Raw genomic sequence first — 68,224 nt, forward strand, 5'->3', positions numbered from 1 at the left:
AACAAAGAAGAGTCACCTAGCGCATGCAGAAAGTCATCTGATGTCCTGTGTGAACCCGTCCATATCACCATAGCATGCGAGGTGTTGTTAGGATAGCTTGCGCTTCGACGCCTGCGGGTGGCCGAAAGCTAGGGAGAGCAACTGCACTGCTCCGGACTTGGTTTGTTTGTGGTGTTGATGCCGATTTATCGGTGTACATAGTCAATAGCGATAGCTGCACATTTACATATGTAAAGACATGGACGCTTTGGAACCTAGCAAGATATGATTTGTATTGCTGCTTAAATGCCGATTATCTACCACTTCCCTGACGTTTTTGTATCGAGTTTGTTTAATTTTCGAACACCAGAACAAAGCATTATACTCGTATAGCCTTGTTATCGATCCGAATTGCGTCGGCAAAGCAAACGAGTCACAACTGGGCTATTGCATATCATGCCAGCATGCCTAGTCGAAGATTCGACAGATGCTGCACTCGACAATAGGCCCACGCTGTGCGGAGGTACTGGTGTAACCGCACAGAACTCTGTTTGTTTGACATTGCTAACTCTGGAAGGAAACTTGGCCGACTGTCGCCGTACGCTGTGATGCTCTCCCACCAGCATGGGCCGTTGAGTGGAGGGTCGAGACGGGTGGCTGCGCTGGCTCAAACACAAGCCCGGGACATGTCGATTTGTTTGCTGACACGGTAGAACGCCGAGATGGGAAACTATTATATGTCTCGGCATGCTGACACGCCGAAGGAGACAAAACAAGTGAATGTTTGTTTGTCGTGGTTTTGTAATACCGCAGTTGATCGTCCGAGGCCTGCATGAGGCGAGGAACATGGCTGAGCCAGTTAGATTCGAAGGAAGATTACCTGGCTTAGTACTGAGACATAGTAACGGAATTACTAGCCAGGATCTATAGACCTGTGTGATGTTCGAGAGAAGCATGAGCTTGCGCAGCTGCTTTGATGTCAAGACCGACTGCATCTAGCAGGAAGAAGCCCCGACTTGCAGTGCAATCGGTCGGTGTGACTGCAGCTTTCCGTAACGATTCACGCGTGACCACTCACGCCGACCGATTAAAACCAGCGGCAAATGGAATGTGCCTATGAATGTCATTGTGAGTCCTTCCTCGGAACTGCAAGCTCCAAGAGTTGCTGTTGGGTTGAGTACCTCTGGTGCGATATTCGCCTCGCGCAAGCGGTGAAAGTTGCATACTAGGAAATGTATAGATATTACTCACATACCTAGGTACCTAGGTAATCGTACTATGGGAGTTAGGTGTCCATCATTCAAGAATAGGGTCTCGTCAAAGGGGGCAATATAGTGAATTGAGATACAATCTGGTATCGCACTACTCCGTCTCATCGTGTCTTTGTTTCACAACTCTCCATAACTACTTCCTATCCATCGCTGCTGTAAAGTTAGAACAGAAAAGGCCGTACTAGATTTACTAAGACTTGAAATCCATTCCCAACTTCTTCTTGACCTTGTCCCTCTCGGTGATCAAGCTGACTATACCGAATGACCTCTTCTTCCACCCTTCATCGATCGGCAGCCTTTCTTGTTGAAGGAAAGCCCTGGCATAACTACACTCGACCCTATCTCCAGTACCAATGACATTTAGTATCAACGCGATCTCAGCACAAGCGAGATCGTTTTCAAATGCTCCATACTGAACACCTGGGTTGTCTTCTTTCTGTCTAGCGATGCGTTTCTTGCGAAACTCAACAAGATCATCAACCGTGATAACCTTGCCATCCTTTGAGCTAGCAAGAAGATCCTCGACGAGATCTTTTTGAAGAGTTATATTATCACCTTGTTGATGATCCCGACGGGTCAAGGATATGTCGTGCTCAACTGTGTTGGGCAAGCCGAGCTGGTCCAAGTTCAAGACTCTGTGACCCTCAGAGTCAACCTGCCCTGGCTTGCGCATACCGAATTTTCCCAGGACGGACCACGGGTCAGTTACTGTCTGCCATAACTTCTGCAAAAGCGACCTTTGGGTGACTTGATCGTCGTGGAATTTTGAGGGCGCACGCTCTTGGAAGATCGGATTGGCGAAGGCGGCCCCAAGAGGTTTAGAGAGTCCAACGGCGTTCATGCCTGCCAGGACTTCTTCAACACGCACGTTCCGGCCATCCCGTGGAAGATAACCGTGGTTTGCGAGACTGTTGATGAGTGGACAGGGACCTCGTATATCATTAGGGCCTGAAGGGGCATATACGCCTTTGGTGAGTGGTTGTATTGACGATGCCATCCTGTATAAGAGAGTACCATGAACTTTTGCCAATAGTCTCGGGTCGTAAGGTGAAAGTTGGAGGAGAGATCAAAGACAAGAAAGCTTAGAAGATATAAGAGACAATGAGGGGCAATGCAATGTGATTTGCACAGATCATGTCGTCTTACCGACCGTAAGCAAAATTCATCGATCTGCAGCTCTTGGAGGCCCAGCCAGTGAGACAACTGTCAGTCGGGACTACTGTCAACCTCCCCATTAACTTCAGCCAGCCTCTATTTTGGAGACCGAATCATGGGCACAGCTGTTGGATTTACGTGACCCCTGATTGGGCTCAGACAAGTCTCACTCTTGTTTTGCGGCTTCCTCCGCTTTGACCTCCGGTTTAATATTCCCCTCTTCAGCTTCGCCAGCGCAACCAGGATGCTTTATCGACAGCATATCAATAGAAAGTATTCGTATGGCCTCAATTACAGGCCAAGGCGTGTAACATGTTGATAACCGAGATGAGTTACCAGCATATATTTTGGCTCAGCCTTGCTTCTGAAGACTACACTCTGGCTCGTTTCATGGTACAAGACGGACAGACGTCTGAGTTGAACAGTCCCAATGAGAGTCTGAAGAAACGTCGGTCTGCATTTAGTGCAGAGTATAGCGATCTTTAAGTTCTGCCATGGTACATGATTGGTCCGGCGAATAAAGCCGAGTATACATGATGATTGATTGCCGTGATAAACTATCCCAGTAGCCCAACGATGCCGACATGGGTGAGCATCCACAACCCTTGTTAGTATCTTGACCAGGCACAAGATGGCACGGAACACGAAAAGTAGTGATAGCTACAAAGTACTGTTCAGCCATATGCTCCATGTCTGGTATCGGCATGTGTTTGCTCGGAGAACCAGACCTGTCTGTAGTAGCTCTCCTAAAGAGCGCTGGACAACAGGAAGGAGTTCGAGGTGATAGATCAAGATTTAGCTAGTGAGGAGATAGAAGGTCAGCGTTGCACGCATGGATATAATATCTTTGAGTTACCCAACCTGTAGCCAGCAATGCGGATAATAAGTTTGAGGTAGACCAGGCTACCGTTATATGGTGGTTTGCCGCTGGCATTCCATGAAGAGACTATTAGTTACTAGGGCCCTTGATGTAAGTCGCCCTGTCAATATCAAAAGTTACCTGCTCCTCGGACATGCTTGGGATGTCGAAGAGTTTGACTTCATCGCAAACGACCACTTGACAAGATTCCCAACACCTGTGGCACCTGATCAGCTCAGATGGCTGAAATTTATTTACATCACACCCAAAATGTAGTCGATACGATTAAGCAGCCTGACATGACTGGTTTGTCGACTGGCTCGTCTACCTTTCGGTTCGACACGATGCATGAATACACACTTTGGGAAACAACAATGATATCCACGAAAGTAACGCATGGACTGGAGCAGGGACTACGGTCCTTGAGAGACCCTCTTCTGCCAATAAAACTGCCAATGGGATGGAGCGGCATAATACCTTAAGTATACTATTAGGACTTTGGTACTGCGCGGGGGAATTCTTCTGTAAATTCTGGCATGTTGTTCAGTTTCGCCAGAAGTCATCGAGGAGCAGTGCGAGAAGTGCAGTTTGAAGGTCTCCAGCGACATGTCGTTTACAAAGGCGGTGCTGGCCTCGAACCTTGAGGTGTCCGCGTTATGGATCAAACATAGTGGTTAGACACTTATCAATATACCTACTTGCAGAGAATGCGATGCGTATGTATCTGACACGTGCTAGTATGTGGCTGCGATTTGATCTGTTGTTGTTTCCAAACCTCGAGCTGCAAGATACGTACCAGGGACTGTGTAGGTAGACTCAGCTGCTAAATGAGGTTAACGCAACCAGTGCAATGTCTCATAAGTGTCTTTCATTTGTCTCTGCAGCGCATGCTGTATCCCTCTGCCAACTTGATCTAAATTTCAGCTCTTAGAGGAGCGCGTGAATCTCACAGACAGCCAAAGTGCAATTGTGTCGGGTAATGTTGGCGGACTTTTCCCCCATGCACAGAAAGATTTCTTATCCTTCTCAGCCTTGAAATGACGAGGGTGACGTTTCGAGGGACCAACAATTTGGAGTTTCCGCATCTGCAGTAACCCAACTAACTATTCTAAGCCAAAAGCGGTGAGGGGGAAATTGGCGGGGCACTAAACTTGATGGTGCTGGACCCTGCGATCTGACTGGTTTTTTTTTATGATTGATTTGTTTTGGCTATTTTGACCATTTCATGCTGCTTGCTACCTTAGTCTTTACCATGTCTTCATGTGACCGACTCTTTGATGACCTTTCTCTAGTGGCAGGTCAACGCAATGCAACAGAAGCTACTCGACAACTGGCAGTGCAAAGAGGTAGTATTCAATACATCCCACGTTCATACTACCTATGGATGGATGTCAGGGATCACTCCATGCTCTTGTGGTTGGTTGTCAGGGCATTATCCTCCGGGGAAAGCCCCGACCTAAACAAAATGAGTCTCAGCCCTTTGTACCTAGGCCAGGCCTAGGCAAGTATGTACATAATAAAAAAGAAAAGAAGAAAAAAGTGATCGCCAATCCTGTCATGGATGACCTCGTGCTTTACTCGTGGCATGCTCGTGCTCTGTTTGGTGCTTATGTGCAGTATTTGATCAAGGCGCCAAGATACTGTGCGTCTTGAGGCACCTTGTTCATTGGCTTGAAACATCGACTTGATTCGACTCGAGATTTGGGTCGTTGAACATGGCAACCCTTGCATTACATCTGGCAGCCGCTCATGCCTTTCCACTAAGCCATGAACGTTGGGTTATTATGTGCTCTTTTTCCGCTAGTTGTACTTGCTTCAAGCCGTGAATAACTGTTGAAAGATCATCTGGGTAGTAGCTGTCTGTAGGTACCTGTATATTTCAACGACCAAGGGACCTGCATCTTTCCATCTCCTTCACCAATAGATGTTGTTTAGCACCGCTTTCACACCTTGCTTATATATCCACCAGATTTCATCATCTACCGAAAGAAGGAAACAAAAGAGACCAGCCCGGACCCACTGAAAAGTCAAAACGTGTGCGTTTGTTTTTCTTCGCTCCTCCAGTTCATTTGACTCCGTCCCCGACGCCGTCTCCAGTGTCCGCCGCCGAGTGACCGAATTCAGTCCCACACACAAGTCGGTCGGACTTGAACTGGTCTCGGAGGATTAAAGAGAAAGAAGGAAAAAAAGGAAATTAATTGCTGAGAGCAATAGAAGGCGAAATTTAACAAATCAGTCTATACCATTCTGGACCGATCTTCATGTAAATCATTTTTCTTCCCACCCTAATCTCAGAGGGCAAGTTTCCTGACATCTCCTAGACTCCCCTAGACTGGTATTGACGCTGCCTTGTACTGGACCTAGAACTGGAGCCCTACCTTGGCCAAATCCAATCAGAGTCCTCATATCCCATCTTTTCAATTTTTGAGCCCCCTGGACACTCGCACACACGGACGACGGCTCTGGTGCTACTTTCTCCCGACTACAACTTTTTGGGCCTCTGGCATCGTCCATCGGGACCTAATATTTCCAGCTCTTGCAAAAGGGAAGCAGGGAAGAGAAAAAAAAACTTGTAAACGAAAAAAAAAGTCACTCTGACTTTTCGAGGCGAATACTTTCGATCCCCGAATCAAGCCCGCACCTGCATCGCACCGTGGCTCGTGGCCTTCCATTTCGGACTGTGAACTAGCTGAGGTGGACTTTGTGCTTTTCTTTTTGGGTGTTGTGCTTTTTGGGCTGTCTCTAGATGCCCCGCCATCCGCCGCTCGCCTTTCTTATCCAGACCTGACAGATCCTGATTCCGCTACTTTCGTCCGCCTCTCTTTCCACCACACACTCCTATCCTCTTCGGCTTCGACGTCGACTTCTCTTATATATCCACCATTCACCATGGATACCGCCGCTGTGAGGTCCTTGCTCGCCACTAGCTTGGACCCTGATGCAGACAGCCGAAGGCGTGCTGAGATTCAGTTGAAACAGGTGCGTCTTGCATTTGCGTCGTTGTGCTGAGGGAATGTCTTTGTTCTGCTTGGGTGCCATTGGAGATTGTGAACGGCCATCTGCTTCACCGTGTCGGTATCATGGCTGCCTCACATGCTCCTTGCCGCATTCTATCTCCTCTGCGCACTCATCAGCTGCCCGTCCCATGCGCAAATCCCGAATCCCAAATCACAACAAGAATCAACATGCTGATTTAAATTGCTGTATTATCTAGATTGAAGAACAGCCCGGTTTCCTCGAATGTCTACTCGATATCCTACAAGCTGAACAAGAGGCTAGTGTCCGTCTGTCGAGTACGTTGATCCAATATTCGTGCCCCTCTATTCAAGCTATCCCGCTCGCTTCTTGACCCAGCTCTAACAACACTCTTATTCAGCTGTTATCTACGTAAAGAACCGTGTCAACCGTTCATGGTATAACAACGAGGGTTACTCTACCGAGCCCCCCTCGAACCCAATCCCCGAAGATGAAAAGGCTCGTGTGCGAGACCGCCTTCTGCCGATTCTCGCTGCTTCCGAAGGCCTCGTCCGCCAGCAGCTCATTCCCGTCCTCCAGCGAATCCTCCAATATGACTTTCCCGCTCGTTGGCCAAGATTTATGGACTTCACCCTGGAGCTTCTTAACACGAATAACCCTGGCTCCGTCCTTGCTGGTCTGCAGTGCCTGCTCGCTATTTGCCGCGCCTTCCGTTACAAGTCGACCGATAGCGACGACCGACAACACTTTGACCAGATTGTGGAGGCAAGCTTTCCTCGCCTTCTAGCCATCTGCAACGAGCTGGTGAACCAGGAGAGCGATGAGGCTGGCGAGATGCTGCATCTTGCTTTGAAGGCCTATAAACATGCGACATGGGTACGCACCTACCGGAACATCACTTCTCTCTACCTGGAATCCTATACTGATCTTACTCGTAGTTGGAACTCTCCCCCACGTTGCGACAGCGCGATGTCAACATCGCTTGGTGCACTGTTTTCCTACACACCGTCTCCAAGGCTTGTCCCGCCAGTGCCATGCAGGGCGACCAACACGAGCGCGAGAAGCACCATTGGTGGAAGGCCAAGAAATGGGCCTTCTTCAACCTGAACCGTCTCTTCATCCGGTACGGCCAGTTATACTTTCTCTCCATTGGTAATATCACACTAACACGGTGCTTTCAGACATGGCAACCCTGCCAGCCCAGGCAAGGGCGAGGAAGCGCTTGCTTTCGCTAAAGACTTCACCGCGAACATTGCTCCCGAAATCCTCAAGCACTATCTCCAGGAGATCGAGAAATGGGTCGCCAAAACCTCTTGGCTCAGCCGGCCTTGTCTTTCTTATACTCTTGTCTTCCTCGACGAGTCAGTCCGACCCAAGGAGATGTGGGCACACCTCAAGCCTCACCTCACCAACCTGGTTACTCATTTCGTCTTCCCTGTCCTTTGCCTCACCGAGGAGGATGTCGAGCAATTCGAGGACGAGCCCGACGAGTATCTTCACCGAAAGCTCAACTACTTTGAAGAAGCCTCTGCTCCCGACGTTGCTGCCACGAATTTCCTTGTCAACCTCACCAAGAACCGCCGCAAGGAGACTTTCGAGATTCTCAAGTTTGTCAACGCCGTTGTCAACGAATACGAACAGGTTGAAGATGACAAGAAGAACCACATTGCCAAGGAGGGTGCGCTGCGCATGATCGCCACTTTGGCCCCCGTCATTTTGGGCAAAAAGAGTCCCATTGCGGACCAAGTTGAATACTTCCTTGTCCGTTATGTTTTCCCTGACTTCACCAGCACTCAGGGTTATCTCCGTGCTCGTGCTTGTGACACCATCGAGAAGTTTGAGCAGCTCAACTTCCAAGACCAGAACAACCTTCTTACCATTTATCGACACATTCTGGACTGTATGGCCGACGAAGCCCTCCCTGTCCGTGTCACCGCCGCGCTCGCTCTCCAGCCTCTAATCCGACACGATATCATCCGAACGAGCATGCAGCAGAACATCCCTACGATTATGCAGCAGCTTCTCAAGCTCGCTAACGAGGCCGATATCGACGCGCTTGCGAACGTCATGGAGGACTTCGTTGAGGTTTTTGCCACCGAACTCACTCCCTTCGCTGTGGCTCTTAGCGAGCAGCTCCGAGACACTTATATGAGGATCGTTCGCGAGCTTCTCGAGAAGGAGAGCAAGGTTGGAGACGATGGCGAACTTTATAACGAATATGACGACAAGAGCATCACTGCCCTCGGTGTTTTACAAACTATCGGCACTCTTATTCTCACTCTTGAGAGCACCCCTGATGTCCTGCTCCATATCGAGGCTGTTCTTATGCCCGTTATCAAGGTTACCTTGGAGAACAAGCTCTACGATCTTTATAATGAAGTGTTTGAGATTATTGACAGCTGCACGTTTGCCGCCAAGTCCATCTCTCCTACTATGTGGCAGGCCTTTGAGTTGATTCACACTACTTTCAAGGCGGGCGCTGAGTATTACCTCGAGGACATGCTGCCAGCTCTGGACAACTTTGTCCAGTTCGGTGCTCCTCAGCTAGCTCAGAAGCCTGAGTACACTCAAGCTCTTTTCTCCATGGTCGCTGACATGTTCACCGACAGTATTCAGGGAGGAGTCGAGAGAATATGCGCTTGTAAGTTGGCTGAGGCCATGATGCTTAGCTTGAAGGGGCAAATCGACAGCTGCGTTGAGGGATTCATCAACATTGCCATGACCATTCTGGCCAACCAGGATGTCAAGGTCAAGAGCTATCGTATTCACTTGATGGAGATGGTGATCAACTCCATCCACTACAACCCTCTTCTTACTCTTCAAGTTCTTGAGAACAAGGGCTGGACAAACCGCTTCTTCAGCCTCTGGTTCGGCAGCATGACGGCATTTACTCGTGTTCATGACAAGAAACTGTGTATTGTTGCTATCTCAGCTCTGCTCAGCCTGAACCCCGAGCACGTACCACAGAGTGTTTCTGTTGGCTGGCCTCGATTACTGCAGGGCATCACTGAACTGTTCCGCTCTCTCCCTGCTGCTCAGAAGAGTAAGTTTAATAAAGCTCCGAGTATATTTAGCCTGAAACTAACAAACGACAGACCGCGACGAAGCTCTCCGCGATGATTTCCACCTCGAGTCTACCTACGATTACGGTGAGGAAGATGAGTGGGATGATGACGAGGCCAACTGGAATGTCGAAGAGGAGGAAGAGACTGGCGAGACAGCCGAGTCCAAGGACGAGAGCACTGCTTACCTGAACTTCCTCAACGAAGAGGTATGTTGAACGCGTATTACTAACTTTTTCTATGACAATTACTAATGCAAAGCCAGGCCCAGAAGTTCAGCCGAGCGATCGATGATGTTGAGGAAGACGACCTCGGTGAGGATTCTGTCCTGCTTGAGTCGCCGCTTGACAAGATTGAGCCCTACCAGCTGTTCCGTAATACCTTGATGAGTACGTTGAATGCGCAGGTGAAACTGTACATCGCTGACCTGTTTTTAGAAATGCAAGCAGAGCAGCCCCAATTTTACGGAAGCTTGGCTGGACACCTTACAGCCGATGACCAGAACGTTATTCAGAACGTGATGGTCAAGGCTGATGAGATTGCCACACAGCAGGCTCAACAGGCCCAGCAGGCCCAGCTCCTCGCTCAGCAGCAGGCTGCCGCTATGGCCGCTAGCCTGGGTGCACAGAACGGAGGTGCCAGCTAATCAGGCCAAGTTTGTGGTTGAGAAAAAAATAAGTTATTGGAATTGTTTCCCCTTAGTTATATCCCCTTCCTCTTTCGTGTTAGGGCAGGAGTCAAGATTCCCCGGGGACCAAGAGATGTGTTGAGCCCATATCAAAAGAAAGAGACTTTAGAACGTGCAAACAATGCTGGACGAACCCGCTGCGGAAGGCCTTCCAAAAGAGTGCCGTGGGTATGATTGGTACAGGGCAGCTGGATCGAGAGGCTATTTAACGAGTTGTTTATCATGATGGGAAAGGAGCGTGGGTATGACAGAGACGAAGAGAACGAGAACGAGAACGAACAGCCTTAAAATAGGAGACAAGTGATTCTCAAGGGTGGTTTGAGACGACCGCAACCCAACCCTGGATCAAAATTGTCTGAAGGTAAATTTATTGAAATAAAATCCATTAGTTCCAAATTCTCATTCGCTAGGTATATGCTCCCTGCCTGTGCCGCTTGTAGATTGGTCTTGACTGTGGTAAAATGGGTTGCTTTGCTGTGCCCTTCTTTTTGATGGTGCGTTGCTTGCGATGGTCATTGACTCCGTTGGCTGTAACGTGAGAGTGTTCCGTCTCGTCTTGAGACGTCTTGAAATCCACCTAGGCAACGTCTAATCGGCAGATAAAATAGAATATAATGGATAGAATAAGATGAATATATGACTGTGCAGACTGGTCTTCCACATCGTCCATCATGTATAATGTGGCTCACTTGTAAATGTCGTTGACGATTGATCAATACCGAAAATAGTTGACTGTTAAGAAACTACCACTGTAGAGATATTATAGCTGCCTACTAAAGTAAATTGAGTAGACACATCCTTCCAATATCCCCATAACCGGCAAGAGCGATAACGGATGAGTGCTCAATATTGGAGATGATCAAAAGACTTCTTTACTGCGATTTTTGCTGCAATTTTATTGTCCAGTTAAACCTTATTGATTATGCGGCCTTGTGGCCTTATTGAACTTTATATCCGTTGTTGTCTTTTATTATTGTATTAAAGGGGTTTTTCTGTTAAGGTTGCTGCGCTCTTTGGAGATGAAAAGCACCGCCATATCATCATTGGAGATGATCAAGTGTTGACAATGGGTGGCGGAATTCTTGACGGAAACTGTTGATGATGATGAAGATGAAAGAATAAAGAATCTGCGGGGGGGCCTCTGTTCTTGAATAGGTACCTAGTATGTTTCTCGAACTCGGGGGGAGAGGCATCGCTCTTGCCGGTTATGGGGATGTTGGAAGGATGTGTCTCAGCCTGCCTGATATCTTGTTTTGTATTGGGGGTATCTCGTCAGGGACCCGAGCAGCCTTGTCCTCAGCACATGCTGCAGTGATTTGTTCAACAATGTGGCCGTTAAGACTCGTCATGCCTGTCGCTTTCCATTTCACGAGGTCCCATCACGAAGTCGACCCTACTTCATGCTTCTCGGAATTTATATTTGTCCTTTGCTGCATTGGTGGTAGCGACTAGATGGAAAAGGAAAAAATTGTACCTCCAAGGACAACGCCTTTTCAAGTAAAAGGCTCTCATGTTGAGCAGAGCTGTGCCTTCAAATCCGGAACCAATTAATATGAGACCCAGAAACTTTGGTTGGCTGGTCGAAACCTCGGTACACGGCTCGTCAAGGGAATTGTCCATATTGGTGACTTGTGAGCAATTGATGAAGAAGTTGGTTGAAGTGAAGTTTGACAAGAAGAAGTAAAGAGAGATAAGAATTCGGAAGAGTTTCTCACAAGGTACTGCTAAGCTGAGGTGGGTGTTATATACTAGATAGATAGATAAGTAAAAGCATAATGCACCAAGGTTTCATAAAAGGAGAAAGGAACCTTCTCGCAAAGTCCAACAGTACGCAACTCCCTAACATGATTGTTTCAGCGGCAAGAGGAAGTCATCCTTTCCTTCTCAATCAACCTTCAAATACTTACTGCAGATATAATTCGCGAAAGCTCATCCTCAAGCTACGAGATCAGAATGGCCAGCTGTCTTGCGCGACAGAGAGTCCCATGTAAGGATGCCCTCCAACGGCATCTTGTTCCACTCCAAACTCTCATCATGCCCAGGGATCGAAAGAGTTATCACTTCCAAGATCAACTCTCCCTCATCAGACAATCGATGCCCTGTATACAGCCAAGGTAAACCATCGACTGGCAGAGACGCTTCGGTATGGTCGAGGCGGAATCTCCCAACAGATGCTTGCTTACCACCGTTATATCTTAACAAAAGTCCTGAGATCTCCAACTTTTCTTTACAAACCACAAATTCTTTGACTTTATCAAGCGAAGCGTCTGAGTTGTTGGGCTTTCGTTCTGCGTCTAACCAGGTCGACAACTGATCCGGCAAGGAGTCACTGCCACTGCCACCTACAGTCGGGGCTGCGAATAGGGAAACACTATCCACACCAGGATTAAAGAACACTCGCATCGGGGACCCTGGGAATGCTTGAGCAATACATTTCCACTCGCTATGCATTGCTCGAGGTCTTCCCATAACCAACGTTCGTGAATGGCTAGTCAGCAGCTACTAAGCTTTTAGCATCAAGCTTGCAAGGGAATAAAGAGGATCTGATCTTACGGCTATAGCAATATTGTCTGGAGATGATTCTGTCTTTCGTCGTCTTTCATGTGCGTCGTTGCCTTCCTCTGAATCGTTCTTGGTATGTAGCCAAACCTGTTCAATCTGCTCTCCACGGTTTAATGGGTGATAAACCCACTGGATCGCTGCTAGGGACTCATTATTTAACTCTTTGTTCGGCCATCTGTTCTTGACGTTCTCTTCAAGCTCACGGTAAAAGTCGAGAGACTCTCCAGACTCATGTGCATGGATGTCTACAAGGCGGTCTTCATACCAACACGCGGAGTAGGCGATAATACCAGGTTCGTTGAAGTTCAAAGCTACCATGCGGGCTTCTACAGTCATACTGAAGCTTGAAGAGGACGTTTTCGTCGCATGGTAGGCCATGCTCTTCAGTGATCTTGGGGTCATTGGATACGGCCAAGAGATGGTGGGATTTATCGGGGCAGCTGCGACACTCCGCAATTTGAGGCCCTAGCCATATGTGAGAACAGCAAATTTTAAGAAAAGAAGAACTTACATCGCCAGAGAAAGTCAGAAGCGGGCTCGCTATCGGGAGCGTACGCCACCAGCCAGAGTGTCGCTCCTCGACTGATGCTGCCAGGGGGTCATTGACAATCTGTGTGATTCCCAAATGATCTTCTGAGATATAAATATGTTGATCTTCGCGACTCTCTGGGGCTTTCCAGAGCAGTCGACTCCCCGGCTTTGGTTCATTCGACAGTGAGGCTATATAGTCGATGCTGTTTAGGCTGAAGTGCGTTGCCCAGACATCTTTAAATGGCTCAATTGTCCATCGGCCGGGTTGGCGAAGTCCAGAGAGCGAGGCAATCGCATAATACAGAACGAGATGTTTATTTATAATGAACAAAATCTCGGTCGGAAGCTTTGCAAACTTCTTGCTCATTGCCTGGTGCAAGTGATTCAAGATGCACTCGAGTCGACGTTCATCCTCTTTGGACGATGGCTCATAAGAGTATCGAGCCACATCCAAGAAGTCGTTTTTCTGCAGACCCAAATTCGAGGCAATCGCTGAACATTCAACATGGTAACCTGTTGTGGCACATGCGTCGTGGTCACTTTCGCATCGCTTGAAAGTTGCGAATAACTTGGTGTCATCACAAGATTCCCCAATTACAAAAACCGACGACTCGGTCCCTGCAGGAGACCCTAACATCAAGTAATATTAGCGACAGGGTCAATTTCGAATTTTGGTTGTGTAACTTACTGGCTGTGACAAGTTCGTCAGGCTTGATCACGAAACGGCACCATCCACATCGTCGGCTAACACAATAAGACGGAAAAGGTATCAGAGGAGGGACGGGGCTCGCGTAGTTCAAAGCATGCCACTCCCAATCTTGAATAGATTCCTCCCACTCTAAGTCCATGACTCTGTTAATTTCTTGTGCGCTGAGCCCACCGAGTGCGGCCATTTTCAAGACTGTGAGAGGCACAACGGATTGAGAAAGCCAGCTAGACAACTGACTGGGCTGGAGTGAGTAGGTAGTTATATGTCGAGCCAAGTCGGGATAGATGAATAAGCCGTGAAGTTATGATGGTATCACGTGGCATCGTCCAACGTAAGAAATATCATGTCGGCTATCATGCGCCAAGGTTGGTGGTTTACATGTAACAGGGGAAGCTGATCGTCTTCAAGCACAAATTCTCACGTCCCCAACGTACGTAAGTAAGCTGACAATCTTACTGGTCATATTGACCTCACGGTGCTTCAAGCCTGAATTGCTACCTCTGCTGTTATATTCTCGTCTCATCGATCTGATTCCCAACACTATCTCATAAGTGGATGGTGTTTACAAGACATTGGATGATCATAGGGTTTTTTTGTCACTTATCATTCACGGCAGTGATATACAAAGAAGTAGGATGTGATAGTAATTAGAGGTATAATCATTAAAGCTACTAAAAGATGACAAAATGTTCTTGCATATATGCCGGAAGATATCAACAATACAGAAAGCCCATTGGTGCATTCTATTTCAACATGATGGGACGCGCACCATGTTGGCGCTAAACAATCTCATCGAGGCCATAGGAGTAAGACGACGGCATTGATAGCAGTTCATCGCCAAGTCAAGACCTCTTTTGATGAAGGAGGCCTGTCCTTTATAAGCGTGGCTAATAACCATTACGCTATTTCAGGTTAATTCTTCTTGTTCGTGGCTCTCTGTGTCGCTTTCGTGGCGTCGCATGGCCATCCATCATGGGCTGGCGTCTTATTGCGGCTGAGGGACCTATCCTGGAATAAACCAGCAATTCTGCCTATCATCTTGACGGGATTGAGCATAGTTGCATGCCAAAAGCTTTATCTTTGGCCGCTAGTCACATGAAGTATTCAATCAAGATAGCTTCTTCTGCATCATATCAGCCAGCTCATCGAGGAGCTCGACGGTCTCGGCAGGGCTTGCAATCCATGCCGTGGTGCCGACACTACGTGCCTTAAAGTCGTTGGAGCCTGCACTCAAGAATTGATCGCCTACGTGCAGAGTGTTCTCGCCGCGAATAGCGCCGCCATTTTCCTTGCTTCCAAACCACTGCTGGCAAACAGTTACACCCCAGCTCTTGTCACCAATATCAACAAACACGTCGTTGCCGCCGTTGAAAGCACAGAATGGTACACGGCGTGATTGACTTGCCACTGAGGGTGGGATAGGTGGAGAGCTTGGGCGGTGCTTCGTTGGGCGCTCTTCGCTAGACCCGAGGCTACTAAGCTCAAGGATGCGCTGAACGACTAGGACGGTCTCTTCAAGGCTCTCACGAGCAATACGAGTTCCCGGTGTCTTGGGGATGATTCCTACCGCCCTGTCCTTACGCATGATCATGGCAGGCAAATTAAGATTGTTGACGCAATCACGGAGTGCATTCTCGGCGACATCCAGCAATCTTGTAATATCAGCATCCGACCATGAGGCCATCTCGGGGGTCAGCCACTGGGTGCGTGGGACAGGTGCTAGCTTGCAGGGCGAAGAGGGCGAGTATTCGAACAAATAGTTCGCTTCACCTCCCATGATGATGATACTTTGCTTTTGCACAGGGTCTAGATCAGTCGACTCGGCAATGGCGTCAAGCAATCCGTGAAGGCGCTCATAGTAGCGGTCAGCAGAGGTGTAGCCAGCAGCTGTAACAATACCAATCTTGATATTTTTGCGCAAAAGGTCTGTAATGTGTTAGTGTTTTGTTTGTAACTCGTGTAGCAAACTTACCGAGAAGACGAGGAATCACGGGGCTCGTGGGCTCCAGGTTGAACCCATCGTCGTACAGTGTCACATCACCATCAAACGTGGCCAGTTGGAGAGATCCATTGGTAACAGCCATAGACTGTGCTGAGTTGAGAATTTGACGAACATCGTTGAAGGATGGAGCAACGAATCTCCGAGATGAGATGTACCGTTTTCTGTCTTGGTACTTGAAGGCGGCCTCAAGAGGGAGGCGGGTGAAAAAGGGGCCCGCAGTGGGGATCAGCATCCGTAACTTTGATGGGAACATACTGTCGTCTTGCTGACGGCTAACTAGTGAGAGTCAGATGGGGTTTTTTTTTTCTTTTTCTTTTTTGAGGGTGAGAGTGAAATCATACTGTGATCATCAATCATAAGCTCTACATCACGCATGATCTCAGCATAACGACGGTGAGCCTCCTCAGCCATCTGAGTAACACTAGGTCCATCTCCAAAGACACCCGTGGGCTGCGAATACAGGACAAAAGGGACAGCCAGAAGACCTTTGACCCATTCTGAAAAGCAAGTCAGTCAAGTTCGGCACGGTTCAACCAGTGAGGATTGTGAGATATGATGCGGGGATGAGATGGCTGATGACGGGGCCACGAGGGCAGCCATAAATATGTAGCTGTACAATATGGCCGGGATTTTGAATGAAATAGGGTTCACCATACCGATGAATTGGTCTCTTCGGTGTGTCTTGAGAGCATCTGTTTGCTATTGTGAGCCAGTGTAACCAGGAGGGCTTGGAGGACGAAGACATGGCATCGAGGTGGGGTTATTGGCGGTTTACTTACACTCGACACGGTAACGGGTTGTCATGGCTGTGTATGAGAAGTTCGGTGACTTAGAGTTAGAATTTCTTCGGATGAGGCAATGGCAATGGCAAAAGGATGAGTTGTATGAGAGGAAGGTAGAGGAGAAGGAGGAGGAAGTCTTTGTGTCTGATAAGCTGAGGGGAGACGAGGCCAGACTGGAAGACACGACAGGACAAGACAAGACGGTGTGACTTGCCTTTCCTACCTGGGTGAGGTAGGGAAGGCAGGTACCTAGACCGGTCCCTTCCCTGTAGGTACGGGAGCCGCCGCGCTGCTGGAGGGTTGAGCGGGGAACGCCGAGGATGCCTGAATGCCCCAAGAAGGAAGGGTAAGCAATGTAATGGCTCGGGAGATTCACAGTACCCCTGTCAATCTCCCCTTCCTTGCGGCATTGGCATGCACTTGTCTCCAACACAAATCGACATACCCTAGACTGACTACTAAACTACATCTCAGCCTCACGATTCCATCACACCGTGAAATGAGCATAGGTTTGGTCTAGAATGGGTGTAGAGAAAGAACATCACTGGCAGAAGTCACTAAGATGGTTCTAATGTTAGAGAGCATGTCGACCCCCAATGACAAAAGCCACCAATTGTGGTAGTCTGGTATCGCACAAAGCTAGTTACGTACAGCAAGACGAAGCCAGATCTCATCATATTGCTGGCATCCGTCTCACAAGGAAATTTAAATGCTTGACGTATATAATCACCGCCTAACTTTCGATCGACACAAACGAATCAAGCTTTCAGTGCACAGCTGAACCGCGTGCTAATGCATGTCTTACACTACGGTCAATAGTAGCCAGCCCCCAAAACCTGTTCAAAGCGCAAAGGGCTGGCTGACGCATGGTGGAACATAACAAAGTTTACGGATCTACATAGCAGCCAGATACACATAAAAATGAACAGTCTGCTCCGCGATGAGACAAAGCGTTTCCTAGTTTATTGTGTTGTTTTGCTGTGTAGCACGCACCAAGGACGATATCGTGGCAGCAAAGCAGTTCCAACAAGGTAAAAGATCAATTGGAGCATGACATGCATATTAAATTGATCTTCCATACTCAATATCTGTGAAGAGATGCAGGCAGAACTCGGGAGTTCGCTCCCGCCAGGAGACAAGCATGCAAGTCCAACTTGCCCATATACCCCAGAGCTTCAAGAACTAACAACATCAAAGGCAGTCAGCGTTTATATACCAACGTGGAAAGACACGGTAGCTTGGGCGAGACGAGATCCAGACTTGATATCACAGCTAAAGACCGGTTACCCTCGATTTTTCGTACCGCTTGTCGTCGGCCAGCTTGCAGAAAGGTTACTCAAATGGTCATCTTCCGAACCAACCCTAGATGAGCTTCCATCTGAACTGAGAGCTTTATTGGCTGCTCCTGGACGGTCAGCGATGATTCTACCAGCGGGCCATCATGCGAGGATGTGCCGGGAGTATCTAAACGCCCAGAATAAGGGAGCCGCATTTGTCTTGCGAGCCGACTTCAACAACGGGGTCCACCTGGCAGAGACTTTATTTAGGAGATGCACCCTTGACGAGATTTATGCAGTTGCATATCCTCAAGAACTGGCTGTCGACGCTAAAGCATTCTGGCAGCATACCGGTTATGGAGTCTCGAGCCGACAAGCGACACACTGGCTGGAGAGCGCACCATTCTTGAACCGAGATAACAAATCATCCAGAAGCCAGCTTCAAAACGGAGAGGCCGCAGACGCCAAAGTCGTGGTGCAAAAACGAATAGCCCATCTGTTCAGCACAGAGACTAATCGACTGGATGCGGATGATGTGTTCTTGTACCCAAGTGGCATGTCTTCAATAAGTCACACTGCCGACACCATTGGACATCTAACCACGGATGAAAAGAGGACTGTCGCAATTTTCGGGTATGTGAATTAGTAATAAGTAGTCGTTGCTAAAGCTAACATTGTTCAAGATTTCTCTATGTTGACACCTTCAAAGTCCTTAGCAAGATCTACGGGTTCGACTGCAAACTCTATGGTGCCACACCATCCGACCTGGATGCCCTCGAGGAGGATTTAGCTGGGGGACTACAGTTGAGTGCTCTCTTCACCGAGTTTCCAGGTAACCCTCTTCTCGGCTCAGTAGATCTTGAGCGTCTACAAAAGCTCGCCATCGACTATGAGTTTTTGTTCGTAGTGGATGATACCGTCGCTACATCAGTCAATGTCGAGCTCATATCGTACTGCGACGTCGTATGCACAAGCCTAACAAAGATGTTCAGCGGCGGTTGCAATGTTATGGGTGGCAGCATAGCGCTCAACCCCCAGTCCAGGCTCTTCCCAGCCATGAAGCGGCTTCTGAAGGACAGATTTGTCGATACGTATTTTCCTCCAGACGCAATAGTAATGGAGAAGAACAGCGCGGATTTTAAAGAGCGAGTCGTAACTGCAAGCGAAAACGCGGAGCGAACAGCAGACATGCTTCGAAGTCATGCATCCGTCGAACAAGTCTATTATCCAAAGGGCAACCCGACACAGGATATCTACGAGAGATACAAACGCCCAGAGAGGGGCTACGGATATCTACTTTCCATTCGCTTCAAGACCCCAGAAGCTGCTATAGCGTTTCATGATGGACTTGACGTGGCCAAGGGTCCAAGTCTGGGAACCAACTTCACTCTCTGCTGTGCGTACACACTCTTTGCGCACTTTTCTGAGCTTGATTGGGCGGCAAAGTATGGAGTAGTAGAGCATTTGGTTCGGATAAGCTTGGGCATAGAAAGTCAAGAGACTTTGGACGAACTTGTTAGGACAGCATTGAGGGCAGCGTCACAGGCAAATCGGGAGCATGGTTGTATTAGTGATAAACTGTGATATGTTCAGTGAACAAGATTCGAGTCGATTTCTATCATCGTCTTAATCCTATCATTCAACGTTACGTATTACTTTGGCTACAAGCCTGTATCATTATGATGCTGTTTCGCTCCGCTGTATGGCCGTCACGGCATCATGTCCATTCATTGTCTAGATAGCCATCCATCAACCATCTCGGGCGTGTTCCTCGGAGATATCTAGCCAGTAATAAGGAAATGATATGGATATAATAAAGAGCACTTTGGCTTCAATAGGACCATTTAGTGGTTGGTACACGTTCAAGCAAAATATGCCTTCGGCGCCCTGTATCAAGAGTTATAGAAAGTAGGGCATAAACGCAACCTTATAGAAAAATCTCTTCAATACAACAACAAAAGACAACGATATAAAGTTCAATAAGGGCACAAGACCGCACAATCAATAAGGTTCAACTGGAAAATAAATTGGAAAATGTATAAAAACTGTTAACGATTCCAATTTCGACCAAGTTCCCCTCTTCTATGTCAAACCTCCACCATCTTGTTCAGTGCAACCCAAGACTCAATCATGCGTCTCCCACTGTACCTTACCAATCTATCACTCGTCCTTGCGTGTGCTCGGGTTGCTTACAGAACCACCGGTGAAAACAAAAGTGCTTTTATCATCGGTCGCTCCGTCGACTATGTCGCGGACCCCTACTTGACCTTCTGGGTCTTCCCAGCTGGCATAGATCGCCATGGCGGTACCCATCGCAAGGCACTCCAGTGGAGGTCCCGCTATGCTAGCACCGTGGCTGTCATGTACAACAAGATCACTGTTGAGGGCATGAACGAGAAAGGTCTCTCGGGAAGCATACTGTTCCTCGGAGGAAGCCATTTTGGTGACCCTGACATGCGGCCTACTCTCTCGGCCGGTGCGTGGCTGCAGTATTACCTCGACCAGTATGAGAATGTTGGAGAGGTGGAGAAGGAGAATTGTCCCACGACGGCTTGGGGTAACGTGTCACCTCAAATCATCAGAGACAATCCCTTCGATGGCATGGAAACCAAGATGCATATTGCTATCTCTGACGCCAAGGGTGGCAACCTCATCATTGAACATATCAAGCCCAGCAATCAAATCAGATGCTACTCCAACGAGGACTGGGATGTCGCCGCCGGCGATACATACCACATGCAACGATCAAGGAACAAGAAGAGGATACGAAAGGAAATCGATGGAAGAGCTCTTTCACAATGGCCAATGCCTTATGGTAAGTACATTCAATTCTGATAGCCAAGGTCGAATTCTTACTGTAAGCAACAGAGAGATACGATCGCCTCTTCTTCTACAACTATCACATACGGAAATCCGAAGACTTTGCTTCTGCCCTCGCCACCACCATGGGAATGATACACGGCATCATGGTTCCCAATATCAAGGTCTCGTCGAAGAAGAGAAAGGAAAAAGACATATGGCCAACGCAGTGGATGATGTACACTGCTCCGCATGAGGGATTCATCTATTACGAGAGTGCCAGAACTCCCTTGAACTTCAACTACCAATTCTTCAAATTCGACCTGCACGAGGGTTCTGACATCAAGCTTCTCAGAGTAAAGGATCTAAAGTGGAATTGGCAGAAAGGGACAGGTGACGTGACAAGCCAGTTTCAGACAAAAAGGGGGAGCGATTTTGTTCCCTTTATGTCCAATAGTTTTGATCTGCCTTGAGAATGGTAGTATTTGTTGTACTAGACAATGGGCCGCTGCGCCAGATCAAGCTAACTACCCAGTCTACAATAAAACCTGGTTGGAATACTGCAGCCTTGTTGCCCTAAAGGATCGATTACCAGAACTGTTTAGAGAGAAACACAGTTATTCTTGCTGTCCTCAAGGAAAATACCACCATAGATCAGTCCCTCGTTCAGGTTGGCCTCCTGGAATCCAGCATTGGCAACATCATCAGTTCCAGTGGGCTTCTTGAGCATGCCGATCTGGTACTGTCCTTGTCCACTCAAGTCACGAGCAATGGGCTGAGTAGCGGCCTTGAGAGCCTTGGAACCCTCAGAGTAGTAGGCTTGGATGGTGCTGCAAGCAATCGTTAGTTTTGCTCCTCTTTGTATAATATGTGGCGTGAACTCACTTCTTGTCAAAGTTGAGAGTAATGGCAAAGTTCTGCCACTTGCCCTCAAGCATGGGAGTCTCCCAAAGCAACTTCATCTTCTCGTCAAACAGTTTCCAGGTCGCGGCGGTGTGGTTCTGGCCGATGATGGTACCAGACTGGAACTGGAACTGGTTTCCGGAGAAATCGGCCTTTTCGTGCCAGACATTCTGTTGTTGTTAGAGCCAAAGACAAGAAAGAGAGATCGGATAAAGCTTACAATGTACTCGTGGCTGAGGTTAAGAGGTCGGCTCTTGTCCTGCATAAGACTGAAGTGAAGGGTCTTGATACCCTCAGAGCCAGGACTGCCTTCATTCTTGTCCTTGCTGAACTGGAGACCAGCACGTCTGAAACCAAGCTGCTTCATGAAGATACTCTTATCGCTGATAGTGACCTCGAGAGGGAGGGTCTTGCCCGAGACATCGAAACGAGATGGAGTGGTCTGAGGAAGCTTAATGATCTCGGACCAGGAAATGTTGTTTCCCTTGACGAAGCCAGGGTTGTAAGGGTTCCAGCCGCCACCGTTCTCCTTGTCGAAGTCGGTGAGAGAGGCGTTCGCAGGGACCCGGCCATCAAAGACAACAGGGCATGTGTTCTTGGCTTTAGAGCAAGAACGGCTGTCGGCTGGAGCAGCAAAGGCCACTGAGGCGAAAAGAGCGATGATAGCAGCAGCGCGCATGATGAAGATGTAATAGCGTATAGATAGTAAAGTAATGAGCGACAGAGAAGTGAATAAATACTAGCCAGTAGTGAATTGAAATGAAGAGATAATTACCAAGAACAGACTTTGATGATACAACTGATGCGTCAACTCCCTATTAGATATACTACTCTCTTGTTCCGTCAGTCTGGGTTCGGTAAATTCGGAAGATATCCAGTTTCAATGCCATGTTTGTAATATCCCACTTTTGGACGTTGTATTTCGGTATTTTAGCCTCCGAACTATTTCTTCCATTGGAGGAATAAGTATCTCTTCTCTTAGTAGTAACGCCTGAAACGTTTTCTAGAACTCAAAGAATCTCAATGGGAGCGTAATAAGCTTTCAAGTTTATTAAGGTTTAATTAAGGTACTGGGACCCTAGATAGCAGATGGAGCAGTCTTTCGATATGCTCACGATGGTTTCAGAAAATCGACACGGGCCATTCAGTCGACGCAATAAATAGTTGCTGGAGAAATATCTGAAAGAAATGGTGTTGGATTTAAGTTCTATTAGAGGATTCTAGAGATCTGGCTCTATCTTTCCTCCAATGCAAACACTCAAGCTACATCGTAAAGCAAAACTTAATGTTTAATTGTGTTAGAGTATACGGAGCGGCACGGTACGTCTTCCTTATTTCTCACCTCCTGTCAAATAAACTCTGACCAGCACAAGTATCTTGTTCTTCTACCTCTTATGCTCACGCCCTTCCACAACCTCAAGCCATCTCCTTTCCCCCGCGCTTCTCTCACGTTACATCTGGGGAAGACAAGGCATCTCCAACTTGGCTCAGCGATCACAAGTCTTGTTCCAAGTGTCGCACAAGCAGCACAGTCTATAGACAGTATAGAACCCCCCACGAACTATAAATGCGGGCGCAAATCAGCTCCCCTTGGACTCGGCATCTCATCCGAGTGAGTCTTGACTGTACCTATACAGTCGGTGTGCCAGTTGGTGCAGCGCGGTTCTTGCGGCTGACAGCCTTATTGACTGGGATGTCGTTCGGCACGTTATTTCCGTTGTGGTGCATTAGATTGAAATCTTGTGTGCCTGACAAACATTGACAAGCATCGACTCCTCTTTTGGTGCAACACCAGTCAACGGTCCGTATTGGAGTCGGGGTTTATCACGCGCCGACAGGCAGCTTGAGACACTTCGTTCGTGATACAGAGTTGGGACCCTGAGATGTACAGGTTGTGGTGTCAAAGACCATCTAGACCCTTGAAGACCTGGTAGAAATGCCTCGTTGAAACCTCTGCTGCTCCTTCAGCCAGCCACCTGCACGACTCAAGCACCTCTGACAGCTTTTGGCAGAACCTCGAGACAGTCTCATGTGTCGTCCCAATCCGTGACATATCCCTCACTTTGACACCGCCTTTGGCCATTACCCGGCTCTGAATATAGCATAATAGTGAGACATGCACTTATATCGCGTGGGATGTTTACATCGAGACACCTGTGCACGCCACGTGTGCCTGTATTCATATGTTCCAGCAATGCGGCCGAGAAACCGGACGAATAGACACCAAATACAAACATGTGATAAAAAGCATGTTATTATACCAGCGAATCGAATGCTTCCATAGTCCTTCTACTGCCATAGATCTCACCGCAAAATATGTATATCTAAATAATACTCTTGCTCAAATATCACGCGATTAGTACCCCTTGTCACAAGTTGACCAAAACACATCATACAGACGTCAAGTACCACGATCACGGAGTCAAGCCGTTCCGATAACGGCTCTTCTATTGTGGACACTCGGATACCAGGATAAAAGTGGTTTGGATACAAGAATTCAAGTCTATTGTGCTCTCTCTCTGCAAAAAAGATTGTTGACAACGGCAGCAAACAACCATTGCGGTAAGCCCAGATATATACGTGTATGTAATGTATGTAACATATGCAATCTTTTGACTGGACGCATCTTTGCATCAAAATAATAATAGAAAAGGACAAAGCGAGTGAACTGATAAACCCCCATGGTTAACCTTTCACCATCCTTTTCTGTGGTAGAGCAAAACTAAGCAGGATGTCATGTTCCACCAGATCTCAAAAGAGCAAGAGACTGTCATTGCGGGGGTATTAAGTCTGCTTGCTTGTAAGTAGTCCTCCTTTCCTGCCGGTTGCAGTACAGCATCGTCCGACGGAAGCAAGGGAAAGTCTGTAAACTATATACAGTTCGGTCTTGCAAAGAAGAGAAACGACAAGAAATCCATCAACTCCGGACCATGCGGGCCAACCCCCCTCACCATGGCCTTGACCTGAACGCCGATATAGGTGCATACATGGGTAATGAAGCACACAATCCATCACACCCCCAATATAATCAAGGCAATGGTGTTTGGCGATTGTGAGGCTATTCAAATACCCTTCCGTCATTCATTATTCGTCGTCTAGTAGCCCGCCTGGCCTGGCATCTTGCCCAGGGAGTGGGAGCCAGTTCCCTTCGGGGGCAAGTGGTTGTGGCAAAAGATCTTCTTATTGCCCTGTATGGAGTTGTCTTTCTTGGTGGCGTCAATGAGTAAAGCCGGGTCATCGTAGGATTCGAGTTGACAGCACTCAACGTTCTTCAACCAGCGGTTGTTGATGACCTCATCGATACTGATACGCTTGCTGGGCTCTGGGTTCAGCATCTGCAGCACAAGACGGCGCAGAGCGGGCGGGCTCATGCCAACGTCGAGGGCGTAACATTTAGGGTAATCGCTGTCGCTGATGGAAGCATCATTCTCTGGATGCTTTGCATACCATTTATTCCAGCCTGTGACAAGCTTGTCGTAATGGAGCTCACCAGGCTCAGCTCGGGACCAGATAGCGCCTCCAAATGTTAGATAAATCATGACAATCGCAGAGCTCCATACATCAAGGGCTCGGGGGTCGTAGGATTCCTTCTTGGCGAGAACTTCGGGGGCGATATAAGGCTCACTGCCACAGATACCAGGTGAGCATAGACGGATTTCGCCACCCATATTACGGCCGCATTGTCCGCCAGCTTCACGAAGACCCGGGTGAGTACCACAGAAGACTTCTGACACACCAAAATCGGTAATCTTGAGCTTGCTGTCCTTGGTAATGAGAAGGTTCTCAAGCTTGATGTCACGGTGGGCGATGCCGTTGACATGAAGGTAGTACACGCCTTGAATCAATTGCTTGAAAAGGCACATACGGTCCTTCTTACGGTCGTCGCCCTTCAGGTGGCCTTTTTGCACCAGGCTAAAAAGATCGCCCTCAGAACAGTATTCCATCACGTGGTTCCATCGCCCATGGTCGGTACAGAGGCGGAAGGTTTCAACAATGTTTGGGTGGTGTAAACTCTTTCCAATGCTGAATTCTGACTTGATCTTGTTCTCGTAGTCTTGCTGGCTTTCGCGGTGTGATTTTCCACGGAACTCCTTCACGGCATAAAGCTCTTCTGGGTATCCCTTGCGCATCATGAGTGTAACCTTGGAAGCAGCTCCCTTGCCAAGATGCTTGCCATGTCGACCCAGAAACTTGCGCTGGTATTCGAACTCGTTTTGGAGTTCAGCTACATCCACGGCAAAGTCATCAGGAAGACTCAAGCTCATGCGGCGAGCCTTGGCACCAGTTCCGGACTCTGGGGGAAGAGGCCAAACACTCCGTTCAGGCGGATACATAGTCTCGTCGCCTTCTACAGGTGGTGGAAGAGGTGTACTGGGACGGCTGCCGTCATAGCTGCTAGCTCGGCGGTTGTATTCAGGGCGCTTGTTCCCGTTTCCTCGACCGTTGGGATTCGCACCAACAAAGTTGATTCGGTTGCGCAAGGTAAATCCAGTGGAAGCGCGGTGCTTTTTGAAATCGCCTTGGCTAGGAAGAGACTTGTCGACGCCACGTTCGCGGTGCGGGAGGTTCATCTCGAGGCCGTTATCGCTGGGTGAAGGAGGAGAGTTAGAACGAGTTGTGGCGGAGGAACGGTTCATAGAGAAGCGGCGACGAGCGGCAGCCCGCGGTTGGCCATTAGTCTGTGGTTCAGTTGGCGCAGATACGACTGATGGTGTTGGCGGTTCTGAAGGAGTGTAGTCGTTCCTGGCTTGTGAATTTGATCGTCGAAAGAAACTTGACATGGTGCGTTTGAAACTCGCGGTGGAAATAGACCCACGAGTCGACTGACGGGTGAGGGAAGTACCGGGCTCTGGCTCTGATGCTCTTGGGGTAGTCGGGGTAGTGGGTGGTCGGCTTGCAGACTGTGAGAGATAGCCCCCTTTGTTGTTGTTGCCGGCGTTGGCACCGGGAATCGCAATAGGTCCAACCCCTGAAGATGTGACTGAACCGGCTGGGTAAGACTGCAGACTTTGGAGATCTTGTAGGTCCTGGGATTCAAGTGTGAAGTCTTGTGAATGACGACCGCTGACAGGAGTAACGGGCTCAAGAGTTTCGCTTCCGGATTCACCGCCTTCTTCTAAAACAATTGATTCAGTAAGATCGGTAGAAATATCGCGAGGCGAAAATGAAGTCTGAAACTGGTTTGCGCGCAACGGTGATGGTGAGGTACTTTTATCTGTGGAGGACACAAGCAAAAAGACGTCAGCAGGCAGGGATAACTTAGACTGGGGAAGTTGCAGGGTTCGGGTTGACATGGGACAAGGCTAAAGAACCGGGGGGTGCATGAGGCAGAAATAGATGGGAACTCGAGAGTGAGCAAGTGAATAAGAGGTGAAGGAGGAAACGAGTGATCAAATCAAGCAGGGAATTAAACGGGACCAACCCCAAATCGCCAAGGCTAGGCCCAGTGAAGGATGGATGGATGGATGTCATGAATTTGTCAAGTTATGCTCAACCCAACAGGCACAGGACAGGCACAGGACAAGCCAGGGCCAGGCCGGCCGGTAGGCAAAGCGAGCAACAGACGCGAGTGGGCTGGCAAATATTCGAAATGCAAAGACGCAGCTGGTTGCAGCTATGGAAACGTTTACTTTCTCAGCATCTTCTAGGAACCCACTTACAAAAGCCGTATCTCGCAGCCGGGCAGACCAGCGAAGTCCCGCCGAACTTATCGCGTCACTAAACCAATTTGCGCAGGGTCCACGGAGATACTTCTCGCTTTCGGCAGACACGGGAATGATGATGGACTGAGTAGTAAAAGCGGAGAAGGAGAAAGAAAATGAAGAGAAAAGCGGAATGAATGAATTGATTAGGGAAGATGACGAGGGAAGCAGAATAGGTACATTGGAAATAGAGAATGAATTGGCTTTGGAAACGGTTCCACGAAACAAGCAGTGGATGGGGACCGACTGCCTAAAAAGGGCAAAGGCAAAAGAAAGTGGCAAATCAGGGAAGGGAAGAATGGGTGGTATTTGTGTGGATTGATTACAGAGACACAGAAAGAAAGAAGTTCATACCTGTTGCCATTGCTGTTGCTGAGTCAAGCTGGTGGGAAGCCAGCATTGTCCTCGGGGCCGAGAGTGTCGCCATGATGACTGATTCGTTTATTTTATTTTAGTAGAATAAAATAGCAAAGGGCACTTTTGCTGTTTTGTCTCGACCGAGACAGGATTCAAATGGTGTCTGTTCGGTCCGTGATTTTTTGGATGGGGGTACTGGGCTTCGGCGTACTGGCAGCGTCCAAGATACACCAATCTCAAGGTGTAGGCCGGGGCAGCAGCTGGTCACTTACAAAGGCGGGTAACCAACAAGTGAAGTGAGGGCCACACACCATCCAGGGAGTGATGAGGCGGTTCAGCGACAATGTACAGGGCACTATTGGTGCTGTGCTGTAGCCTGTGATCGCTGTCCGGGCTGGTTGGAGAATGTGCGAATGTGGTTGGTCCGTCGGCAAAATGCAAATCGAAGGCTTCAGCGGCAATACCGACAAGGTAGACGGTAATCGATGGTACAAATGTCGTGATTAAATTAATAAAAATAAAAAGGTAGGGTGCTTTGTGTGTCGTCTCGGCCGGATTTGAAAAAAGATAGACTGACTGTGCACTGTTTGTGCTGACGAGTTGGTCTGAGATGATCAAGATCTCGTGCCCGTGTAAGCCTGAGAATGGTTGTTGATGCGGCAAATGTCCTGAACAGGGTTTGATGCCCGTTTCTCGGTGGTCAACTGAACGTTGAGTATCCTGGCTTTTATCCAACTGTGTCGTCCGTCGTATTATTATCTCCCCAGTCTGTGGAATGGAAAGCTAAGGCTGCATGGGAGGTCGAGGTGGTCGGAGAAGAGGATGAAGCTCAAGCGGACGAGGCGGCGGCATAAGTAGCCCGTAGGGTATTAATGTATTATATTAACCGTGAGTGAAGCCAGAAAGCAGCACAGTCGATCAAATTGGTTTCCCTCGGATCAAAGGGAAGGGAAAGGTTGTGAAAGGGGAGAGAGATAAACTGAGGAAAGGAGAAGAGCAAAAAAGCGCGCAGCTTGCTCTCTTTTGTGTCTGGCTCCATCTACAGAGTACTCCAGTACATACGTACATACAAATTATGAATGAAGCACCAGCTGCTGTGTTATTACTCGGTGCAGACGATCAATTCGGCCCCTTCACCATCCAGAGCCAAACCAAACTAAGAACCCTCTTTGCTCTTTGGCTTGATGGTGGACCAGACTCGACGTGGGGAACTCAACCGGGGCCAGGGTTGAAGTGGGTGGAGGGGCGTGCAGATTGAAAGACTGGTGATTAGGAGATGGGTACAGTATGCAAGTACAAATACATCCACAAATTTTACTGATAGTGATAATGGGCTCTCTTGTTCCTTTGACACAAGAAAAAGCCCCAACTCAATATCCATCCATCCGCTGGTGAACAAGACAGCAAACAATTGTTCCTTGGGCTTGTCAATGTGTCAAAACTGCTGCTTCTTTCTGTGCAGTTCACATTAGGTTCCAAAGGCAAAGAAAGTGCAAAGTAGCACACTCTTAATGTCCCCTGCTTGGGTTGGGGTTGAGTGAAAATGGTTCATGTGTGAGTGGGGGGGGCTGATGATCGAATAACAGCAAACTATAGATCAGATTTTGAGATCAAGAACGACTTCCATCATTGAGTGGTACAAAAGCAATTTCACAATTGCGCTTCTTCGGCTTCATCGATGAGTGGTGGGTGAGTGGTACAGACAATTACCTGGTGCTCGTCTGTTGCTCGCTCAATCTCCCCAATTCTCGGACAGATAATCGCGGTTTAATCCCTGGCAGATAATGCACAGTGTGTAAAATTCCATGGAACTAAGAGAAGAAAAAACCGAATCCACCTCTTATGCGACCCAGTGAGTGGGTGAATCGCTTTCTTCCCAGATACAGATGCAGGACGGAAATTGTGCGTGAGGCGACAGTGGGCGAGCATGGGATTGAGCCGTTCTTCCCTTTCCCTTCACGATGACCGACGTACGTGCTCCAGTCTCAGTCTGCCCTGTCCAGAGCCAGCGCCAGCGCCTGAGCCTCCGTCGGTTGACATGACATGGCAGCTGCCTTTTCTGACCTAGAGCTGCAGAGCCCCAAGACAAAGCGTGCAGCCTATTAATAGCTTAACACTATGTTTATTTTATCCTTCTTCGCTACCAAAGAGACGCAGACTCGTTAAGAATGCTGCCCGCCAATGCAGATTTAGCAGGGCAAGCTCACCTGCAAAGCAGATGACAGTGCAGGTGCCGTCGAATCAAAATAGTACTGTACCTTTTGAGTGACTCGGGTTCTCTGATTGGCTCAATCACCCCATTCTGGTCTCACTTTCCCCATCTGGGGTCCCTTGGAGGTGGTTCGCTGTCCTCCTCCAAAATGCAAGTGCCAACCAACCATCCTTCCTCACCTGCACAAGCTCCACCGCCATCGTAGCTGGTGTAATTGCTCACTCAGAACTTCATGAATAGCTGCCAAATTATCATGATATCTCACACATGCTGCTTTCCATGACTGTTCTATGTAACGTCCAGGTCACATTGGCACGAGCAATGGACCAACTCTGTACATCAGAGTTCTGGCAGCTGCCGCGGCATAGAGCCAACTTACCTGACCCCACGCAATTCCAGAGCGACTCTCTGTCCGAGACCCTGTTACAGCCAAGACTTTTCAAAAAGCGATCGTGACGATGCACAAAGGGATTCACAAATCTTCCAACTCATCAGTCTATCCAGTTACATCATCCGAGAGAGTCTCAGGAACAGCGGTCAATTCATCGAACAATCACAGTCCTTCTTGGTGACGATCCTCCACGTATCATGAATCCCCACCAGAAGCATTCGTGTTTCTATCCTCAGCAAATCACACATTTTTCTGTTCCCTCTCAGGGGTAGCAAACGACTGAAACAGAGGTACAGAAAACATATTGACAGGGAACTGCTGTGCATAGGCCCAAGTATGGCTACATAGTACATGCTTCTGTTGCTATGTGCATTTCCAGCGGTCAAGCTTGTCGATAATGCATACTGCATTGCCCCTGACATAGGCGCAAAAGTCAATAATCCCTCTCACCAGCCTTGTTCCCTCCTGCCTCCTTACTTTGCAATTGAGCGAACCTGGCACCAGCAACTGGCGGTGCAGTGCAATTGCTGGGTCCACGTCAATGTCCCTTACTCTGACTCTTGGTTATTAGGGCCTCCTCAATCAGCTCGCGTGCCCTGGAGCCAAATCAAGTCCTCACACTCAATGCCAAATTACGGATCCCAGTAGGCCGACCGGGGGACACTGCATCATCCAATACAAAATACCCCACGTAAGCCATGAGTTTTACAGACAGCAGACAACCGCACAACACCGCGCTACCACCCACGCGTACCCGCTTGCTCGCCTCATCTCGCCTGTCCACAGAGATTGGATCTGACGCATGAACGGAGCCTACGCAAATTAATTATACGCCATACGGTTCTTTTTTGCCAGCTGTACTACACTATCCTAAGGGATCAGAAAATTGGTCGCTGGAAGCATGCAAGACGAAATTAGTGTGTCAGCTTATGCTACTTCGACTATACTCTTTGGGCCGTTTATTTTTGCACACGAAGAGTAGAGAAGTCAACTTTTCTGTTACCCACTAGACCATCACCATTCAGAGCGAGGGCAGTATGAATACCCACCGGAATTAACGTCCCTAGCAGGCGCTGATCGAACTTACTCAAAGAGGCGAGACGAAAGCCCGTGCCAACATCTTAACGGCAGCAAGCGTTCACCAACGTGAACAGAGCTCAATTACAACTTCTCAATTCGCATACCGGTTTCCGCTCCAATTCTCTTACAGACACATATGGACTATATGCCTTGCCGTGCTTCGGTCTCGATCAGGATTGGTCAATTTGGGTTCTGCGAGCCGCATTTGGGCACGTCTTCGTCCGTGAAACCACAATTCTAGACAAACCAGCGTATCTGCCACTCGTCAACACAGCCACCAAAGGCAATATCAAGGCTTGTGTCGACATGTCGGCAGAGATCGTCTCTGCCTTGTCATGGGAACACGCAAGCAACAGATGCTGTGTACCCAGAAGGCATTGTTCCATAAGAAAGAAGAAGAAAGCTGAGATACATTGCGTTGCGTTGTGCCGCAAGTCTCTTCAAGTCATGCTGTATACGTGGTGATTGCGTCTCTCAGTGACGCAGGAGTAAGACAAATTGCGTGGCGGTTTGAGATTATACAAAGTAAGCTTGAATTTTAACTCACATCTGTCACGCCTGATCGACATTGAGATAAATCATGAGCGGCATTCACGTACGTATTCCTTTCTTTGTGCAACGCAAATCCCATGGGGATTAATTAAGCTCAAATTGGATATCGGCATACCCCCGTGTGTGGCCCTGTCTGAGACAAAGTCGATCTGTCTGAACATGCCCAGGCATACTCTGTATTGGAACAAGAATGCCTCTTGCGACCCATGTGTCGAACAAAGGAAGCATGAGGAAATGATATTCGTTCAAATTTCCATTTCGCTCAGGTTACACAACGAATTGGGTTTAGATGATGGTATCTGCACTGTTTGGTCTTGAGAGGTCCTTGTCGCCAAGACTATCGGCCTTTCCCCCTGTTCTGGCGACCTTCAAAGGGTCACCACCGAGATCTCGGCCGGCACAGCGAATCAAGGGACCTTTCGGGGTCTCGTCTCAACTGTTTGCGCAATGGCATTGGCGAATTCAATCTTCTCATCATGATAGCTCAAAGCTTATAGCTCCACCATGAGGTACTGCGGGCGCTTATAGCGGTTATCATTCCAATTTTGAAAGATCTCGTGCGAGAGAAGTTGAGGATTGAGAGCCGGCCCGGTGTGGGATCTTCATTCCACGCCCACCACCAGTCAAGCCATCTCTCTCGCCTCTGCACGACAGGGATGGCTGACACGGGTACGAGTGCGTCATATGCGCCCCGGAGAGACAAGGAGGTGGAGCGATCCCTGGTTATCCCGTTGCACGGTCCCCTGCCTCTTTGTGTCTCTTACAGACTCTCGATCGTTTATTGGATGCTCAACATCGTCAAACATGCCTTGGCCATAGGCTATCCGCGTGTCAGAAACGAAGTCTCGCGCACGTTGAGTTGACCACCAGAAGATCGACGAGGTTTTTCCATCTTTTGTTTTACAAACCAAGGCGTTGTCGGCCCGTACACACAGAGTACTTGATAGGCATAAACTAGAGTCTTGGTATTGTTCTTGAACAGGGCTCAAATGATTTGATAGCAAGGTTATCGAGTCCAGACCCTCGACTTCTAAAACATTAATCAGACTTATTTCGAGTCCAATACGGGCGGCACTTAGGACATGCTTGGGGTCGTCCGTGGGGTTAATATCACAATTTGACTTACAGCGCCAAACGATGCTTGGCAGTTCTCTAGTGGACTTGATGCGGCCTAGTTGGACGGACACGACCATAGCATTCACGAGTCAATTATCTAATTCAGTCTTCACCTGAGTTTTAGGGATTTACGAGGCACATTCGGCAGATCACCATTATGTTTCCGACAAGGGTCAGTATTGAACCCTACACAGTCAACTATTTGGGCATGCCAAGCGCAGTATACGCAAGGGCATTGACAAACTGGCAGAATCCGACGCTGGTCTGTCACAATGGATGTATGATCACAGCTTCTTCAACCCGGTCTCCTCCATCATCCAGCTTCATCATAGGGTCAACAAGTTCCGATCGCTCAAGAGAACTCATCGCTATAGAAGGCCCTCTCTTCCATGGTTCTGGTCGTTGATCACGCCTTGAGTTATCCTAGAACTCGTGACAAGACGTTTCTCGCGTGAAGAAGAGTCCCTTGTTCAAATTACATGATCCGCCATGTATCTGTATCAGCTGAGCATCAACAAATTCACAAGTGGAAGCAAGGATGTCAACATGATGGCAACAAGTTCGCGAGTAACACGTTGACGTTTAATACTCCCCCACTCAGTTGCTCCATATCCAAGACATCAAGCGGCTCCTCCTGTGTCTGCTCCGCTTCGTCTTGTACAAACGACCCGATTTGCGGCCAAATGGCAGATATGAGCTAAGCTGTCTCTGCAGGCTGGTTGTTGTCTCTTGTCGTTTATGGCCGCGTTTGACATCTTCAAAAAGGGAAGTATTAACCATGCCTATCAGGTGGTGGATAAGCTCACTGTACGCCAAGGATCCGAACCTCGCAACACCATGAAGATAGCTGACCTTATTGACAAGCAGCTCCAGGATCTAAACAAATGCCGGATCCCGCCACTACCACCTTCAATCCCCACCAAAGACATAGCGCTGTAAGTTACGCTCTCTGCACCAAAGCCAAATGGGGGACTAGAACACGGGTCATAGCTTAAGGCTGAGGCTATCTATGAAATGAGGAAGATAGCTGAGAATCAGTCGGTCCCAGTCTTGTATCCCCATGATTGATTATGGGGAGACTAAAGAGGGAGTGTACATCATCATCGGTCCGGCCACCACATTATCGCCGTTGAATTAGAGCCGAATCGGTTGATAATGATAACGCCCTGTTTCTTATGCAGATAATTGCACTGGCCTGGCGTTGTTCCAGTGCTTTTGCAGTTGAGCTCTGGTGGACTACAAGCCCACAAGAATGGTAACCTACTGCAGTCTTTTCAACTTGGTTGATTTTGGACTGAGTTGGTAGGACAAAAAGGCTACTGTAACAAGTACAGGAGGTCTCTATCGCTGCGTTGGCATTCAGAGTCTCAATTGACAGGATACACAACTCTTGTCTGCTTAATTGCATGGGAAAGACGACGCAACAACGCCCACGATGTTCCAGACTCAAGGACCCGCTGCAAAACCAAAGGCACGCGGTACTGCACTGTACAGTTAGTTGCAGTGCTAGGGATCCGCTTAAAATCGAGGGACAGAAAATGCCTCACCACAACGAGCCAAAGCAGATTGAACAAACGGCTTTCGACGGATAATAACCTTGATACCTCACTTGCCTTACCTGGTAAGTGCTCCCATTGAAATGGAACCAACAGCCTGGATATGCCCTCTCAAACCAGCTCATCGCCAGTTTCTATGCTTACTATTGTTGGATATTGTCCAGGGGCGTCATGCGACTCTGCACACATCAACCATTTCTTTTGGCTGAGGATTTCATGTTACACGGACTCGAGTCGAGGTTCAGATAATAAGCGCACCTGTCCTGTCGTTTCCTGGCTCCCCATCACATGACCATTTAAACTCAGCAAGGTTATATCGAGATGGGTTGCGACGTTGGATTCGATGACGAGTGACAGTTGGTGAAGCTCATGTACAAGATATGTCACTAGTGCCAGGGTTTTACCCAACTCGTCGGTTACTGAGGGAGGGGTGAGATGATGTTATCCAGCATCCCAGCTCTTCAGGGTTTAGCGACGGGGATTGGTCGACCCAGAGATCGCCCAGCACTAATCATTCGAGACAAGACGGTACAGTATTTTAGGCCGGCCTCTTTCATTCTTTCCATGCATTTGTTTCCAGACTTCCTTCTTCTTTGGCGCCGGCTTGGCCGATCAAGTTTACAAGCTTCATCATTAAGTTTAAAACTGATGAGGGGTAGGTAGCCAAGAGGTGACTACTGGTTTTGGGCGGGGAAACAAGCTCTTTCTCAACGCAGTATCATGCATCGTTCCAACGGCACAGCTCGTGGCATTAAGTCTTGGCCTTCTCTTAGCTCGCCCAGGTGCATGCAGCAGTTGTTGCCAGGAAACAAAACAGCTTGAATCACATCAGGTCGAGTGGTAAATAAAGGTTGCAATACGTCGACAAGAGTTGCTCCTTTACTACAGTAGCCATCTGACAGCATACTGTACAAAACAGTGGATGGACAAGCCGCTTCCGGTATCCCCTGCCAAATACCCCATACTCTGGGCGGAGACATTTACCTTTCTTCAAAGAAAACCTGGGGACCGGATGGACTAACTTACTACAGTGGCGATGGGTATATGGCATGCACGCGTCTCCCTTCAGACTGGTTCCCGGCGTTGAGAAACCTTTGTCTTTGTCAGGTTACAAAAATGTGCAGGAAAGCCAGAGTCTCAGTGCAGTTCCACGGCATTTTTCACAAACTCTTGACGGTGCTACTATACAGAGTGCGATCCGCAATGTAGTAAGCTGAGTTGAAGCTGGGATGAGATCCAATCATCAGCCCAGCGGCATATTTTGCCTTGACTGAACATTTCCTATTGATGTGTTGCCATCTGAGGTGAGTTAGCTATCGGCTTCTGAGCCTCAACCATACTCCCGTTTGTCCGCGCTTGAAAGCCGAGGATATCAATCACTGGGATACTGTACCATCATATTAGCCTATTGCAAGCTGTGCAGCTGGTCAGGACAATGTTGTCAGGACGTCATCACAAACGGATTTCCAGCCCCCGGTTCTTGGTAGACAGACGAGTTGGTACCGAGCAAGTATCTATCAGTACGGCCCTAATGTGCTGCGTTTGGTGCCCCCAAGACACTCTTTTTGTGGATATCTGACTTGTCTTTCCCATCAACATGATGCAAACCAACACCGATATACATCACCTGTCTATACTCGGGGTTCGCGAACATCGTTAGATTGTCACCAAGACGAGAGCTGCAACCCTTTCCACTCCCAAGTGAAGGTAATGCCATACCTGTAGTCAACCTTGTATCCAGATGCCCACCTCCATGATGTGAGGTATTCATGATGTTTGTCTCACATGCACATAGAAGGCGTAAAGGTGTTTATACACACACACCTTGATGAAAGGCCCGAGACCATGGGTGCTCAGCGGACAATTTTCTCACTTTGCTGAGCAGACGTGAACATTTCCATAGCCAACATAGGCAGTTCTTTCTGACTACTCAATTCACTATGGTACATCTGTAATATCCTCAAACCAAGAACCTATCAGCCGTCCAACAACGCCAAATCAATAACAAACAGAAGTAAAAAAGACAAGTTAGAAGGGAGTTTACTCCATCAGGGACCGTTGGTCAACCCGATTCTGTTTAGTCCAAGACGCCTAGTTCTTTCTTTCTTTCTCAATGGTGAAGTGGAATGTCTACTTGACTTCCTGTGCAGCAGCAGAAGACCGTACAGGGCTATTGATTTCCATATCTAAAGTTTCATTATCCATCCAGCCAGAGAAGTCCTCGTCATCGTCAGCTGCTGCTGAAGAGGTTGCAGGTGTTGCCTTCTTTGGGCTATCTGATTTATTGTCCTCTTGCACAAGAGAAGACTCGTTGGTGAGCATCGAGGGAGGGTGGGAAGTACCACTATCTGTCACGGTTTGTTCATCGCTCGAAGCCCAAATCTGATGGTTCAAGGGGTCATCTCCTGAAGGTGTAGCTGGCTGTGAGTCTTCTGGAGCAGCGACGACAAGCACATTCTGTACGTTATCTGGTTCAGGGGCGTGGCTCTGTCTGCGTCGTCCGCGCTGGGGTAATGGAGGACGGTATTCACCTTGGTGATCTTGATCGTGGTCGTGATGGGTCTCGTGGTGAGTCTCCAGAGACTCGGCTGAATTGCGCGCAGCTGAGTTGGGGACTGGCTTTCTCGCAGGGACGCTCGTTGGGGGCGCTATCCGCGTCATGCCATTAGTAGGCTTCGGAAGAGGTGTTCCAGGAGGAGGCAGTGGTTGACCTCGACCCATGGGCTGGCTAAGGTCAAGTTGATTTGCTTGCTCAGCTAGTCTCCGTGCCTCTTTATGTCGCTGGTAGGCGTTCCAACCCCACTGCTTGGCTTGCATTGCTGCATTTGAGACAGCAGCCAGTGTAGTCTGCCTGTGGTTTGGGTTCTGGTCTTGCTGTGAGTCCCGAAACGCTTCACTATGTTCTGGCTCTTCCTCTTCTTCATACACTGGTATCTCCCCATGGTCACGTTTTGCAAAGAAACCCCTTCCCAAAGAACCCGTCTGGCTCTTGATAGATTCCTTTAATGAAGAGGCAGAGGAAGCAGGTCTTTCATCGGCGTGGGATCCTGAGCTTGTCGATGAAGTTGTGTTACGACGTCCCATGGCAACAGGCGTTTTTTGTGAATCCTCTGCAACACCGTTGTTTGCAGCATCGTTCACAGATGAAGAAGAGCGTGAAGAGCGGTTAGAACGTTGCGAGGCAGATGAAGCCACTGGCGGTGTATCTGCCGCTTGGGGCGGTCGAGGAGATGCATCTTGTGAGCGCGAGTGTAGAGCTGCCATGTAATTGGTAGCATGATCAGGGGGCGAAGTTGACGGTTTGAAGACATCGGCGTGGGCAATATCAGTATCCACAACAGGTTGAAGAGATGTCTTGGAGATCTTAGGCTTCAAAACTGGGCTCGCACCTGGGCCTTTGGAGTCGACACTGGTTGACGATGCAGAAGCTGGGGGGTTGGTGCCTGTCCTGCTAAGCCTACGTCCAAAAAGACCTGTTGGTGGTGGCGTCGCTTCCATGACAGGAATGGTATGACTCTTCTCAAGAGGTCGTGTTTCTTCTGTCACTTCCGGGTTCCCATCAAGATGACTGACAGCAGCAACGTCGCCTGCTGCTGCTACAATACTTTCGGCATCATCAGTTGGAACTGTGGCATTGTCTCCTTCAAAGACACCACCTCGCCATTTCTTGTGCTCTGTCTTAAAGAAGGGCATATCGTCCCAGAATGGCAGTACAACAGTCTCCGCGATGACTTCCTTGATACGGTTCTCAATCTGGCGAAGGATTACTGTATAAGTGATTTGTCTCGCACTAACGATAGGCTCGATATCCATTTCCATTTTCGGCATGCTCTGAAAGGTGACCCAAATTCGATTGCTTGGTGGTGGCTTAATCTTGATCAGCATGTGGCCTTCGGTTCTCTTGAGCACAGCTGCAAGGACAAGATTGACCTCTCGGGTTTTGAATCTGCTTCCGAGGTCGATCTTTGCCGTAGCAGCAATCTCGATACGAGCGTTTCCCGAGTACTTGACATCGGCTTCCACGACACATTCTCCTTCAACCGTGAGGTCCTTCAACTTGAAGTTGCTGAAGAAGGGAGCCGCATCACCAGTGTCAATCCCGTTAATGGTAATGTTGGTGAGAAAGGCAGGTTTCTTAACACGGGAGATCTTTTTGGTGAGTTTCTCACGAATAAAAGCCTCGATGTCCTTCGTCTGGTTGACTCCCAAGAAGATTCTTCCTAATAGCGCATTGATCCATCTCGAATGTACATTCTCTTCTGTCGAGTGAAGCTTCTGAACCAGGGAAATGATGTTCTTGACGTCAAAATGTAAGGGCTTCGGCACCTGTCCATCCGCCCCGTATGTCTGCTCTTGATTCTTGAGTAAAGCGAAATAAAAGTCTTCTTTGGCTGAACAATTTTCAGAGAATAGAAAAAAGGGTTTTGAAACGGGACTGTCGGGGGCCAGTTCAGTGCCAGCTGGCTTTCGGGATAGTCGGATCGCATTTCGCTTGATGAAAAGCTCGCCTTCTGGAGTGACATCGCCGCCAGAGTATATGCTGATATCATGATATGCTAAGGAAATAACATGCCGAACTTCGACTTGCTCTTCGTCATCGAACAGCATTAGGTGGCCATGTCTAGATAGGTGTCAGCAACGGGACGCAGAGCATGGATAAGCTACACGAACCTCAAGACCACGTAAAATACGTTGCCAGCATTTTTGGGCCGCTGACTCGTAGTGGTACTGTTGTTGTCCATAGGCCCTGGGGTAGGCTTCCTTTCGAATATGCTCCGGTACATAGTCTGATAGACGCTGGGGCTTGAAGGAGCCACAGTCGCCGAGCCTACCGGAGTCGATCTTTCGATAGGCTTTGCGTTTATGCCCATAGGCGTGTACTCTCTGCACACGGCGAAGAAGCCGGCTGCTACATCGAGGTCGTTCTCGTGCGCGCGGTTGTCCTTCTTGTGCGACCGCTTAGCGGCCTCGAGGACGGTTGTATCATCGTCCTTATCAACAATAAGGCTATATTTGTGTTCGTTCGAGGCATCGTCAAGGACGGGAGACGTGTAGAAAATAAACGCCAGTACCGACACAATGACTAGAGGTATGAATGTAAAGCCACCCAGCACGTATGCTGCAAGAAGAGAGGTGAAGCTGGCCATGACTCCGGCACTCGGAGCCACAAAGGCTCAAGAGCGAGCGAGCTTGGGTAAGAGGGAGGGGCTCTACAGCCTCGGCTCTTCCGTAGCTAGAGATTACAACGAGAAAGACGCATCGGAGGTATCGAGGGAATCGCTTGTATTTCGTTTTCGAAGGGAGAGAAGTCGAGTATGTTGATTCTTGGTTGGGGGAGGCGGAATGATTATACGCGGAGTCACTTGATAGGCTGGCGACTGAGTGTAAGTGACACCGCTACAGGCTAGAGGTAGAGGTGAACCTACTGTAGAGATAGGTATTGGTTACATACGTCATGTGATGAATCCACTGGCTCACAGCGCTCGTTCCCCCAACTGTTCCGCTGACAGTAAACCTTCTTAGAATGGATGGACCTCCATCCAGCGGGTCTAAAGTTGCCGAGATTGATTGATTACGAGGTAGTTACGAGGTAAGACGCTTTACCTGTCTTTTCAGGGCTTTTATCAAGACGAAAAAGTACATCCCAAGAATGGTTTCAGATAGGTAAATTAAAATGATCGCCCATCAAATCGGAACCAAATCCTGAGACAAAGACCAAGTACCGAACACGTACCGACAAGCTGAGACCTGAAACTAGAAGCCCTGGTGGAGGCATCACAGGGTTCCTCCGGTGGATGATACATAGATTACTGCCATCAAGTGGACATCTGTCCTCGATCTCGGTAACTTGTGAAAAGGTCATCAAAGCTCAGGAAGCCGGCATTTTCGGTCGAATGTCGAGAACCTCTAGAAGGACACATAACTTCACGCAAGATCAACCAATTTAATACGAAATCTCATTCAGTCATCAAGACCTTTCCCCTATCAACTATCTCCAAACACAACGTCTATCTGCTAACCCCTCCTGTTCTTCCGACCACACCTTGGAGAGCATTATCTCTCAGGTATACTATATTCGCAAACACCTGGATTTTACAAAAGACAGAAACTCCTGTAGGTCCCAGCATCCCATGCGCTGATCCGGTGAAAAGAGGTTTGGTCAAACAAACAATGCGTTTTGGCTGAAAAAAGAAATGCAGTAATGCGGTACTGTTGATGTTTTTTTGTTATTTTATTTTCGTCTGCGTCGAACGCACTTTGGATCGGCAGATCTATTCGCGAATGATGCAGTATTATAAGGACAATGACAAGTTAAGAAAAGGTTTGGTTGTTCGTAGCCAGCTGATGGCTGTAGTAGGTGATTATAGTCTTTCTGGGTACCGGCTCCTGGGTTCGTTGTCGAGGACGCACAGCAGAAAAGTCAAGAAAATCATAAGTATCGTGAAAGTCCGTAAGGATGTCGGTCGTCGTAACAATTGAGTTTGACAAACAGTGAAATGGTCAACAAAGGTGATCTACAGGGAACGGAATAGTTGTGTATATGTATGCGCCTGCTTAAACTCGAGAGCGTACAGAAGACATGGTGGTATGAGAGTGTGTGAGTCCAGGCTGAGAGTGCGTAGAGTGCGCGTGGTTGTTTCCGGGACGGCTGCCTCGCTTAGAGGTAAGGTGGAGGGTTCCAACATCATGCTTGCCTAGTCACTTGTTAGCTTGTATAATTCCCAGATACTCTATCAACTTACCATCGCAGCATGCTCGGACGTTCTCGAGACGGTCAGCATCCCTATCCTGCCTCTCGATGATCTCCCTCACGTCCTCAGCACTGTCGTGTGCTTCACTAGCCTCATAGATATGAACGTTCTGTGCGCTGGGGCCCCGGCCACGCAGAGTTGAGAAGGTGCCAGACAGCTGGCTGCCTTTCCAGTAACCACTGAGCTTGCTAAGTGTTCCGGCCGGACGCTGGGGCTGAGCCTTGGGTGTCAGAGTCGGGATGTTCATGGACATACCAACAGCTGGTGACTCATTACGGGTTGTTCGGGAATGGTAAGACGACAGAGAAGGTGCAGCTCCTGGGCGGGTTGCATAGCCAGGGCGCTGTCCAACTTGAGGGTTAAACTCATCCACATCCTCACGAGTGAAGTTCTCAGCAATATCTTCGACATTAGCTTGATCATTGTTGGTGCGAAGCAACAGATACGAGAGGGCATTGAACCATGTCTCGTGTCGCTGCCCGGTCGCACAGGTAAACTTGATAGTTCTACCAGGCGAAATGATAACCAAGCTCTTGCGGTGCAGTCCAGGGGGGCTTGGGTTGTCGTCTGTAACGACACGGACAGCCTCAATAGGCACGCTCTTGGCCTTTAACTCGGTGCGCCCAGCAGTTGAAGGGTCTCGGTCACTCCAATAGAGAGTCCTGGTGTAAGGGTGGACCCAGAAGTAACGGCGGTGTCGGTTCTCTGACATCTCGCCGCGACCTGTCTTGCGAGTATACTTCCACAAGTACTCTCCGATCATGGTCTGAGTGATGGCTTGGATCATGCGGGGATCAGTGTTGGGTCCAAAGCCAGCGGGATCCATGCCCATCTCGCCAGGACGGATGTTGAAGCGAGTGTCAAGTTCCGAGGCAAACGATGATACAGATGACTTGCGTGATGCCGTTGTAAGCTTGGATGGTGATTGTCTTCCAAGCTCACCGTAGCTGACGGGGTTACGAGCGGCACGGGGTGTGCCAACGCGAAGAGACGGCGAGGCACCCTGTCCCGGAGTAGTTGGTCGTTGCTTGAGTACAGATGCTGGCCATAGTGGGGGTCCCATGTTGTTCTGGTTGCTATGGGCCGAACCAGATCGTGCAGCCTCGATGACCTGGCGGTGGTTGGCGGGCAGAGGAGGGGCATCGTGCATAGATGCCATGCCGCTTCTAGAGCTGCCCGGACGGGCAAATGATGCGTCGAAGACATCATCATCCCTATCTTGTCGGACGGGGCTCTCAAAGCTGTCGCGCCGGTGGATTCTGACAGTACCGGTTGTGCCAGTGGTTGCAGGCGTGTCAGGGCTCGTCATTGAAAGCTTCTTCTGGAGTCCAACGAGAGGCTGAGCACGAGCCTTGAACATGGCGTCAATGGCATCGGCAGTGAGAGATGTTTGCGCACCCTGGTCGTTCATGATGACCAACGGCTTATCAAATGGACGATGAGAGTCGGGTGTGGCGGGCTCAGGAGTGTCGCTTGGGGTCTGGGTGTTCTCATCCTCAACCATAAGAGGTGAAGAGCCTTGATCGACATCGCCATTGTATGATCTCTGATTATCTGGAGTTCGAGGAATATCGCGCTCCATGAATGGCGAGTGCATGTCGCGGGGAAGAATGAAACCCTCTCTCTTGGGAGTCCGTGGTGAGACGGGCATGGTCTCGACAGATTCGATAGAAGAGAATCCAAAGGCGGGCAACGTGGGTGTCTTGTGGACGGGGCTGATGGGCTCGACGCTTTGGGCGGCAATTGAAGAGATAGCCAAAGTTGGGGGGGCAGGTACTGCCTCAAGAACAGGCTTCACGTTCTCAGACGTAATGCCAGAGAAAGCCAGGGATGGCACAGGCTCAGATACGGGCTGCACGTCTTGCGTAGACAGACCAGAGAAGACGAGTGTGGTTGGAGTAGGGGGCAGCTCCTCTCTCGGTTCACAGCCTTCGCCATAGATAGCTGACATCTTGAGCGAAGGCATGGGGACAATCTTCTCAGGCTCGCTAATGGGCTCCAGAGACTCCACGACGATGGATGAGAAAGCCAGATCAGGAGCAGGAAGATCAGTTGGCTCAACACACTCGCCCTTGACGGTAGAGAAGGAGAGCTCAGGCACTGGCTCCACAACAGGTTCAACCTCCTCGCCTTGAATTGTCGAGATGCTAAGTTGAGGGATGGTAGGCTCAACTGCAGGCTCAACAATAGGCTCAACGGCCTCGCCCACGATCTTGGACATGGCGAGCTTGGGTGCCCCAATGGCAATAGGCTGAACATTCTCTCCGTGGATCGCGGAGAAGCTTAGTGCAGGAGCTGGGGGCAGTGAGGGGGCGACAACGGCTGGCACAGCAGAGTTGATCTCCCGCTCCGCGATCGGCTGCACATGCTCACTTCGGATTGTGGACAGAAGGAGCTCGGGAGCAGGCGCAGCTGGCTCAGAGATTGGCACAATGTGCTCACCCTTGATGCCAGACATGCTCAGCGCGGGGTTCTTGGATGCGATGGGCTCGACATGTTCACCAGCAATGGCGGACATGGACAATGCCGGAGGAGGAGGCATGAACATGACGGGCTCAACAGGAGGTTCAGTAATGGGCTCGACCTCCTCGGTAATGATGTTTGTCAACGACAAGTCAGGCAGAGGGGCCTCAGGTTCGGCCTTGGGTTCCAGGCTGTGTGCCGCAATAGCAGACATGCTGAGCTTCGGAGCGGGAGTCTCAGGCTCCGCACGGGGTTCCAAGTGCTCAGCAGCGATAGTAGACAGGCTGAGGGCTGGAGGGAGAACAACAGGCTCAGCACGAGGCTCTAGCTCCTCGGAGATGATCGATGTCATTGTCAGATCAGGAAGAGGAATCTCAGGCTCGGCCAAAGGCTCAACGCTCTGGTTTGAGAGGGGTGTAAAGGTCAATGCCAGAGGAGTCGGGGGTACCTCGACTTCTTCCCTGGGCTCGACATCCTCGGATGCGATTGAGGACATGCTCAGAATAGGAGGTAGGATGGGAGCGAGCATAGAAGGAGGAGCGGGGAATTGGGCGAGCTTCTCTTCCATATCAGGATCATGTTGAGCACCAGCATCACTATAGGCCATAGAAACTGGCCTAGAACCACCGAAAGCGAAGTCAACAGGCCAGGAGGCGGGGCCACGCTGGCTCAGAGGACCGATAGCTGACTGCATAGAACCAGGACGGTTAGCAGTCATCACGCTAATGGGCGATTCAGCAAAGCTCTCTTCTCCATCCTCCGTCATTGAGCCGCTCGAGGCCGTCTGGGCCGACTGGAACCCTGAGAGTCTGGGCACGATCTTGACGGGCTCTGTCATCACACCAGTATCAACCATGATGACCTTTGGCAGGGGAGGCACCGCAGGTCGTGGAGATGATCCTCGGCGGAAAGATCTAATGGAGCCAGGGGTCATGGAACGAGCACGAAGTCGGCTGGGAGTGCCAGGTCCGGCTGAGTCGTCGTCACTACCGTCGAAGTCTTGGAGCTCGGCAAACAAACTCTGACCGTGGGGTGTTGCGTCCCGACTGCCCGCATAGCTGACGGGGCTGCTCTGGAACGCGGGCTCCTCACTGGCTTGTCTGGAACGGCTAAAGACACTACGGCTCATGCGGAAACGACTGCTCCTCTGGGATCTGATGGTACCACTTGGAGTCTTGGTGTACGCAACGTCGTCCTCATCAGCTGAGGTGGAAGCAGTGCTATGCAGAGAGTTGGTGCTTCCATGACGCACAAAGCCGCCGGCCGGTAATCGGGGAGCATTCCGCATGCTGGCAAAGCCCCGGGTAGTGCCCTCAGTTTCGGTGTCGTCGCTTGCTGACATTTCCTCGTTTCCAGTCTGGAAATCCTCGGTTTCGGTGGCCCGCTCGTTAGCCGTCTCGAAGGCTGAGTCGGCACCTTCATTCGCAGTGTCGAAATGCTCAGTATCCGTCGCGTCAGGAATCTCGATGCTTGGTAGAACAGTGTGACTGCTGTTGGCTAAGGAAGCCCTAGCCAAAGAAGGAGACACAGAGGCACGAGGAGAAATATCGGTCTGGTCCTCCCACTCGCCATCATCGGTGATAACCTCTTGTCTGCTAGAGCGGAAGGATCCAAGTAGACGAGGGGGCTTCTTAAATTCCTTAGAATCTTTGGTGCGGCGAGGTCGTTGGGGCTTGGGTTCACTTGGGTCACTGCGCGCCTTCTCGAGATCATCGCGAAGATCCTGGATAATTCGTCGAAGCTCCAGCTTCTCGGTCTTCTCACGGTGAAGGAGACCTCGCTGGCTCTGGATGGTACGTTGAGCGTGGTGAAGAGAGGATTTCATAGTCTCGGTCTCCAGCATGGCATGGCGAGGAGTACCCTTCATCGGTGATTGGGGCGGCGAGTGCTCGGGGGTTAGATGATCGGTAGATGATTCAAGATCGTCATCGCTGGCTCGGATAGTGGGTTCGAGTTCCGTGACAATTCGGCGCTGGGATGCAAAGGCCCTGGCGAGCTCTTGGTTCTGCCCAGTGAGGTCATCAATCCTGCGCTGCATAGCGGCACGTTCACCCTCTGCCATTGCGATATTACGTCTGACAGTACCAAGTTCAATGTCATGTTGCTTGACAGCAGCGGCGTGCTGATCAATCAACCGTGCGTGAGTCACCTTGACTTCGTCGAGTTCTCGCTGCGTGTTGACCTTTTCCGTCTTGATCACATTGAGGGATTGCGTAAGCTTCTTCTCGCGATCGAGCGCCTCCTTGTGTTGAGTAGTGAGCTCTTGCAGCTTGGTCTCAAGATTCCAGTTCTCCTCCTTATATCGGTTCTCGCTTTCGTCAAGGGACTTGAAGCGCTGCTGGAATCCCTCTGATTCGAGCTCAAGTCGCGCCTTGTCGGCTTTGAGGTCTTTGTTTTCTTCATCTCTTTCGGCGAGTACACCTTGCAGATTGCGAACTTGAGCGATAAGTGAAGTGCTGATCTCGGTGGCGAATTCGATATCGTGGACCCTGTTGGAAGGCTGATTGCGAGCCTTGCGATTCGGGACGGTAAGCTTGGTAGGGGACCCTGTTGCTTGAATCTCAAATTTAGACGGGCTGACAGATCGCTAGAGTCCATTGTTAATTGATTCCAGCCTTGAAAGAATGGGAAACTAAGGGCGACATACTACTCTGGGGCCCTTGGTGTCGGGCGCAAAGGGAGAACTAGGGTGAACCTCATTGCTGGGAACCCTCTGTTTTGGCAACAGGTTTCGCGCAGACTCTCGAGTGAGTGTGTTGAATTCCTTCTCGATGTCGACCATTCGCTCGCGGAGTTCTTGGGACAATTCCTCCTCGCTGTTCACCTTCTCAATCTCCTTAAGTTGTTCGGTGAGCTCTTTGCGCTGGGCGACCAAGGCATTACCGAGTTTGCCCGCCTCTTCAAGGCGTCGCTCCGTTTCTTGAAGATGAGCGGCTAGAGCTCGTTTCGCAGATTCTGGCGAGGCAGGGCCAGTGACGAAAAAGTCATGGTCGTATTGTGAATATCGGTGATGGGCGGGTGTTGTTGTGTTGGTGTCGTCGGTTATGACAAACGGGTCGCACGGCGCTGCGCCAGGTGCGGGCAAGCTAGGCTTGTCGGAAGCCAGTGAAGAAGCCATGATTGCGAAGCAAATGTGGCCCTCTTCCGGGCAGGGAGAACTTCCTCAATCACGCCTTGAAACCATCAAGATGTGCTGAGGACGACGTAGAAGACCCGTCGCAGGGGATTGAGGTTCTGTGTTTGTTCCGAGTTGCGGTGCAGGAGTTTCCAACGTGTTGTTTGTTTGTGTCGAAAAAGATGGGGTACCGCCGTTAAAGTACCAGTACCACCTTAGGACAGTACAGTACGGTAGGTAATTGATTAGAGCTGGGCTGGCGTGTACCTCAACACGTCGACCAGTCAGGTTGCAGTAAAGCGGCCTGCAGGGAGAGTGCGTAAGATTGGAGCTACCGCTCGTAAAAGGCAGACCCGGCTGCGAGAGAAAAACAAAGACAATTCCCACAGAACAAGGGGAAGGAAGGAAAAGGCAGATTATTGTAAGAAATTGGACGGAAAGAACAAATTCGTCCGAATAAGAAAATGAAAAGGAAGCAGTCGGCAGTATAATGATAATAGGAAGAATATTAAAAATAGAATGAGTGTGGTGAAGCGCAAGCAAGGAGCAACTTGAGAGGTACCGTTGAGTGGTTCAGAGGAAGATGGGACTGGAAATGCCCAGAGGTTTGTGGGTGAGCAAGGTGTCTAATTATTGACACACTTGTCCTGTCGAAAGCGCGCCAGCGATTAAACCTTAGTCAGGTACACGCAAGAGCGAACGACGCACAAGCACAAGCACGCACACTGCACAACACAGCGAATGAGTGAGCAAGTGAGTGGGTTGCACCAAGACCAGTAATTAGTGGACTGTACCCCTGTCGGTTCGAGTTGTCGCAGCTTTGGCAAGGCCCCCAGAAAGTCGCGGTATTCTGAGAAGCTGTTCTGCTGCTGGCTTTTGGCTTTTGGCTTCTGGAACGTGTTCCTCCAAAATTATGCGACAGCGAACCTGTTGCTCATTCCCCGGTGGAATTCGACAACTATAAGCTCAAACGGCCGGGTGGGTTGGCGTATAACTGTCGACAGAGTTCCCGGTGACGCGAACGATGCAGCAGTTTGGCCAAAAGTTCCTGTAGGAAAGAAAGAAAGACAGACTAAGGAGAAGAGTTGATGAGTCCAGACTCCGAGTGAGAAACGGGGAGTCGAGGAGCAATGGTACCTGAGCTTCTGGTGGAGCGGGCTTGGGCGGCGAAGTCTCTTTTTAATTCCAGAGTGGACTGGGGTGGATCGTCTGATTTCAAGGGCGTCCGGCCGGTGACGTTTGAGGTTTCGTGAGGAATTGGTGTTGGAATCGCCCTAGGAAAAGGGAACCGAGGTTGGCTTGGCTGAAATACGAAAAAGACGAGAGAGAAAAAAGTAAAAAGTCTAACGAAAGTCGCGCGTCCTGTAATAGAGATACGTAGTAGGGATAGATGGTCGGGAAAAATCGTCGCTAGAGAGATACGGGACGATAAAGTCTAGAGATGGATGAAAACAACGACTCTCAGATAATCGACTGTCCTGGAAAGAATGAATGGACGGCCCCGTGACGGTGACCTAAAGTTCAGGACGGTATCAAAAGGGGGACGACAGTGCCGAGTGATTGGTAGAGGGCATCTAAAAGTCGTGAAGTAGATGCGCCTCCCTTTGTTCCGATCTTTGGCTGTAGTCGATTATCGCCCGTTTCGAAAGCCGAAGGTTTTGCTGTTGGGTTAGTATTACGGATAAGGACGGTAAAAAGGTCAAAGGACGAAAGAAGGAAGAGATTCAAGATCAATTAAATCGGAGAGATATGAGCTCTAGGTAAGGAGACGGGCCTGGCTGGGGGAGCTGCCCAGACTAGGCCAGGGTACAGGTGAAGCTGGAGACGCTTTTCTTCTCTTTTCTCTCTCGCTGCCTTTAATTGATGGGGGTCCAGCAGGGAATAGGCTCCAGCTCGAGGGCTGTGCGTTTATGGAAGCTATGCTGTTGACATGAGATATGCAAATTACTACTAATGAATCTGTGTATATGGTAGTGTTGCTATTCCTAGCTACCTTTATACTGGCGATTGGAGGTTCCTTGTTAGTGTTGCTGCACGGTACATACATAGTGCGTGATGATTTCCCGCTCTAGGTCATTTTTCCCCTGCGTCCAGTACCTGCGTTAAGTCGATAGATGCACAAGGGCCTGGTCTGGTTTGTTGGTCTGCTGATGGGACTGTGGGTTCGTTTTGTCCCCTCAAACTCTCAGGGGGGGGATCCGATTAAATATCAATTCATTCGCTAGGACTAAGACATCCTACATATAATTCGAGATGAACAACTTCGCTTTTAATATGATTATATCAGATCACTATATATCGAAACACCATATTTGAGCTCATGAGACTCAACAACTCATCTCTCTTGGTAAATGTGTATAAAGTTATGAGAGACAAGCGAGAACTGAGACTTTAGTGGACTGCCCAGGATAAACGTGGAGTCTGTGATGGGACGTGGAGAATTCGCGACACCGCTATTGAGGCAGTATACGAACGGAGACAGTAGCTCAGTTCTCACCAGCCACTCAAGTTAATTGGTCAAGTTAGAGTCGAGTGCAGTGTCTATTTACTTGCTTGTTCTATCTTAATGATGTTTCTGGTCGTTGCTTCTTGTCAGCGCCGTTTTATAAAGCGCCGTTAATTTTGGTGCATTTCCATAGCCAGAACCTTCCGTGAAGAGATCAACTTACAAGGGTACAATTGCTGGCTTGGCTAGCGGAATTGGTTTTCAATGCTACGGTTCACCACTCACTTCCACTATCCTCATCCCAGCTTCATCCTCTCGTCCTACCACCCATGGATGGACAAATGACGCTATTGTCTGCACATCAAAATCACCAGCCAATGCAAATCAAGGAATCTATCTATCTATGCTTGTCCATCGCTTTTAAACATCTGCCATCTTTCACGCTCCCCGCAAGCGGTCTGTTCCTCAACTTTGATGGCAGTCATGATAGGTGCAAGAGCACATGTTGAACTAATGAGCCCTAGCCTTGACCTTGAGGCGTTCACAAGTTTTGTACCATCGCGAACAGCTGCCAGTTCTTTAAAGTTGTCGTTGGGCTTACCGTGGCGCAACGCCTCGTGTCATACTGTATTATAAAGTATGAACTGAGCTTCCAGCCCGTCTAGAAGCATTCGATAACTGCCGCATACAAAGCGATCATCCAATCTTGAACTCAATTGTAGGCATCTTCCCTGTTTCTTCGGCCCTATCTCTAAAGCAATAGGAGGGCTCAGTATTACGCATTGCCACACGGCATATTCAGTAAGGCTGCGGGGTTTATGCGAGTAATGGCAAAGTGTAATATGCTGCATGTGCACGCCGTACAAAGGTAGTCAGAGTACTAACTTACTCTGTATGTATGAAAACAAACAACGCGGTTCGTGATGTTGACTTTGAGCCATGTACTACCGTCTGTGCTGCAACGATGCAGCCACTACAGTTAAACCACAACGCTATCTTCCGCATGAATGTCCTCCAAGTGCCGTCATCATCAAAGAGGCATGCACAAAGAAAAAACGATTAGCGTCCAGGTTCGCAATGACTCCCGCATAAACGTAGTCTTTTATCTCATTTCGCTGCCATGGTTATCCTGAACCAGGGTCTCTCCTCGGCCAATTACGCTTAGCTGTCATCCTGAACCTAGCCCTGTCCGGCAGTGGAGAAGCATACTTTTAGCGCGTTAGAAACAGCTGCTTCTTCTCCTCCATCTGCTCTTTCGCGTTAATGGATGAATTGTAATGGTTCATCGGATCTGTGTTTGGGATAGGCAGCTACCTACCCGTGATCGATCTATACCGCGTCCAAAAATAAGACGCAATACATAGGCCTAAGGAAGGTTTCCTCTTGCGCGTAATGGGTGACCAATTCTCTGCTCTGTATGGTTGATACGACATGCATTGGTTCTTAGGCTATTATTCGGTGCCTTGGCCAATCGCCGTTTCATTGTTCAATTCCTCCACAGACACGTCAGACATAAGCCTCATATCTCAATGTCGCTTCCATGCACCGCTTGGGCGATGGCCTTTTTTTAGGGCCACCGTAGTTCATGTATGTATCCTGCGGGGGTAAGGGGCATTGCCATCTAGACTATCGTATCTAGTGTTGTTGTGTTGTCCGTTTGGTGTGTTTGGAATATGCGTTGTCATAACAAAATGATTACCTGGACGCTGGACTTCACTGGAGCATCGTGTCTTCAGTGTGGATAAGTAAGAGAGGAGCTGCTCGATCCCACAGTTTCTGAGTTGTCAAATGATTCATCTATTACTCAATGACAAGGAATACATCAACAACTCATACAAAACTCAACATGCACGACGCCGATACAGGGTAGGTTCTGTCCGCGTAACTCCAATATCCCATCGCCAAGTCACGTGTGTGGACCAGTGTCTTGCTAGAGGGAACAGTTGGCACCACGTTGAAGTTATGTTTTACCTTACAGTCCCTGATTCGCAGTACCAAGGTTACTCCTCATTCAAAGATCGTTATGTGGACTCAACGAGGCTGTCAAGGGCCCCGTTGTCGAACATCAGGGTCCATCCTCACGTACTAGCTTGTACTCAGCGTCGCTGAACTCGAATTGCACCTCCTCGATAGGGCCATTGTGAGGAGGGTCCAAATCATATAGTCTCAAGATCTGTGCGAAATTCCTAGTTTAATAAACTTCATCAAGGCTAGTAAATCTCTTCATGAGAGTAGAAGTCCATGTTGCAGCCCTATGTGAGTTTCAACAGCCTTGCAAAATGATGTCCAAGTGCGATAAATTTGTGTGATTGTTCATCAGTGTTAACATAAATCATGACCCAAGACGGAAATACACTGCATCTAGATATATTACATATGCAAGCCTTCAACCAGACCCCCGATGATTCTCAACGCCGTGCTATTAAATTAATGCTATTCTTAAACTCTTCAATTATGTGCTGGTAGTTCTGCCCGTATATTGTAACCTTGCAACGCCTGCCCGTGAAGTTCCTGTGGTTGGTGAGACTGGAACTCCTTCACTCCAAGCGCATAATGAGATTGTTGCCAAGATGATTCCATTCCTGGTCCATAGTATGTGGGTGGTAGATGATTATTCCCCTCGGCAGCCTTCTTGTTCTTCCGTATTCTCCACAGAAGATATACGACTGTTGCAGCCAGCATGGCCCCGACGCCGATACCAGCACCAATTCCTGCTTTTGCACCGGTGGACATTCCTGCGGGCTCATCGGAAGATGCTGGTGTATCGGACGCGGAGCTTGATGATGCAGATGCCTCGCTGGTCGTAGTGGCATGTGTTGATGTTGCGACTGTGACCGAAGAAGATGTGTCTGAAGTAACCAACGCAGTTGTGGATGTGGATTCGTCAGTGAATATCGTCCCTACAACGGTGTACTCATTTGCTTTTCGATTCCATGTCGCCCATACTTTTGGATTGGATGGGAGGACAGCGAATCTCCCGACACCACTGTTGCAACAGCCTGAGTTGTGATCACAACAAAACGATGTATCGCTACCTGTGACGTTCGAGCACGATATCAAATCTGTCCCTCCCTTGTCCGCGCCTGTGTTGGAACAGTTAATATGGTTACGTAGACTATCGGCAGAGTATCACTTACCCAGACAGAACATAGCACACTCAGGCGACGCCCAGTTCTTATCCGTACACGAGCCCCTCAAGGTGTTTCCGTCCGCCCCAATGCACAGCTTATTGGATAGACATACTGTACCCAACCCTCCAGAACAGCAGACACTTTCATCCGCATCCGGGTCGCAAGGGAAATCATTGGCTTCAACACCGTTGGGATAGTAGCACTTGCTAGCAGCAAGACATATCGGAAGGAAATAAAGAAACAACGCAGTGATGTGCCTTGTCATCGTAGCAAGCATGTTACATGCAGCCCTAACGAGATGTATATGTGTGATTCAGGATGAATTGTCGAAAGAGAAGAGTGGCGGAAAGCTTGCGTAAAGGCCAGACATAAAGGAAAAGATCTCCCAACGCATGCATGTTGACCGTACTCGTTTATTTGTTTCGTCTGTGGTACTGGAAGCTGCAACAAGCCGCGCGGGTATCGTCATTTTTGTTAGGGACGAGGAGAAGAAAGACCTGCCATGGTATAGTATACAGTTGCACAAAGACTGTGATTGGTTATGGTCAAGAACCTAGAATCAATTATACCAAGTTTGACTATGCTGTTGGTAGCATGACAATATCGCGACATCTGTGTGGTGTGTTGGTTGTCGATATTTGAAGTTCCAAAAATGCCCAGCGTTGGGCGGCAAGAGGACGCTGGCAATTGGCCGAGACATTGTCATCCCCGAACAGTCGAAGTTGAGCAACTCACCCAGACCAGGGCCGCCCCCACGTTGCCGCTCTTGATGAGTGAATGAGTGACAGGGTTGGAATGTCTTATTATTAGGATAGATGTCAATTCACAATCGGTTGCATTTGCCTGCTTCAACTCCCTTGAACTGCAAACACACAATCTGGCCATAATGTTGTTATCGACAGCGACACATAGAAAATATGCGTATACTTTGCTGGCAGCTGTTGTGATTGTCGTGCTTTTGGCTGGCAATTACGCATATAACGGCCATATAAGTCGTGAGCCCTAGATTCCTTCCTTGTCGATGCAATTGAACATTAATCTGTTTAATAGTAAACACCGCACCCAAAGAACCGGAGCCGACCAGCGCTACCACATTAAAAACAGAAGCATTCCCTCACAAGATCTGGCAGAGCTGGAAAGATGACTCGGAGGATCCCACTGAGCGAACAATAGGCTTCCCTCATCAATGGCGTGCCGTCAATCCTGGCTGGCGGTACGAGCGCATAACCGACGCCAACAACAACGCTTACGTTCTTGATCGCTTCGATGCAGACATCTCGGATGTATTTACAAGCCTGAAAGACCCTATCTTAAAAGCCGATTTCTTGAGATACCTCATCCTGCTGCGCGAAGGTGGTGTATGGGCAGATATCGACGTTTATCCACACCAGCCTGTCTCAAAATGGATACCCAAGCAATATCAAGGCTCAGTAAATCTGGTCATCGGAATAGAAAACGATCATCACAAAAAGCCAATCTGGCCTGGTTCTCCGTATTCCATACAGCTATGTCAATACTCGGTATTGGCAAAGCCAAACCATCCGGCCATAAAGACGGTTGTTGAGCAAGTGGCGGGGGATCTCAAGACGCTCCTTGCGTCCAAGAAGCCCGGGGAAGGAGTTTCCTTTGAAGAAGTCATGAGCACGACTGGGCCGTTTGCTTTTACGAAAGTTCTCATGGACTATTTCAAAGGAATGACGGGCACGGAGCATACTGGTGATGAACTAGACAGCCTTTCGGAACCCCGACTGATTGGAGATGTACTCGTCTTACCGAAGGACAGTTTCGGGTGGTTGCCACATGAAAATACTCATGAGAAGGGAGACCCAAGTATCCTTGTCGAGCATCTTTTCATCGGATCATGGCGAGATAGTCATCATGGTTGAGATACATGAGAGGCTACGGTAATAAGCTTATATTTGTTGACGGGCGCGAAGCGTTTTTCTTAAACTTTACTCTTAGAATAGAATTGATGGTCATCCATAACAGACATTAGCCGATGACAAATTCTTAACCAACTCACTAAAGTCTATGAATAATATTTTACTATGTCATGGCCTTGGGAGGAGGGAGCAGAATCCCGTGAACTAGAAAGGGCTCATCAGTTGGTGTAGTTATACGCAAATTATCAGATAGAACTGTGATCAACATCCATCTAAACAGAGAAGGAAGAAGATCCATTTGTAAGAGATAATAGGTAGGTTTAGATAGTTATATCTTTTCTCAGCGTTGCCTACTGGGTAGCAGAAAAGTTAGCCTCCTGAGTCTAGGGGCACAACAGTAAACAGCCTAAGGAGTATATTCTAAGCAGTACAAGAAGCTGTCTTAGTAATTCTGTTCCTTGTGCTTTTTAGTAGCTAATTTTTCTGATACCCTGAGGGTTGCTTTAAAGGAACTCAAGTTTGACTTGATCTAACACCAAACCTACGCGCAGTCACATGACCTTTCTAGATTCCTCCATCCTGCAGCTAGAAAGTTTGATTTCCAATCGCCAACTGTCGCATTTATAACCAACGCTCGCCATCTTGGAATTGGCCATCGAAATTCGCAAATATGGCAGATTCAACTACAGAACCCCAAGCCCCAGTGGCTGTATTCAAGAAGAGAGGCGCAAAAGGCAAAGCAAACATTCGAAAGCGACCTGCGACACCACCACCAGCCGATAGCGACGACAGCGACTACTCGTCGTCGGAGGACGAGTCTGGACAGCGCGTCAAGCGGCGCAAAAAGACCGCTACCGTCACAGCATCTTCCAAAGACCTGACTTCAGGGAAGAAGGATTTCTCGGCTACGATCTACTCGGCGGACCGTAGCGTACCTATCACAAGCACGAACGACGCGACAAAACACAGCGACTGGTACGAAGAAGACAAGAATGAGCTCTCAGCAAAGAACCTCCTAGGCTCAACAAGAGGTCCAACGAAAGATTCACAACCAGATGGAACATACAAGGGACTCGCGAACCAGACATCATTCATTCAGAAAAATCCCGATGCGCCCCAACGAGCGAAAGGCCCCGTCAAGGCCGCCACAAATATTCGAACCATCACTGTCATGGACTTCAAGCCTGATATCTGCAAGGACTACAAAAAGACTGGCCACTGTGGATTTGGTGACAGTTGTATCTTCCTCCACGATCGAACAGACGTCAAACAAGGCTGGCAGCTCGACAAGGAATGGGAGGAAGTCACAAAGGGCAAGAAGAACCTGGGCGGCACCATCATTGGGAGCTCCAGCCGTGATAAGAAAGAACAAGCCCCAGAGGACGAGGCAGAGATAGCAATGCTGGAGAAGATTCCGTTTGCATGCATCATCTGTGAGGGGCCATATAGGGAACCGATCGTGACGAGGTGTGGACACTACTTTTGCGAGCCATGTGCTCTGAAGCGATACAGAAAAGACCCAACATGTGCATCATGTGGAGCCGGTACAAACGGAGTATTCAACTCAGCTAAGAAGCTGAAGAAATTACTAGAGAAGAAGAAGGAACGTGAAGAGAAAAAGAAGAAGGCAGAGGAGGAGGCGGCCGACGAGGAATGAGAATAGGATTTACAGATGTGTGTTTTGGCAAGATTTGTTGCACAGCGGAAGACAGAAAAAGATACCACGATATCATAGATATTGCACTTGATCAGGACTTATATAACACTTGGACTAGGTATCCATGATCCATCTTCCCTTCTCGTGACTCAGGCACCAGACTCAATCAATAGAGGCTCATGTGAATACAGATTCAAGATGACGTGCATCTCGATAAGATAAGACTGCTATGAGGCCCATTCTTTCAAAGCTCGAAGCATTTCCATTGGTTGGTCCCCACATCACAACCAATCAGGGGTTCAGGCACGCCCACCTCCGCCTTCATGTGATCGCCTCATCGGTGACAGTGAGTACCCATGATGAGCATTACTCAGGCAAGCCTCACCTACTTGTTCTGCCTGGTATTTATCAGTCATCCTACTTCTTCTAGCGGGCGTGACGGAAGGACGAGGGAAATTTACATAGTTCTTCTCTGCGCAATCCAAACTTACTTTATTTTTTGCAACTTACATCTCTCAAAGCTTGCTCTGTAACAACCCCGCACCCTTGAAGCAACACAAGATACGAGTCGGTACACGACAAAACCTATTTATTTCCGTTCATTCGAGTATCGAGGAACAAACGCGAAACCTGAACCGAAGTTATCAATCTCGAAGCCATCATGAATTTCCTCTACTCAACAGTTAACACACTGCGGGATCGCTACACGCCTGTATCCCATAAGTCAACCTTCCGCCAGACCGGCCAAATCACCCCCGAAGAGTTCGTTGCTGCTGGCGACTACCTGGTCTACAAGTTCCCGACCTGGTCCTGGGGCGATGCCGACTCTCCCGAACGCCGAGTCAGCCACCTGCCTCCCGGCAAGCAGTTCCTCGTTACACGCAACGTTCCCTGCCATCGCCGTCTGAACGACGACTTTGCTGGCGACGCTGGGCACGAGGAAGCTCTCGTCAACGACGGTGACGATTTCAAGGGTAACGCAGGCGATGACGAAGATGGCTGGTTGAGGACTGGTGGGCTGGCTAGCTCACAGCCGCTCAAGGTCAAGGAGGTGAGGACGGTAGACGATTCGGGAAATGTCGGTGACAGAGAGGTTGTGGAGGATGATGAGATTCCCGACATGGAGGACGAAGACGACGACGAGGCCATCATTCGAGATTCTGGCGCCGATTCCAAGAACAGGTATGACGGTATTCTGTCCAAGCCACGACGATATCTGCTAACAATACCAGCGCTCACCGAACATACACCTTGTACATCATGTACTCTCCATACTATAGAACACCCCGTCTGTATCTGTCAGGCTATCTCGCCAACGGCCAACCTCTTCCTCCCACCGATATGACAGAGGATATTGTCGGCGACTACAAGGACAAGACAGTGACACTCGAAGATTTCCCCTTCTTCGCCAACAATATCAAGATGGCATCTGTGCATCCCTGCAAGCATGCCTCGGTCATGAAGACATTACTTGACCGTGCTGATGCCGCTCTCCGCTTGCGCCGCGAGAAGCTCCGCGCTGGCAACGCCAGCAGTAGTCAGGCACCCTCGGGAATGGAAGGTTTGGTTGATGAGATTGGAAAACTAGACGTCAAGGGCGCTCAGGAAGCGGCCGACAAGGATGAGTGGGAGGAGGTACAGGAAGCCGAGATTGATGATCAGGAGGTTGCTATCCGAGTGGATCAGTACTTGGTTGTCTTCCTCAAGGTATGTTTGCTACTAAATCGAGAGAATATGTTGATGCTAACATGCTTTTAAGTTTATGGCCAGTGTGACACCTGGTATCGAGCACGATTTCACCATGGGCGTCTAGACTGTATGGCTTATCAAATGTTGATGAACATCATGCTGGCAGAAAAGAGTGTATTTGGGGCAACTATATCAGGGGGCTGGCGTCAACGGTGTTTTGTTCTTACCACCCGTATTTATTACATCAAATGACCTTCTGTAGCACCTATAATGGCCAGGCAATATAGACTTTTCATTCTGCACGATGAGCAAATGAATTTTGATGAGTACTGATAGATGGGAGACCGCATGTTCATCACATGCCACCAGAAAACACTTATAAGCATGGTTGCTACCCTGTAAAGAAATAACAAACTGCCTTTATCACACCAGTACCCCCGGAATGACGTTATTCTTAGATATTCTCTCTTCACTCATCTGATAGTCGGACTTGTTGCTCACAATACTGATCTTCAGTTTATTTTAACGGATTGCATAACCGATTTCCCCGACGCACCGGTGGCCCGTCTGTATGTGCGGCCCCACCGTTGTTTCGTCCGAACCTTGCGGGGCCGATTGAAGATTTCTGATCAACGGGCGCTTGGTGTCTTGACTCAAGGACAATTGAAATATCAACGTCGATGGCAAATAATGAATTGTGCTAAGCAAATTGGTGTCACTACATATATCGTCACTGGATTCTTGGCCGAGCATCTAAGCTCACCGGTCCCTTGACAAATCCAATCCTTGTCAAGAGACTCACCCGGGGACTGACACCAACTTCCCGGCAGAGTGACCACTGAACCATAGAATCATTTCCAATGGCATGCAAGAGCCTCTCTGAGATGTAAGAAATCACATGTCTCGTACAGCTACGACTTAACTCTATGGCACTAAGCTTGATACCACCCACAAATAGAATCAGGTACCATTCAAGTCAGACAATCACTGACATGTGAAGCAGACCGGGATCGAGAGTAAAGCTTAACGATCTAGATCAGGAACCAGGCCTTCCTAGCTTGGATGGCTTGGGTTACACACATTTTTCAGGGCCATAGCCAGCCAGCCACATGGCAAAGCTGACTCTGGCACGCACAATTGACGAGAAAGGCGATAAACAGGAGAACAGAAAGAGGGGGTTGAGCTGAGCGAGACTAGGCTTGGCTAGGCTGCAATGCGCTGCCAGCAAACCCTCTCAGATAATGCGCGGTGTGAGGCGTACTGTATCATCCATTGATGTGTTGTTCAGTACACTCGGCTCCAATGTGGAGCATAGATAATGGAAGGTTGGGTTGGTTTTATAAAAGCTACCTGTTATTGATGCAGGTTTGGGTTGGTTTGGTAGTGTGCCTGAGCGTTGGCCAGAATGATGGCAAAAATTAGTCTCGAGACCCAATCAAAGATTCTAGATAACACCAACTCAAACTAGAACGTTGAAGGGGCCGAACCGCAGTGGAGGTCGCCCTTGCAGTGGAAAAGTTTGGAGATGTTCCGTTTGGTGTCTGGTACATACACACACTGCCAATCATGTAGATCGGGTGGCTAATATCGATGATGATCTGAGGCCAGGATGCGACCTTGACATTGACAAGCCTGAACACCAGGTACGCGCTCGGGAGGCACAGCATCGAGGGATGGGAAGTGCAGTCTGTTGTGTCAAACAGACCCGGTATTGAAATCGACGTTGTGTGTCTGTATCCAAAACAACATTCTCCATAAGGGCTTGGGTGCTAGACAGATGTGATAATGCCGAGAAGTATGACCACTACTAAAACCCTGTACAAAGGGTCTTCTGAACTCTTTTTCCACTGGACCAGCCCCATGTTGTCGGTCCCTTGCCCCTGTCAGTATGGCAATTCAGCCAAGAGAAGCGGTCCAGCATGAATCACCGAAGGATGGCCGCAGAGAGACCGCTGAAGTGCAGCACATACGTACATAGTAAGATAGTGCATCAGAGCCTGAAACAACGGATGCTGATACGTACTGTACACGTACCGCACTGTATCGATTGAATGCTTTGATACTGCGACAGAATGTGGTTGATTTCTCAGAACAGGCCCTTCCGCATGCCCATCCGCTGGCCCTCCCGGCGGTCCGGTCTCTGCCGCAACGCCCCGTCCCTTGCAAATCACTAGGTAAGCAAGTGAAAAGCAAAAAAAGAAGCGAACAAGCGACCAGAGGGTGCGTAGAGGGAAACACGACAGATAATGTTGGTGGGCTGAGACAGTGGAATGCTTGTGATTTCGAATCAGACAAGCAATAGAACCTCGCCACAAGCTGCATTTACTTCAGTACCAGGTCGCCTACAACCATATTTGTAGCTTGTTGGCCTGTCAGGCTGTCTGTGTAAGACCGAGATATGACAGCAAGACACGGTCCATTTAGGGAAATGCCCTCTCACCTCAGAAAGGTAATCGCATCCGTTTTTAGACATTCCTTACACCTGGTGGAAGACAAAACCTGGGGGTCCAGGGGTCAATTCAGCCAAATTAGAAATAACTTCAGCACGAGAAGCTGGGGCGAGGGGTAACACAAAAACTACTGGATTAGGATGAGATATCTGATCATGAGACTGCGAATAAATATAAATATGATAATGTCAAGCGAAATTGAGGGTTAATGATACCCATATAAACGTGAATGGCTTGATTAGAGCTGGGATATTTTGGCTCTCATTAATTAACCCAAGTGATTGATTGTAATGAAAGCCCGGGCAGTTCTGGGATGTGCTGTTCAGTACGTTAGTAGGTAGGGCTCGGGTGGTAGTGACCCGTAGGTCTCGCCGGCCGGTAATAAGTGCTCTCTAACGCATGTTTGATAGGCGATCATTGGGTGTGGCGTGCAGCTCTCCCTCTCCACACCTTCTTATCCCTGGTCTTTTCGCGGCACGCGCACCCTCCTCAGTAGCCCAGCTAGCCAGCGCCTGGGCAGCAACCTTACGAAGTATGGATAGGCACTAACCAAATGGAAGGTCGGATACTTTTCCATGGATGGGGTGGCAGGTACCGATCCGAACTTGGCTTTGGCGCAGGAACAAATCATCAATGTCACCGTCTTTTCTAATGTCAGGTAAGGTAAGGCAAGGCAAGGTAATTTGCTCTTGCCTCGTTTGACTCATTTCCATACCTCGTCGTCTCATCTCTCCACCTTTGCACGGAGTACTTCATTTCATTGTCTGCTCTTGCTTAACATTGTCACTCTATTCTCGCATCTTCCAGGCTTATCATAACACAGCGCACCCTAACGCAAAGCGTCACCTCCCACTCCCACTACAACCTTCTTCAAGATTAAAGGGTCCTTGTGCCTTGCGCTTGGCGGATAGGCGGTTCGAAAAAAATAAAACAGGGACTCGAAGGACACCATACGAAAACATTAGCACACTTTTGGGCAAGATACTCACTAGAACTGTTCTGATATTTTTATCAACCACTTAATCAGTGTCGGAATACGATCCACCTGTTCTGCGTCATACTGGATTTTGAAATATCCCTTGAACTTGGTCTCGGATCTGGTCTTACTCGCCCTCGAAAGTATACAAGCAAAGAGAAAAAGAAGAATAACTTGACCTGGTCCTCCTTATCTCACTTTACTCGACGTTACCAAATTAGGATCCAAGCCCACACCTCGAACGACAATTGCTCAGTAGTGGCTACACCAACACCGAGTCTTTAAGAAATCGACTAGAACAACTTCAATCGCCCTATGCCTTCCTAACGAAAAATCGATCCCCCGCTGCTCCTCCGATTTATTCCACGCTCCACTACGACCAACCTTCTACGTGCCTTCCATGATTATGGCTGCGAGATTCACGCCCGAGGCTTTCCTGCCATCGGGCGCCTACGAGACTGATGCTGCTCTTTCCCTCAATAGCCATCTTTCATATCGCAACACTTCCAGTGTCCCGTCTCCGCGAGCCGGAACCCTTCGTCATCAATATCCACAGCACTATCTTGACCCATGTCAACCACATAACCAAGATTATAGCCAGAGTCAATTGCAACGAGGCCAAATCCCACCTGCGAGCGCTCTACCGCTTCACCACAACGACTCATCCCCTCTCTCGTTAGACTCCTTACGAGCAGCCCAGTCTGTTCCGCCAAACTACCGGCGGTACCCACAGCAGGCCGATTCTTCCAATAACTTTGACGGGCACCCTACGACTGTGTCTCCCACTCACGGAGGCCCGCCTTCTGCACACGAATACCGTTTCCCTGCATCATCTACAGCTCCTCTACCCAACGTTGCCTCGTCTTCTGGGCTCGTTGGTGCATCTTTATCGAGATCCGTTTCCGCAGACGCCGTGGCTGCTTCTCAATCTTCGCTGCATGTGGTTCAACGCCTCATGCAGCAAAACCAATCAATTCGTGAGGCTTGGGAAGCAGAACGAAACCATCTTGAAGCCAACCGTCGTCGTGTTGAAGAGGTCTATCAAGAAGAGCGGATCATAATGGATGAAGTCCAGGAGAGCTGGGAGGCTGAGAAGGAGGGCATGGCCCGAGAAATCGAAGAACTCAAGGAACGTGTTCATCGACTTGAAGGAGAAAACAGTGCTCTCAAAGCTGTCACAGCCCAAAGCATCCAAGTCACAGGCGTAGTTTCGCCTCTGGCGAGTCAGCGTGGTGGAAGCGGTGAGGGCTCTTTGGACAATTCCTACTTCCCTGCTCCACCAGGACGACTCGTGTCAAGGGCACAAAATCCCACCATCCCGGTCGGTGTTTCCATGGCCGATGCGTCATCTCTTCCACCCGGCCTTGATGGTGCGTCTCGACGACCTCACTATTTCTCACCAAGCAGTGCTCGTGTGTCTCCCACAACACAACCTGAATCGTCACCTTTCGTCCCTCTCGATCCCAGGATGCAGACACAAAACCCGGTAGCCAAAGATTTTCTGCCGTCCCCAACAGAGGATACGGCTACGCCTGTGCCAGTTATCGACGTGCAAGAAATCGACCCTAAGCTGGAAGGTATCCCGATCAAGGCCACTGCGGTCCAGAAGTCCACATTCGCCGCCGGCGCATCTCCTCCCAAAAACACAGCCTCTCCAGTGACATCCCCTTCTGGACCTGCTGCTCAAAGCCCGGAGCAGTCTCGGCAGCCGACAAGCATGCGCGGCTCGTCCAAGGAGTATACGTTGCAAGTTCTTTCCGCTGTCGAATCTCGCCGGCTCACAATGCACGCTGGCCACACCCCAAACCATTCCCTTTCGGTTTTCCCCAAAATCAACCCGACCGACTCAACATCCATCATTGGAGAGGGCGCCACGCCAACTGTTGAAACGGCAATCGATCTCGGTACAGCAGCCGCCATTGCAGCAGAAGAGGTGAAGGACACTCTGCCCGTGCCAGAACAGGCCGAAAGGCGCGACTCCAAAGTCTCATTTGTGTCTTTTAATGAAGAGTTGGATCCAAATGCACTAGATGTCATGATGGAACCCAGTGACGGTGACAAACCCCTTAAAGGGCCTCTCATGCTCAGAAACATGCCGGCCAAAGACGAACTTTTCTGGGAAGAGGTACACAAGAAACTGGACCCCATTAGTCAAGGACAGAACGCTCTTCCCGCTGTTATGCAGTCTCAGGAACAGGGCTCTACTGCCGGGCCATCTGGCTTAAATGCTTCAGTGCCTGGGTTGAAACAGAGTAGCTCTATCGGAGGGGATGGGTCTGCTGATGCCCGAGCTGATGCAGATGCTAGTGATGGGGAAACCGATGGCAAGGCCATCGAAGTTGATGTTCCGTTGAAACTGAAGAGTACGTCCAATTTTGGCGCCCCTTTTGGTGCCATGTAGGACAGCACTAGAAGAGATGCAGGGGAGTCGCCCTTGACAACACCTCGTCGATTGTCAGATGCGTCATTGGGTGCTCCCGAACGACCCTCCACCACACCGAAAGAAGATGATTTTGCATCTTCAACACCGACCAGCCGGTGTTACACTCATGATGATGAAGTAATTACGCCCTGAACGCTTTTGAAGCTGTTTTGAACGCACGCTGCTATGATTTACATGCAACGTCAGCGATGCATTCGCCTGTCGATTTTCGAATTGTCTCTTCACCTTGGCCTAGGTTTCTGGCCACGTACAATGGCAGGCGCGCTCATATGCAATTTTGTGGAATGGGGGTAAAAAGGATGCACAAACCATAGAACAGGAGTACCGGGGTGTGGTTACCAGATGTTTAGCGCTTGTTATTTAGGGACCATGAGTTTCTGCAATATTATGGATGCAGCAGCGGTAAACAGTAATGCGTTTACGAGCTTATGACAGGGAGGTAGGCTCATTTGGAATTGTTTATGCAAGTTGAAGCATGGGAGGAGAACTGTGTTTGAATACCCGGCACACAGAAGGAAGTCCGTCTGGGCCATGAATTGATCAAGCGAAGGAGAAAAATAGGAGTTTTCTTTTTGGGAGAGATATCCGAGTCTGACGTTGTGTTACGGGCAGATAGGAAAGTTTAAAAGTCCACAGGGATAGGAGTTGAGGGATGAGTTTATTAGCAAAGATCGATACCAGACTTCCAAGAACTGGGACATCAGAAGCGTGCCCGGCAATACAGCCTAAATGATACAGTGACACCTATCAATCATCTTGTGTACCCATCTCTTATTAGTTTCCACGAGTTTTATTACCAGTCGTGACATGTCTATACGTTTCCCCAAAGCTCACTATCCCATTCGCCTCGCAATGCAGATAGAAAAAATACAGACGTGAGATCATAAATAATACATGGTTGTTTGCTTAGCCCTCAACAGCCCTCAAGTTTTTACCAATCCAGCGATAAATTCTCAACATCCTCTATCAGAGATTGAATCACAGGTTGGTTGGTACTCCGCACCCCTCTTGTTTTGCTGATTTGTTTCATGCGTGTCCAGAATACAGGACAATCCTTGCTATCGCACTGAACATCCTCCACAGGCCCAACACCAGAGCAGCTGCGACAAAGGGAGAGTATCTCCTGCAAACAACGCTCCTCGGTAGTTAATCGCGTTTGAAGCGAGAGTAACGCCGAGGGAATGTTTGTGCGACAGGTTGGGCAGAGGGGATTGCCTTCCTGTGAGAATTTGATGTTGCAGACAAGACAGTGCGTGGACTTCATGTACGACTCGAGAGTCGTTTTCTTATTGCTCAGTGTAGTTGCATGATGGACACGCTGCACCTTCGGCATCTCATCATACCATTGACGCACGTTTGCACCAACGAGATTGAAGATGCGTTCGAGAGGGGGTATGAGATTCTTGGAGATGTAGTACTCGGCGTCCAGCTGCCAATGCGGATTGTCGAGAAGCTCTTCGGGGGCAACACACCGGTCGATAAGTCGGGCACCGGGCGCACCGGTGATGACAACGTAAGGAACTCTCTCGCCATATTGTGGTTCTGCACGAGCATCCTGAAGCATGCGCTTGGTGCTGATGAGGGCACCAGCAGGCGGTGCGCCTTTATCAGAGTACGTGCCTAGACGAACTTCTTTCGCAAAGCAAAAGTCCTGGACCGAAACATTGTTGCGCATGATCTTTTGGCATTGCTTTTGGAAGTACTCCTTCACCTGGCTCAGATCTGCCGTCTCGAATAGTAGACGGAGAGCCTTTTCCTCGATCATTTGCTCCGCAGGCGTGCCGTCTCGGCGGACAGTCTCAATCCCCTTGGCGTCAAACTCAGGCTTCACCTGGTCCTTGCTTTCGTACTTGTAGCCGACGTATCTTTTCTTGGCGAGGAGGACACAAGGGTGGTAGACTTTCTCGAACTTGAGTTTGATTGGTTGTGGGTTCATCTCGGTGATTGCCTTGGAGATCTCGTTTCCAATGTCGAATGCTTCATCTTTCGTTCGGCCTTTCAGGGAAATGAACAGACTATCAGTGTCGCCATACACAACCTCCGCGCCCCATTTCTCGACAGAGTGAATATAGGCGATTGCTCTTTCAAGAGTCTCCCGACCCGTTTGCACGATGCTGTCCGCAATCTCTGAGCAAGGCATACGACCAGAGAACGAAGCTGAAGTATAGCCATAGGTGACGTTAGCGAGCAGCTTGAGGGCAAGCTGTCGATTGTTGAGAAGTTGTTGAAGAGTCTTGTCATCTTTATCTTGCTTCATGCCACTTTTGACCATGACTCGGGTTTCGAGGATCTCAGTTAGCATCTTGGCAAGGAGTGACTTGCGGATTTCCGTCTTTGCATACATCATACCATTCGGTGCGATGTTGATGTAATCCTTCAAGAGTGTGAGAAGACCTTGCTGACGTTTATACTCGGTAAAACCCATCTTGCTCGTGCCTCTCCAATTAGTGACTCGACCCAAGAAGGTCGAATAGCAATAATTGTAGGCGATCATGACACTTGGATAGAGGCTCTGAAAGTCAAGCACGAGGAGAGGGCTGTTGTAGAAGGCGCTCTGCGGTTCCATAACGAGTGGCAAACACTCGAGAGCGTTCTGGCCACCGACTTGTTTGCGAGAAGGCGACACAAGAAGAAAGTTCTCTGGCTTGGCAATCCTGAACATGATCGATTCGACCTTGAATTGCGATCCTCGCGAGAAAACCGAGAAGAAATCTACGCCAAGGAGTCGAGCCTGCTCACTAGTTCTGGCAATCAATTCGTTGGCGTCCAATATCTCAATATCAAGTTTGGTGCGGTTCTGGTAGTATCTCAACATCCTGTTGAGCTCTCGATGCTTGCCACTTTTGTACCAACTTGTCAATGATTTCCAAGAGTAATGGGGTATCCGCTTATGGAGAAGATGCCAAGCGACGTTTTCCATCGTGTATTGAAGAAGATTCAACTCCCCTCGCATCGCACGCCAGACATTGACCATGTGTCGACCTGTGACTCGAATTGTAGATGTGGTATTGAAACCCCATCGGTCGTTGTCTTTGCCGAATCTGCCATGTGACTCTGTTTTCATGCGAGAAAACTCGTCGCAAAGATTATAGTCGTATTTCAAGCGTGCTCTCTCAATTAGATAGCCCCATGAACTGCCATGAACTTCATACCCTGTCAGGATATCTGGATCGTGGTTCCTCACTATCTCTACCATCCGGACCATGAGATCCAGTTCCGACGTTTCCTCAATGATATCGGCAGATGTCTGGCGCTGAACACGCTGTGTAAACTCAGCATCGTTAGACAATAGCAAGATCCCCGTCTGGACAGTCCCTGCTGAGCTCTGACTGTCGGTGGAAGTTCCGTCGGATTTGATTGCCCAGAAAGCACACTGGACTTCATCTTCCTCTGGGTTTGGCACGAAATTCCCTCTCGTGTTCACATGAACTTCCAGACTCATGGTGCTCATGTATTGAACCTCGTGCTTGACACTTGTCGCTTTCTTGCCTGGCGTGTACTTGAAGCCGTGCCTATTCTTTGGCGTTGGTCCTTCGATTTGAGAGTGACAGTTTCTATGAGTTGACGGCAACCCGGATCCGTCTGGCGTATTGGCTTTGCGCTCCTGTTCAAGCCCCCAATCCTCAACCTCCTTGTATGTCGGTGGGAGGCTTGCAAACTCCCAGCTCCTCCAGGAACACCCCTTTCCTTGTCGTTCATACTGAAGTTCAGCGGTGACCCTGTCAAGAGATTCATATTTCAGTCCGTAGCTGGCTGGCGATGTAGCTGTTGGATCGAATTCAGGAAGAAATGGCAAAGTGTTACCTTCCAAACGGAACTCTTTCCCGGCGTACTCACGTGTTCGGCCAGGAACATCTTTCTCCTTACTATAATATGCATCTTGATAGATGACATCAGGTAGCATGTGGCCCTTCAAAGAGGAAACCACAGAAGCCGCAGATGGGGGCAGAGAAAAAAGCAAATGTACTTGAGGACTGGCGAATCTGCGCATAGCTCGCTGGATCTTAGACTGTTGGCTATCCTTCTCCTCTTCATCTCCTCCAGATGATATCAAGGATGATGACAAAGTCATTTGGGAGGGTCCTGCCTCAGCGGGCAGAAAGCTGCTGGGATCAAAGGAGACATGCTTGGTATGATGGCCATCATCGGCTTGTTGCGAGGCGGACTTTTGACTCAGTTGACTGAGACGGAGCCTCGTGTTGGGGTCGTTCTGGTCTTTGACAGTAGGGAAGTTCAGTTTCTGGTTTGACCCGGCAGCACCTTTCAAGACAGAGGCAATGCTTTTGCTGATACTAGAAGGGCCTTTAAGAATGGATGATCCCCTGAAAGAGGATACGAGTGGTTTATTCAGATCTGTTGAAGGAATAGGGACCAAGTCCATATCGTTCTCGTCAATCATCAGCTGCTCATCAAATCGAAGCCTTTTGTTGGACATTTGGACTGATGAGACGTCAGGCATCGGCCGTTTGAGTTGTGTCGAACTAGACAAGGTATATTTTGGTGCATCAAATGCACGTCCAACTAACCCCTGATCCTCTGCATAATCAAACAATTCTGGGCCCAAGGGAATATCGGGCAACTTGCCAGAGGCCAGGCCGCTTCGACCGACGCCAATGATTGATGACCAGAACGGTCTCTGACCTAATTCACCGAGGCTGATATCGAGTGCTGCCGCTTGTTCCAGGTCTTCTTCTAGCA

The 68,224-nt window shown here is 49.1% G+C and overlaps 18 protein-coding genes across 18 annotated transcripts in view; 8 read left to right on the plus strand and 10 right to left on the minus strand.

Annotated features, from left to right (window-relative positions):
* Positions 1-1,440: 1,440 nt before the first annotated feature.
* FGSG_08911 (uncharacterized protein) lies at positions 1,441-2,247 on the minus strand (the record flags this gene model as incomplete). The annotated part of the gene is made up of 1 exon (XM_011321489.1): positions 1,441-2,247. One exon carries the CDS (start codon positions 2,245-2,247, stop codon positions 1,441-1,443), a length of 807 nt encoding a protein of 268 aa, XP_011319791.1.
* A 4,097-nt stretch (positions 2,248-6,344) lies between these two features.
* Positions 6,345-9,948, plus strand: FGSG_08910 (uncharacterized protein; the record flags this gene model as incomplete). The annotated part of the gene is made up of 8 exons (XM_011321490.1): positions 6,345-6,404; positions 6,479-6,557; positions 6,641-7,116; positions 7,179-7,363; positions 7,422-9,283; positions 9,336-9,511; positions 9,568-9,691; positions 9,740-9,948. 8 exons carry the CDS (start codon positions 6,345-6,347, stop codon positions 9,946-9,948), a joined length of 3,171 nt encoding a protein of 1,056 aa, XP_011319792.1.
* A 1,977-nt stretch (positions 9,949-11,925) lies between these two features.
* Positions 11,926-14,255, minus strand: FGSG_11630 (uncharacterized protein; the record flags this gene model as incomplete). Its single annotated transcript, XM_011321491.1, has 6 exons — positions 11,926-12,089; positions 12,174-12,489; positions 12,544-13,017; positions 13,064-13,713; positions 13,772-14,028; positions 14,227-14,255. 6 exons carry the CDS (start codon positions 14,253-14,255, stop codon positions 11,926-11,928), a joined length of 1,890 nt encoding a protein of 629 aa, XP_011319793.1.
* Positions 14,256-14,900: 645 nt separating this feature from the next.
* On the minus strand, positions 14,901-16,598 carry FGSG_11629 (IMP-specific 5'-nucleotidase 1; the record flags this gene model as incomplete). Its single annotated transcript, XM_011321492.1, has 4 exons — positions 14,901-15,718; positions 15,765-16,070; positions 16,136-16,279; positions 16,574-16,598. The coding sequence occupies 4 exons, from the start codon at positions 16,596-16,598 to the stop codon at positions 14,901-14,903; spliced, it is 1,293 nt and encodes a 430-aa protein (XP_011319794.1).
* A 1,076-nt stretch (positions 16,599-17,674) lies between these two features.
* FGSG_08909 (uncharacterized protein) lies at positions 17,675-19,437 on the plus strand (the record flags this gene model as incomplete). Its single annotated transcript, XM_011321493.1, has 2 exons — positions 17,675-18,486; positions 18,537-19,437. The coding sequence occupies 2 exons, from the start codon at positions 17,675-17,677 to the stop codon at positions 19,435-19,437; spliced, it is 1,713 nt and encodes a 570-aa protein (XP_011319795.1).
* A 546-nt stretch (positions 19,438-19,983) lies between these two features.
* Positions 19,984-21,125, plus strand: FGSG_08908 (uncharacterized protein; the record flags this gene model as incomplete). The annotated part of the gene is made up of 2 exons (XM_011321494.1): positions 19,984-20,668; positions 20,722-21,125. 2 exons carry the CDS (start codon positions 19,984-19,986, stop codon positions 21,123-21,125), a joined length of 1,089 nt encoding a protein of 362 aa, XP_011319796.1.
* Positions 21,126-21,253: 128 nt separating this feature from the next.
* Positions 21,254-22,234, minus strand: FGSG_08907 (uncharacterized protein; the record flags this gene model as incomplete). Its single annotated transcript, XM_011321495.1, has 3 exons — positions 21,254-21,482; positions 21,538-21,725; positions 21,776-22,234. The coding sequence occupies 3 exons, from the start codon at positions 22,232-22,234 to the stop codon at positions 21,254-21,256; spliced, it is 876 nt and encodes a 291-aa protein (XP_011319797.1).
* Positions 22,235-23,793: 1,559 nt separating this feature from the next.
* Positions 23,794-26,336, minus strand: FGSG_08906 (uncharacterized protein; the record flags this gene model as incomplete). Its single annotated transcript, XM_011321496.1, has 1 exon — positions 23,794-26,336. The coding sequence occupies one exon, from the start codon at positions 26,334-26,336 to the stop codon at positions 24,651-24,653; it is 1,686 nt and encodes a 561-aa protein (XP_011319798.1). The 3' UTR covers positions 23,794-24,650.
* Positions 26,337-32,529: 6,193 nt separating this feature from the next.
* Positions 32,530-33,042, minus strand: FGSG_13271 (uncharacterized protein; the record flags this gene model as incomplete). Its single annotated transcript, XM_011321497.1, has 1 exon — positions 32,530-33,042. One exon carries the CDS (start codon positions 33,040-33,042, stop codon positions 32,530-32,532), a length of 513 nt encoding a protein of 170 aa, XP_011319799.1.
* A 3,609-nt stretch (positions 33,043-36,651) lies between these two features.
* FGSG_08905 (uncharacterized protein) lies at positions 36,652-39,668 on the minus strand (the record flags this gene model as incomplete). Its single annotated transcript, XM_011321498.1, has 2 exons — positions 36,652-39,142; positions 39,193-39,668. 2 exons carry the CDS (start codon positions 39,666-39,668, stop codon positions 36,652-36,654), a joined length of 2,967 nt encoding a protein of 988 aa, XP_011319800.1.
* Positions 39,669-40,760: 1,092 nt separating this feature from the next.
* On the minus strand, positions 40,761-46,854 carry FGSG_08904 (uncharacterized protein; the record flags this gene model as incomplete). Its single annotated transcript, XM_011321499.1, has 3 exons — positions 40,761-41,216; positions 41,265-46,323; positions 46,384-46,854. 3 exons carry the CDS (start codon positions 46,852-46,854, stop codon positions 41,077-41,079), a joined length of 5,670 nt encoding a protein of 1,889 aa, XP_011319801.1. The 3' UTR covers positions 40,761-41,076.
* Positions 46,855-47,446: 592 nt separating this feature from the next.
* Positions 47,447-47,992, plus strand: FGSG_13272 (uncharacterized protein; the record flags this gene model as incomplete). The annotated part of the gene is made up of 4 exons (XM_011321500.1): positions 47,447-47,456; positions 47,509-47,596; positions 47,661-47,829; positions 47,906-47,992. The coding sequence occupies 4 exons, from the start codon at positions 47,447-47,449 to the stop codon at positions 47,990-47,992; spliced, it is 354 nt and encodes a 117-aa protein (XP_011319802.1).
* A 3,753-nt stretch (positions 47,993-51,745) lies between these two features.
* On the minus strand, positions 51,746-52,705 carry FGSG_08903 (uncharacterized protein; the record flags this gene model as incomplete). Its single annotated transcript, XM_011321501.1, has 2 exons — positions 51,746-52,380; positions 52,435-52,705. 2 exons carry the CDS (start codon positions 52,703-52,705, stop codon positions 51,746-51,748), a joined length of 906 nt encoding a protein of 301 aa, XP_011319803.1.
* Positions 52,706-53,314: 609 nt separating this feature from the next.
* On the plus strand, positions 53,315-54,314 carry FGSG_08902 (uncharacterized protein; the record flags this gene model as incomplete). The annotated part of the gene is made up of 2 exons (XM_011321502.1): positions 53,315-53,423; positions 53,479-54,314. The coding sequence occupies 2 exons, from the start codon at positions 53,315-53,317 to the stop codon at positions 54,312-54,314; spliced, it is 945 nt and encodes a 314-aa protein (XP_011319804.1).
* A 667-nt stretch (positions 54,315-54,981) lies between these two features.
* FGSG_08901 (pre-mRNA splicing factor cwc24) lies at positions 54,982-55,968 on the plus strand (the record flags this gene model as incomplete). The annotated part of the gene is made up of 1 exon (XM_011321503.1): positions 54,982-55,968. The coding sequence occupies one exon, from the start codon at positions 54,982-54,984 to the stop codon at positions 55,966-55,968; it is 987 nt and encodes a 328-aa protein (XP_011319805.1).
* A 661-nt stretch (positions 55,969-56,629) lies between these two features.
* FGSG_08900 (uncharacterized protein) lies at positions 56,630-57,781 on the plus strand (the record flags this gene model as incomplete). Its single annotated transcript, XM_011321504.1, has 3 exons — positions 56,630-57,150; positions 57,201-57,675; positions 57,728-57,781. 3 exons carry the CDS (start codon positions 56,630-56,632, stop codon positions 57,779-57,781), a joined length of 1,050 nt encoding a protein of 349 aa, XP_011319806.1.
* Positions 57,782-62,038: 4,257 nt separating this feature from the next.
* FGSG_08899 (uncharacterized protein) lies at positions 62,039-63,484 on the plus strand (the record flags this gene model as incomplete). The annotated part of the gene is made up of 1 exon (XM_011321505.1): positions 62,039-63,484. The coding sequence occupies one exon, from the start codon at positions 62,039-62,041 to the stop codon at positions 63,482-63,484; it is 1,446 nt and encodes a 481-aa protein (XP_011319807.1).
* Positions 63,485-64,457: 973 nt separating this feature from the next.
* FGSG_08898 (uncharacterized protein) overlaps positions 64,458-68,224 on the minus strand; it is a gene marked incomplete at both ends in the record, with an annotated part of 5,143 nt that continues 1,376 nt past the window's right edge. Inside the window, one exon of the mRNA XM_011321506.1 lies at positions 64,458-68,224. This exon is cut by the window's right edge and continues 1,089 nt beyond it. Coding sequence (XP_011319808.1) covers positions 64,458-68,224 — 3,767 coding nt within the window.

This window comes from Fusarium graminearum, chromosome 2 (assembly GCF_000240135.3).
Source record: "Fusarium graminearum PH-1 chromosome 2, whole genome shotgun sequence".
Taxonomy (NCBI): domain Eukaryota; kingdom Fungi; phylum Ascomycota; class Sordariomycetes; order Hypocreales; family Nectriaceae; genus Fusarium; species Fusarium graminearum.